Source organism: Arachis hypogaea, chromosome 19 (assembly GCF_003086295.3).
Source record: "Arachis hypogaea cultivar Tifrunner chromosome 19, arahy.Tifrunner.gnm2.J5K5, whole genome shotgun sequence".
In the NCBI taxonomy this organism is placed as follows: domain Eukaryota; kingdom Viridiplantae; phylum Streptophyta; class Magnoliopsida; order Fabales; family Fabaceae; genus Arachis; species Arachis hypogaea.
This window is the reverse complement of record NC_092054.1, coordinates 134,535,565-134,607,653: the sequence shown is the minus strand read 5'-3', so window position 1 is coordinate 134,607,653 and position 72,089 is coordinate 134,535,565. Positions and strand designations below refer to the sequence as shown.

The 72,089-nt window shown below is 36.0% G+C and overlaps 3 protein-coding genes, 1 long non-coding RNA gene and 1 other non-coding gene across 11 annotated transcripts; 2 read left to right on the top strand and 3 right to left on the bottom strand.

Annotated features, from left to right (window-relative positions):
- Positions 1-2,024: 2,024 nt before the first annotated feature.
- On the bottom strand, positions 2,025-2,132 carry LOC112780795 (small nucleolar RNA R71). The gene has a single exon (XR_003191610.1). It is a non-coding gene; the product is annotated as a small nucleolar RNA R71 (small nucleolar RNA).
- Positions 2,133-14,720: 12,588 nt separating this feature from the next.
- On the bottom strand, positions 14,721-17,760 carry LOC112776969 (uncharacterized). The gene is made up of 3 exons (XR_003190238.3): positions 17,486-17,760; positions 15,082-16,979; positions 14,721-14,983 (listed from the first exon to the last, which is right to left on the bottom strand). It is a non-coding gene; the product is annotated as an uncharacterized lncRNA (long non-coding RNA).
- Positions 17,761-35,842: 18,082 nt separating this feature from the next.
- LOC112775343 (uncharacterized) lies at positions 35,843-40,193 on the top strand. Its single transcript, XM_025818916.2, has 2 exons — positions 35,843-37,776; positions 39,770-40,193. The coding sequence occupies exons 1-2, from the start codon at positions 36,029-36,031 to the stop codon at positions 39,774-39,776; spliced, it is 1,755 nt and encodes a 584-aa protein (XP_025674701.1). The 5' UTR covers positions 35,843-36,028; the 3' UTR covers positions 39,777-40,193.
- Positions 40,194-40,904: 711 nt separating this feature from the next.
- Positions 40,905-45,289, top strand: LOC112775304 (PWWP domain-containing protein 5). Of its 3 annotated transcripts, none has more exons than XM_025818866.3 (3): positions 40,905-41,091; positions 41,298-43,999; positions 44,768-45,289. In XM_025818866.3, the coding sequence occupies exon 2, from the start codon at positions 41,329-41,331 to the stop codon at positions 43,987-43,989; it is 2,661 nt and encodes an 886-aa protein (XP_025674651.1). In that variant the 5' UTR covers positions 40,905-41,091; positions 41,298-41,328; the 3' UTR covers positions 43,990-43,999; positions 44,768-45,289. The 3 variants fall into 3 exon arrangements, with proteins under 3 accessions (XP_025674651.1, XP_025674652.1, XP_072084053.1); XM_025818867.3 differs by having other exon boundaries at positions 40,925-41,091; positions 41,317-43,999; XM_072227952.1 differs by lacking the exon at positions 44,768-45,289 and having other exon boundaries at positions 40,925-41,091; positions 41,298-44,000.
- Positions 45,290-45,838: 549 nt separating this feature from the next.
- On the bottom strand, positions 45,839-51,879 carry LOC112775305 (ribosomal RNA small subunit methyltransferase). Of its 5 annotated transcripts, none has more exons than XM_025818870.3 (4): positions 51,614-51,879; positions 49,307-49,723; positions 47,294-47,608; positions 45,839-46,898 (listed from the first exon to the last, which is right to left on the bottom strand). In XM_025818870.3, the coding sequence occupies exons 3-4, from the start codon at positions 47,600-47,602 to the stop codon at positions 46,149-46,151; spliced, it is 1,059 nt and encodes a 352-aa protein (XP_025674655.1). In that variant the 5' UTR covers positions 47,603-47,608; positions 49,307-49,723; positions 51,614-51,879; the 3' UTR covers positions 45,839-46,148. The 5 variants fall into 5 exon arrangements, with proteins under 5 accessions (XP_025674655.1, XP_072084054.1, XP_025674653.1 ...); XM_072227953.1 differs by having other exon boundaries at positions 47,294-47,730; positions 51,614-51,872; XM_025818868.3 differs by having other exon boundaries at positions 47,294-47,671; positions 51,614-51,872.
- Positions 51,880-72,089: the final 20,210 nt, after the last annotated feature.

Sequence of the window (72,089 nt, the reverse complement as noted above, 5' to 3'; positions counted from 1 at the left end):
CCTGGAATTCTTATTAAATAGTTTGAATTTCTTTATTTTCTTTTTCAAAATAATTTTCGAAAAATCCAAAAAAATTAATAAAACCATAAAAACCAAAAATTTTGTGTTTCTTGTTTGAGTCTAGTGTCAAATTTTAAGTTTGGTGTCAATTGCATCTTTTTAATTTTTCTTTAAATTTTCGAAAATACATGCATTGTGTTCTTTCTTGATCTTCAAGCTGCTCTTGGTAATTTTCTTTATTTGATCTTTACATTTTCTTGTTTTGTGTCTTTTCTTATTTTTCATATGCATTTTTGAATTCTTAATGCCTAAAGTTTAAAAATTTTTAAGTTTGGTGTCTTGCATGTTTTTCTTTTCTTAAAAATTTTCAAAAACATGTTCTTGATGTTCATCATGATCTTCAAAGTGTTCTTGGTGTTCATCTTGACATTCAAAGTATTCTTGCATGCATTTTTTGTTTTGATCTCAAATTTTTATGTTCTGTGTCTTTTAGTTATTTTTCCCTCTCCTCATTAAAAAATAAAAAAATAAAAAAATATCTTTCCCTTATTCTTCTCATAAATTTCGAAATTTTGATTGACTTGGTTAAAAAGTTTTAAAATTTAGTTGTTTCTTATTAGTCAAGTCAAAATTTTAATTTAAAAATTTTATCTTTTCAAATCTTTTTCAAAATCAAATCTTTTTCATTTCCCTTCTTAATATTTTGGAAAATTTTAAAATTTTTTTCAAAATCTTTTTCTTATTTTTGTTTCATATTTTCGAAATTAATTGCTAACATTTAATGTTTTGAGTAAAAAAATTTCAAGTTGTTACTTGCTTATTAAGAAAGGTTCAATCTTTAAATTCTAGAATCATATCTTTTAGTTTCTTTTTAGACAAGTAATCAACTTTAATTTCAAAAATCAAATCTTTTCAATTTCCTTTTCAAATCTTTTTTAAAATGAATTTCAATCATATCTTTTTAAAATTTTAATTTCAAAAGCTTTTTCTAACTTCTTATCTTTTCAAATTGATTTTCAAATCTTTTTCAATTAACCACTTAATTTTTTTATTTGATTTTAAAAGTTTACTATTTCTTATCTTTTTCAAAACCACCTAACTCCTTTTCTCTCTCTCTAATTTTCGAAAACCAACTAACAACTTTTTCAAAAATCTTTTTAATTACTTAATTTACTTAGTTTTCATATTACTTTTATTTCCTTTCTTAATATTTGAATTCTAGCTTAATTAATTAAATAAAAATAAAAATATTTTTCTTCTGCTTCTTTTAAAATTCGAAATTCTTCCATCTCTCATCTCCTTCTATTTATTTTATTTATTTTTTAACACTTCTCTTCTTATAATTCAAACCCTCTCCCTCTCTCTGTATTTGAATTCTTCTTACTTTCTCTCTACCTCATTCTTCTATTCTTCTACTCACATAAAGGAATCTCTATACTGTGACATAGAGGATTCTTCTTATTTTCTGTTCTCTTCTTTTTCATATGAGCAGGAACAAGGATAAAGATATTCTTGTTGAAGCTGATCCTGAACCTGAAAGGACTTTAAAGAGGAAGCTAAGAGAAGCTAAAATACAACACTCTTGAGAGGACCTAACAGAAATTTTTGAAAAAGAAGTTATGGCAGCAGAAAATAATAACAATGGTGGAGATGCAAGGAAGATGCTTGGTGACTTTACTGCACCCTCTTCTGACTTCTATAGAAGAAGCATCTCAATCCCTACAATTGGAGCAAACAACTTTGAGCTTAAGCCTCAATTAGTTTCTCTAATGCAGCAGAATTGTAAGTTTCATGGACTTCTATTGGAAGATCCTCATCAGTTCTTAGCCGAGTTCTTACAAATTTGTGACACTGTTAAGACCAATGGGGTTAATCCTGAGATCTACAGACTTATGCTTTTCCCCTTTGCTGTAAGAGACAGAGCTAGGACATGGTTGGACTCACAACCTAAAGAAAGCCTGAACTCTTGAGAAAAGCTGGTCAATGCTTTCTTGGCCAAGTTCTTTCCACCTCAAAAGTTGAGCAAACTTAGAATGGAAGTCCAAACCTTCAGACAGAAGGAAGGTGAATCCCTCTATGAAGCTTGGGAAAGATACAAGCAATTGATCAGAAGGTGTCCTTCTGACATGCTTTCAGAATGGAGCATCCTATGTATATTCTATGATGGTCTGTCTGAATTGTCCAAGATATCATTGGATCACTCTGCTGGTGGATCTCTTCATCTGAAGAAGACGCCTGAAGAAGACCCATTGAAATAGTTGCAAATGACCAATTCATGTACACTTCTGAAAGAAATCCTGTGAATAATGGGATGACTCAAAAGAAAGGAGTTCTTGAGATTGATACTCTGAATGCCATATTGGCTCAGAATAAAATATTGACTCAGCAAGTCAATATGATTTCTCAGAGTCTGACTGGAATGCAAGCTGCATCCGGTAGTACTAAAGAAGCCTCTTCTGAAGGAGAAGCCTATGACCCTGAGAATCCTGGAATGGAAGAGGTGAATTACATGGGAGAATCCTATGGAAACACTTACAATCCTTCATAGAGGAATCATCCTAATCTCTCATGGAAGGATCAACAGAAGCCTCAACAAGGCTTCAATAATAATAATGGTGGGAGAAATAGGTTTGGCAATAGCAAACCTTTTCCATCATCTTCTCAGCAACAGACAGAGAATTCTAAGCAGAGCCTCTCTGACTTAGCAATTATAATCTCTGATCTATCTAAGACCACTTAAAGTTTCATGACTGAAACAAGGTCCTCCATTAGAAATTTGGAGGCACAAGTGGGTCAGCTGAGTAAAAGAGTTACTGAACTCCCTCCAAGTACTCTCCCAAGCAATACAGAAGAGAATCCAAAAAGAGAGTGCAAGGCCATCAATATACCCCACACGGCCGAACCTGGAGAAAGTCAAAAGGCAGTGATTTCCAGTGAGGAAAACCTCAATGGATGTCCACTGGCCACTAAGGAGTTTCCTAATGAGGAACCAAAGGAATCTGAGGCTCATACAGAGACCATACAGATTCCACTGAACTTACTGTTGCCATTCATGAGCTCTGATGAGTATTCTTCCTCTGAAGAGGATGAAGATATTGCTGAAGAGCAAGTTGCTCAGTATCTAGGAGTAATCATGAAGCTGAATGCCAAGTTATTTGGTAATGAGATTTGGGAGGATGAACCTCCATTGCTCATCAATGAAATGAATGCTTGGGCTCAACTGAAATTACCTCAGAAGAAACCGGATCCCGAAAAATTCTTAATACCTTGTACCATAGGCACCATGACCTTTGAGAAGGCTCTGTGTGACCTGGGGTCAGGAATAAACCTCATGCCACTCTCTGTAATGGAAAAACTAGGGATCTTTGAGGTACAAGCTGCTAAATTCTCACTAGAATTGGCAGACAAATCAAGGAAACAGGCTTATGGACTTGTAGAGGATGTCTTAGTGAAGGTTGAAGGCTTTTACATCCCTACAAATTTCATAATCCTAGACACTGGGAAGGATGAAGATGAATCCATTATCCTTCGAAGACCCTTCCTAGCCACAGCAAGAGCTGTGATTGATGTGGACAGAGGAGAGTTAGTCCTTCAATTGAATGAGGACTACCTTGTGTTTAAGGCTCAAGGATCTTCTTCTGTAACCATGGAGAGGAAGCATGAAAAGCTTCTCTCAATACAGAGTCAAACAGAGCCCCCACACTCAACTTCTAAGTTTGATGTTGGGAGGCCACCATTAAGCTCTGAATCTCTGTGAAGCTCTCTAAGAGCTCACTGTCAAGCTATTGACATTAAAGAAGCACTTATTAGGAGGCAACCCAATGTTATTTAATTATATTTATATAATTGTTTTCCATTGTTATTTTATGTTTTCTTTAGATTGATGATCATGTGAAGTCACAAAAACAACTGCAGAATTAAAGAAAAATGAAAAATAGCATAAAAAATAGCACACCCTAGAGGACAGGCTTACTGGCGTTTAAACACCAGTAAGGATAGCAGAATGGGCGTTTAACGCCCAGTTTGGCAGCATTCTGGGCGTTTAACGCCAGAAAAGGGTGTCTGGCTGGCGTTAAACGCCAGAAAGAGGCAGCAGACTAGCGTTTAACGCCAGAAAAGGTAGCAGAGTTGGCGTTAAATGCCAGAATTGGCACACAGAGGGCGTTTAAACGCCAGAATGGTGCAGGGAGCAGAATTCCTTGACACCTCAGGATCTGTGGACCCCACAGGATCTCCACCTCTTCTTCTCTCCTCTTCACACCTTTCCATAACACTCTTCCCCAAACACCCTTGACCAATCCAATCAATACCTCTTCCCCAAACACCATTCACCTATCAAATCCTACTCTCTTCTCCATACTCTCTTCACCACTCACATCCATCCATCATAAAACCCCACCTACCTCACCATTCAAATTCAAACCATTTCCCTCCCAAACCCACCCCTTCATAATCGAATTCTCTCTCTCTCTCTCTCTTACCCTATAAATACCCCTCCTTACCACCCTCTATTTCACACATCATACACACTTACCCCCACTTGGCCGAACCCAACAAACACCTCCATCTCCCCCATTTCTTCTTCTTCTCTGCCTTTCTTTCTTCTTTTGCTCGAGGACGAGCAAACATTTTAAGTTTGGTATGGGAAAAGCTCTTCTTTTTATTTTTTTCATAACCATTAATGGCACCTAAGGCTAGAGAAACCTCTAGAAAGAGGAAAGGGAAGGCAATTGCTTCCACCTTCGAGTCATGGGAGATGGAGAGATTCATCTCAAAGGTCTATCAAGACTACTTCTATGAAGTTGTGGCCAAGAAAAAGGTGATCCCCGAGGTCCCCTTCATGCTCAAAAAGAGTGAATATCCAGAGATCCGACGTGGGATTCAAAGAAGAGGTTGGGAAACTCTCACCAACCCCATCCAACAAGTCGGGATCTTAATGGTTCAAGAGTTCTATGCGAATACATGAATCACTAGGAACCATGACCAAGGTGTGAACCCGAACCCAAAGAATTGGCTCACAATGGTTCGGGGGAAATACTTGGATTTTAGTCCGGAAACTGTAAGGTTGGCATTCAACTTGCCAATAATGAGAGGAGATCCTCATCCTTTCACTAGAAGAGTCAACTTTGATCAAAGGTTGGACCAAGTCCTCATGGACATCTGTGTGGAAGAGAGACTCTAGAGGCAAGCCAGTTCAATTGAGAAGGCCTGACCTCAAACCCGTGGCTAGGGGATGGTTGGAGTTCATCCAACGCTCTATCATTTCTACTAGCAACCAGTCTGAAGTTACTGTGGATCGGGCTATCATGATCCATAGTATCATGATTGGAGAGGAAGTAGAAGTTCATGAGATCATATCTCTAGAACTATACAAGGTGGCTGACAAGCCTTCTACTTTGGCAAGGTTAGCCTTTTCTCATCTCATCTGTCACCTATGCAATTCAGCTGGAGTTGTCATAGAGAAAGACATCCTCATTGAAGAGGATAAGCCCATCAATAAAAAGAGGATGGAGCAAACAAGAGAGCCCACTCATGGACCTTAACAAGAGCATGAGAAAATTCCTCCTCATGAAATCCCTGAAATACCTCAAGGGATGCACTTTCCTCCACATAACTATTGGGAGCAACTCAACATCTCTTTAGGAGATTTGAGTTCTAACATGGAGCAACTAAGAATGGATCACCAAGAGCACTCCATCATCCTCCATGAAATCAGAGAGGACCAAAAGGCCATGAGAGAGGAGCAACAAAGGCAAGGAAGAGATATTGAGGAGCTCAAGCACTCCATAAGATCTTCAAGAGGAAGAACTAGCCGCCATCACTAAGGTGGACCCGTTCTTTAATTTCCTTGTTCTTATTTTTCTGTTTTTTTATTTCTATGCTTTATGTTTTATCTATGTTTGTGTCTTTATTACATGATCATTAGTGTTTAGTGTCTATGTCTTAAAGCTATGAATGTCCTATGAATCCTTCACCTTTCTTAAATGAAAAATGTTTTCTGAAAAAGAAAAAGAAGTACATCAATTTTGAATTATATCTTGAAAATAATCTAATTATTTTGATGTGGTGGCAATACTTTTTGTTTTCTGAATGAATGCTTAAATAGTGCATATTTTTTATATTGTTGTTTATGAATGTTAAAATTGTTGGCTCTTGACAGAATAATGAAAAAAAGAGAAATATTATTGATAATCTGAAAAATCATAAAATTGATTCTTGAAGCAAGAAAAAGCAGTGAAAAGCTTGCAGAAAAAAAAAGAAACAAGTGGCGAAAAAAAAAAGAGAAAAAGCAAGCAGAAAAAGCCAATAGCCCTTTAAACCAAAAGGCAAGGATAAAAAGGATCCAAAGCTTTGAGCATTAATAGATAGGAGGGCCCAAAGGAATAAAATCCTGGCCTAAGCGGCTAAACCAAGCTGTCCCTAACCATGTGCTTGTGGCGTGAAGGTGTCAAGTGAAAAGCTTGAGATTGAGTGGTTAAAGTCGTGGTCCAAAGCAAAAAGAGTGTGCTTAAGAGCTCTGGGCACCTCTAACTGGGGACTCTAGCAAAGCTGAGTCACAATCTGAAAAGGTTCACCCAGTTATGTATCTGTGGCATTTATGTATCCGGTGGTAATACTGGAAAACAAAATGCTTAGGGTCACGGCCAAGACTCATAAAGTAGCTGTGTTCAAGAATCAACATACTGAACTAGAAGAATCAATAACACTATCTGAATTCTGAGTTCCTATGGATGGCAATCATTCTGAACTTCAAAGGATAAAGTGAGATGCCAAAACTGTTCAGAAGCAAAAAGTTACTAGCCCCGCTCATCTAATTGGAACTGAGCTTCATTGATATTTGGAATTTATTGTATATTCTCTTCTTTTTATCCTATTTTGATTTTAGTTGCTTGGAGACAAGTAACAATTTAAGTTTGGTGTTGTGATGAGCGGATAGTTTATACCCTTTTTGGCATTGTTTTTACATAGTTTTTAGTATATTTTAGTTACTTTTTATTATATTTTTATTAGTTTTTATTCAAAAATCAAATTTCTAGACTTTACTATGAGTTTGTGTGTTTTTCTGTGATTTCAAGTATTTTCTGGCTGAAATTGAGGGACCTGAGCAAAAATCTGATTCAGAGGCTGAAAAAGGACTGCATATGCTGTTGGATTCTGACCTTCCTGTACTCGAAGTGGATTTTCTAGAGCTATAGAAGCCCAATTGGTGTGCTCTTAATTGCATTGGAAAGTAGACATCCTGGGCTTTCCAGCAATATATAATAGTTTATACTTTGCCCGAGATTTGATGGCCTAAACTGGCGTTCAAAGTCAGCCTAAAACTTTCTGGCGTAAAACGCCCAAACTGGCACCAGAATTGGAGTTAAACGCCCAAACTGGCACCAAAGCTGGTGTTTAACTCCAAGAACAGCCTAAGCTGGCACCAAACGGGACCCGGAAGTGGATTTCTGCATTATCTACACTTAGTTACTCATTTTCTGTAACCCTAGGTTACTAGTTTAGTATAAAAACTACTTTTAGAGATTTATTTTGGAGACTTTATGCTATCATAGACTATTGTACACGTTTGGAGGCTGGTCTCACGGCCATGCCTAGACCTTCTTTCACTTATGTATTTTCTATGGTGGAGCTTCTACACCCCATAGATTAAGGTGTGGAGCTCTGCTGTTCTTCATGAATTAATGCAAGTACTATTGTTTTTCCTTCAATTCACGCCTACTTCTTCTCTAAGATATACTCTTGTACTTAATTCAGTTAAGTCAGAATGAAGGGGTGACCCATGACAATCACCCATTATCTTCGTTACTCGCTTAGCCAAGATCCGCGTGCCTAACAACCACAAGCAATCTACATGATGTTCAACGTAGTCATTGGACGACAGCCGGAGTATATTCTCTTGGATATCTAGTACACAGATCGAGTCTGTGAGATTAATATCTTCATGGTATAGGCTAGAAACATTGGCAGCATTCCTGGGATCCGAAAAGTCTAAACCTTGTCTGTGGTATTCCGAGTAGGATCTGGGAAGGGATGACTGTAAAGAGCTTCAAACCTGCGAATGTTGGGCGCAAGTGACAGTGTGCAAAAGGATCAATGGATCCTATTCCGATGCTAGAGGAAACCGACAGATGATTAGCCATGCGGTAGCTGTGCCTGGTATTTTTCATCCGAGACGAGAAATCTGACAGTTGATTAGCCGTGCAGAAACCGTAGAAGACCATTTTCACTGAGAGGATCCTACAGCTTGCCATGGAAGGGAGCACGCATGGTTGAAAGAAGGCAATAGGAAAGCAGAGGTTCAGAAACAACAAAGCATCTCCAGAAACTTATCTGAAATTCCCACCAATGAATTACATAAGTAACTTTATTTTATTTTATGTTTTATTTATCTTTTAATTATCAAAACCTCATAACCATTTGAATCCACCTGACTGAGATTTACAAGGATGACCGTAGCTTGCTTCAAGCCGACAATCTCCATGGGTTCGACCCTTACTCACGTAAGGTATTACTTGGATGACCTAGTGCACTTGCTGGTTAGTTGCATCGGAGTTGTGAAAAGTGTGAATCACAATTTCGTACACCATTAGACAAACAGAAAATAGTGTTTGAGAGTTCAAAAAGTATTAAATAAAAAATTCAGAGTTTGAAGACAGGTAGGTGAATAAGTTGGGAATAAAATATAGAGAAACAGTTAAGGTTTCAGAGTGGAAAAACTAGGATTGTAAATTGGGTTGAGGTGGAATGAAAAGTTAACTAATTCCCCCTTACAGAAGAAAAGTTTCTTCTTTTTACATCTAATCCTAATAAATTTAAAATCTAATTTCTAAAATTAAAATAATATCTTTTCCTAAAATCATATTTGAATTTAAATCAAAATTAATTAAATAATCAGCGAGTCTTCAATTGATGGATGGGGACCACTTGTTTTGTCTATTCTGCAGCTTCTAATATGTGCTTTCTGGGCTGGAAACTGGGTCAAAACAGCCCAGAAATCGCCCCCAGTATTTTCTGCGTTTTCTGCACGTGGCGCATGTCACGCGTACGCGTCAGTCACGCGTACGCGTCGATGGTCTTCTTCGCTTTTCACCCGTACGCGTCAGGTACGTGCACGCGTTGCCATAGAAATCTTCAAATCACGTGTATGCGTCAGTCACGCGCACGCGTCGCTCTTCGCTGGTCATCTCCTTTAATTCTTGTGCTGTAGAAACTCTATCAAATCCAGCCGAATGCTACCTAAAATAAACAAAATTGCACAAGACTCAAAGTAGCATCCATAGTGGCTAAAAGATAATTAATTCTTGATTAAACTCAACAATTTAAATGCAAATTCACTAGAAAAAGATAGGAAAGATGCTCACGCATCATCCGTCCCTCTCAATGAATCATCATACGCTTATTTATGTCCTGAATCCTTTGAAGTTAAACTAATCTAATCTTATCTTTTTAAAAGAATAAGATAACTAAAACAACAATTCAAGTTTTAAAACCAAATCTTATCTTTCTAGAAAAAGCTAACAATAATTAATAATTCAAATCTTGAATCTTTTAGAGAGTTTGGGCTGAATAAAAAATGTCGTAGGAGAGGATTTTGGGTCTGGCACTGGACTTTGACATTGGTGCCAGATTTGGATATTTAGTGCTGGATGCTAATAGGGGTGGCAAAGGGGTCTAAATCCGTTGGGTCAGAACCCGTCGGACCGGCCTGTGTAACCCGCCAAAAAAGGTGGGCTGGACTGAAAAATTGTGACCGCAACACTTCGAAAGCCCGCTTAAGCCGCAGGTTTTGGTAGGGTGGGGCGGGACTCCCCGACGGGCCCAGCGCTTTTTTTTTGCTAAGGACATTTTATGAAGATGTTATAATTTAGTGTTTTGAAATATATTTTATGTTTGATTGATTATGTTTAATTATATGTTTTGGACAATATTTTATTTTGCTTTACACAATGTTGGTTTTATTATTTTGCTTCAAAAAACTTGGTTTATGATTATGTTTATTACATATTTATAATTTTAAAGATTTTAATGTTTGTGAATTTAAAAAATATAACTTTTTTATGTGTTTAAAAATTATAAATTTATTAAAATAATTGTAAAATTATATATATTGTTTAATATTTAATAATAATAAAAAAAAGTTTTGGCAGGCTTAGTCCGCCAGTCCACCCTTAGGTGGGGTGGGGTGAGATTTAAGGATCACTCAATAAGCAGGGTGGGGCAGGCCACCCTGCCAGACGACAGGTTTTTGGCGGGGCGGGTCGAGGCGGACTTCTTCATTTGCTACCCCCTAGATGTCAATACATTTTTGGACCACCAGAAAGTGGAATGGTCTTCAAAAACGCTAGGTGCCCATGAAATAGACTTCACTGTACTTGGTGACTTTTGGGCACTCGGCGCCCGTTTTGATAAATCTACTTGAGCGTTTGGTGCCTATTTTTCTGGGAGTTCAATCTTTTGTTTTCTTTGTTTGCTTCTCATCTTTTTATTATTTTAAAGAATAATCCTACATACATAATAATTCTAAAACAACTCTAAATGTATGACTAATAATGAAAACTTTACTTAGAACACAAGAAGCTTAAATTAAACATAAAAAACTTACTTAAAAACATATATAAATATCACTAAAAATGCCAAGAAATCAATTAAATATGAAATTATTTGCATCAAGGTTGAACGTTTCTAGATTCCTTAGATTTCCAAACATGTTAGGTATGTACCCAAAAAATGAATTTTCTGACAAATTATTACAATGAGCATCGAGGCATTGCACAAATGATTCGTACGCCTTCCATTAAGATAATTTAGGCCTATTAGTAACGTCTCAAGTTTTGGTAACATAGAACCAAAATTTGTTGGGAGACTACCTGATAGATGATTTCCAACAAGATTAATTTCCTTTATGGTAGAAGATTAAAAATTGATGGTGGGATCTTCCCATTAAGGTTGGCAAATGCAGCAATCAGGTACTCTAGATTATGTAGATTGCTGATCTCATTTGGTAGTTCCCCTGCTAATACATGAACAATAGGATTAGACTTTCGTCTTTTGAGGTTTGGATATCTCAACTATAATATATCAATGTACATATCTAAAATATTACTTGGACCATGCCTATATATTTTGAACGGATAAATAACTACTTATTATATGGTAGTTGAAAATTAAAAAAAATTCTAATAACAAATAAGCTTTAAAAAGTCTAAAAGTTTGAGAATATATATAATGTTTAGTTTTTTTTTAACATTTTTAAATCTGTTAAATATTTATTTTATGTAGTATTTTGATCATTACAATTTATCTCCCGGAGTAAATACTTAATTTTATTTTTTGTAACTCCATTAATTGTTTTAATATTTTTTAATTAAATGAAAAAATAAATATTTATAAATGAAAAAAACTCAAAAGTCCACCAGAATGTATAAATATAGAACAATACTATATGACCATTAAATATTATTATTTTGGATTAGCACTTTATCAATAATAATTTACACCATATTTACATATAGTTTATACATATAGTTAATACGATTTGTACTTAAATTTTTTCAGAATTTACACACATAAATTAGTAAAATATATTTGTTGAAGACAATTTAGTATTTGTACTGATCAAATAATGGTTAAAATTACTAAAAACTACCGTCCCCAAGAATTTTTCTATTTTTAACCCATATAGTTGACTAACTGTAGAATAAAAACAATAAATTTTACTGGTCTTCCATCATTCTTCTCAATGAATAATAAGTCAAAAATAAAATATAAATAATAGAGTAAAGGATAAATAGGTCTCTGACCTTTTTTTGGCAGACATTTTTGTCCCTGGTAATTGAAAAATACTTTTAAGTCTCTGACGTCCTTAAAAGTTGGACGGATCATTCCCTCTGTCCAAATGCTTCCATCAGACCTAACGAAAAAGTCTGACGTGGCTCTCGTAATGTTTGTCACGCGTATGCGTCGCCTGTCAAACTTCCCTTTCATACGTACGCGTGTGTCACGCGTACGCGTCGCCATGAATTCAGCAAATCCTCATTTCTTCATGAATTCTCCACTTTGCATGCTTTTTTCCATTTCTTTCAAGCCATTCTTGCCTTCAAAACTTTAAATCACTCAAACAAACATATCAAGACATCGAATGAGAGAAAAGTAAATTAAATTTAGCCCTAGCCCCATTACAACCCCTTGAAAAGACCTCTTGATATGTGTATCTATGCATTGAATATATGTTGATTGGTAGAAGAAGAGCAAGCCTTAGAAAGCAAGATTAGTAGAGAATTGAGAGAATCGACCCTCAAAGAGAGATTAGAGTGCAAACACTTCCGGTGAGGGTTCGATACTCAATCACTTGTTCCTTGCTTTCACGAGCTTTCTTCTTGCAAGTATATTTATACTTCATTTTGAGATTTGAATGAGTGGAATTCATAAATCATCATACTATCTTAGTCCTACTTGTTCATATATGTTCTTGGAGATTGATTCATTTTTAACCAAGTAGGTAGACGCATTTTGCATATTAGTTGATGAACCACAAGAGTTTAGCATGAGGACATGCTAATGTTTAAGTGTGGGAAAGTTGATGAACCACAATTTTATAGTTTATATTGTATTGAATTTGGTGATTTTATCAACTTTTTTCACATTTATTCAGTAAAATAGCATGGTTTTGTGAATTTCGCCTAAGTGTGCTTAATGATTGAAAACATGCTTTCTAGACTATTAAATTGCTAAATTTAATTTACTTTTCTCCCATTCGATGCCTTGATATGTTTGTTTGAGTGATTTAAAGTTTTGAAAGCAAGAATGACTTGAAAGAAATGAAAAAAAAAACATGCAAAGTGGAGAATTCATGGCGAAGTGGAGAATTCTTGGCGACGCGTACGCGTGATAGGGAAGTCTTCCAGGCGATGCGTAAGCATGACCCACGCATATGCATGACAAGCATTACAGAAGTCACGTCAGACTTTTCCGTTGGGTCTGACGGAGGTATTTGGACGGAGGGACTAATCCGTCCAACTTTTAAGGACGTTAAGGACTTAAAAGTATTTTTCAATGGTCAAGGATGAAAATATCCGCGAAAAAAAGATCAGGTACCTATTTATCTTTTCTCTAAATAATATAAGTGAAGTTGATTTCTAAACAAACAAATCATCGACTAACTAGAGTTTTATCGGTGTTCGACTCATTTGCTCCCATTACTCTCTTTTTCTTTTTGTTTCCTTAACGAAATTTATGCCCCATAGATGGTGTTCATAGAGAAAATGATATATTTTACTAGTGTAGTGTCCGTGTCATGTATTAGAGTGTTAAAAAAAAATTAAATTTTCGTATAACTTTTTGTGGAAGAAAATTAACTTAACTATTACTCGAGTGTCATTAGAAATAAATAAAACATAAAATATTTATTTGATTAACGTAAATATTAAAAAGTTTTGTATAATAAAAACATGAAGACACAAACTATTAAATATAATAATGCACATGAAAAATCAGTATGCAGAGAAAATAAATTAATATTTTGGCGATAAACTGATAATTACAATATATGTTATGATTTAATTATAAAAAAAAATATTCTAATATCAAAGTGGTCATATTAAATAGGACTACTTGTAATAAGACACTATTAATTCACATTTCATTAATCCCCGATTGAAGTATAAATATTTTTAGAAATCATTTTCATTTTGTCCATCAAGAAAATTGAATGAAAACGGAAAATTTCAATCATTGCGGCCAGTGTAAAACTGCATGGTATATGAAATATATATTGAGTAGGTAGTTCGAATAGAATCCATAGACAATAGTAAGAAATGAGTAAAGAAAAAATTTATAATTCATGCTACATTATTTAGAAATCTCATATCAAAGAAGAAAAACGATGACAGGAAGTAAATAAATCTCATCAATCTGCAATTGACCACTGTTGTTGTGTTTTCTGTTTTTTTAATCTCACTGCATGTACTTTTTGTGTCTGTCGCTCAGTTTCTTCCATCAATCTAATCTCTTTCACTGTTTCTCCGTATCCACCACCACCACATCAATAAAAGAAAAGAAAAAATTAACTTAAAAGCAACATACCAAAGAGGAATAGATGGATAATTGAAGAATATGATTTTGTTAAAAAGGAAGGAAAGAAGATGTGTGACTCGACCAATGAATTCAGATGCAGGTGAAACCTATAGTCGTTGCTGCCTCGTGAAAAAACATAACATGTACCATCGCCACATTCGCGTCCACCACTGCAAGGAAGAGCCTGTGCAGTTGAGACGTCCACATGTCACATGATGCATGACCGCTTCATCCAAACGAAAATGATGCATGACGTCCACATGTCACATGTCACATTATGCTTTTGTAACAAATGAACATCCGTGGCTAGGGAGGGCGACGCGTTTTTAGTTAGCCACGCTTTTTACTCCAATAGCCACGGTTTTAACACCCGTGGAGACATTTGGTTAGCCACAACTTTAGCAGTTTAGGCACACTCTTTTCTGTGGCAAAATAAAACATTTACCTGTGATAAAATTGACCAGGCCGGACTTTTTTGCCATACTTTTTTCCGTAGCTAACGATAGAAGTTAAATTAAAAAAAATATCATAATAAAAATGCTCTTTAATATAAAATTACATCATATAATATTAAAAAAATTAATCACATTCCTATACGTATTATCCATAGTATAAAAATATAAAATTAACAAATACTTAGTATTGAAAAGCAAATATCCTAGATTAATGGATTTAATGTTAAAAAAATATTCAAATAAAACTATTACAAAATAAATATCAAACTTTGCTAAAATGATACAAATCTTGAAAGTATCAAAATAATGAATTTATCAAGCTCTCCATTTCTTGTTACACAGACAATCCACATGCAAAAATATTTTCAGGTAAATAGTAAAAAATACACATAACTTCGGCCACTAAATTATACACCCTGTCGATACTCCAGTTACTTTGTGTACTCCAATAAAATCTGTTAAGCAAAATAGAGATAAAGAATTAAGCTAAAAAATTAATAGGTCATGATTTGACTCCTTCCAAGATGATAAAAAATTAAGGTACAATACTTACTTTTCGGATGTAATTTGCAGCTGCTTTGCGGCCTTCAATTGTCAGTTGCATAACATCTTTCAAAATGGCAATTGGTGATTTAGAATCTATCTACAACCAGTAACAAAAGAAAGAATGCATGTTGGAATAAAAAAAAAAAAAAAATATAAAAAACAAAATGATGTCATGAAAATCTTCTTCGCGATTCGGAATTCTGATTCCACCGATTTTGCTTGCTTCTTCGGCGACTCAAACTGACGGTACTCGAACTGCAAATCATGGTCCCTACTCTTTCACAGAACGTCCGATGTGATCGTACCTAGAATCTAAACAGGAACGTCTTGAGCGAATTACTCTGAAGGTTAGCTGAATTGATCTGAGTGCAGGAGTTAAGAAATTACGATCGGGAGAAACGAAAGAAAATGTTATTAACGAAAGGGTTGGCTGCATGTTATCAAACTTGAATCAATTGCAGGAGCATTTTGAAAATAGTGGAAGGAAGTTATTGTTAAGACCGGGTGAGTGGGCTACTTAATAAAAGTTGTGCTTAACATTGCCGCTCAAAATTGCTTCATCTTATTATAGATGTTAATTTGAATTTTGTTTAGTGAACTAACTATAACTTTTTAATTTAGAGTAAAATTTAATTTTAATAAAAAAATATCAAATTGTAAAATTTACAACTTTAAATTATATTAAAAAATTTCACATATTAATTAGAATTTAAAATTTTTACTCGTTAAATTTAAAAAAAATGACATCAGTAAAAATTAAAATAAATAAACTTAAAACTTAAGAATTTGATACCTTTAAATTGAAGAAAAATTTTTTTTGTACATAATTAAAAAATGAACTCCCATAAAAATAATTTTAATTTATTTTTTAAATTAAATTAATAAAATATAGGTATAAAACTAATATTCTGAATTTTAAAAGTTAAAATTCTGTTTATTAATGTTGTCATAAATTAAGAGTGAGTAATTAAATAATTAATAATTAAATTAGTTATTATTTCAATAAAATCATAGTTAGTATCTTTTACTTTCTAAAATTAGTTAGAACTATTTTATCAAAGATAAATATGTACTCTTTTTATAAGTATTCTTTTTTATAATTTTAACATTTATTTTCAATTGAATCATTTTATTCTATCACCAAAGTCTCTAATTTAAACTACATTTGACCAAAAAGAACACGCACAAAAAATGTAACAACTAAAATATAAATATTAAAATTGTATGTATATAATTTAGTCTTTTTGGTTACATTACAATCTGATTTAGTAACAAGTAATGAATAATACAACCACATTAAAAAACTACATTTAAATCAAAAAGAAAAAATTAATCAAATCAGCGCCTAGCTAATACTAAGTAAAAAAATACATGATTCAGAGATATGGCCAAATTCAAGGATCATACGAAGTGAGAAAATTGCACATCATCAACAACATCTAAAATCAAACCATTAGTATACTTTATTAATTTTTCATGGCAGCACTCAAAACGAGGGAGAAGAATTCAACAATTGAAGAATTGGAAAAGCCTGCACATGATAAATCGAATTTACCTTTAAGTTACGGTTTAAATTTTGAAAAAGTAAAAACTGCATAAAAATATTTTGAGAGGGATGGAGGACAAAACCAAATTAAACGCGGAATTTAAAAGTGAAAATCGTTCGATTTTGCTACGGTAATCATTGAGTCTGTGGTCATTGAGAGAACTCATCTCAAGTTAGCCACGAACAAACAAAATCGTCGAAAAATTTCACAAAATTTGGCCACGGAAATACAAGACGTTACAAGTGATTACCACGATCATATAAATTTGCCACTCTTTTTAGTTCGTGGGTATCTTTCCGTTGGTAATGTCCATATTTCTGGTAGTGCAGGGAGAGGGATCGTCGTTGACCATCAGAGCCTGGAGAAAAGAAAGAATTGTAACAAAGAAAATCATCTTCTGTAGTATAATGGAAGTGAATATTTAGTTTAAATTAACTTTCAATTCAAAATTTGAATTTTAAAACACTAAGATTTGCCAAACTGATAGGAATGAAAGAAAGAGAAAATGAATAAATGAATAGGGACAAAGAAATTTACGATATCGATAAAGGATAGAGAAGGGGATTGGAGAGTGAGGGAGGTTGCAGAGAGAGCATATCAGAAGAGAAAGGAAGAAAATTAAATTAAGAAATAAAAACTAGAGAAAAAGACCAATTTAGAGAAGACGTGAAGAGATAACAAAAAGAATTACTGCTGTCGAAGAAGATGGAGTATGAATAAACTACCAGGAGAGATAACACAATATGAATACTTATCGTGAATCACGGTCCTTTAAGACAAGTAGAAATTTCACTAACTGAAAACTCTCTTTTAAAGAATAGGTATATGATATTATATGATTTGTGAAGTCCATATATATGATACCTTGAAATTGGTTATCACAAAGAAAGATTTTTTTGAGCTGGGTCAAGTTTCCAATCACATGTAGTATGCTTCCACCAAAGCTATTGCCAAATAAGTACAGAATTTTCAGTTGATTACAATAATTAAATAAACTTATTGGAAGTTCACCAGAGAGCCAATTGTAAGACAAGCCCAGCCACCACAAATCAGGAAGATGGAAGAAGATATTTTTCGGTATTTCTTCGGTGAGCAGTGTCAGATTTATGGGGGGATCTAAGGGCAATGGCCTCCGTAAGTTTTCTTTAAAAAATTAGTAATAGTAAATAATATTATGTGTTTTTGGTATATTATGTTAGATAAAAAGAAGATATGTTGTAGAGCTGAAAAAACTTGTTAACTAAAATCTGTAATATGTATTGGGCTATTGTCTATTGACAATTGCTAATAATTACAAGCCCATTCTAATAAAATAGTGCTAGCAATGGTAGAACTAGAAATTTTATTAGAAGGGACCAAATTAAATACAAAATAAATTTAAATATAATATAACAAAAAATTAATAAAATATGATTTATAGCATATATATCAAAGGAATAATTATATTATAGTCAATATTCAATTACATACTTTAAGATTTTGGTATTTTAAAAGTATTAGATAATGTTTCATAGAACTAAAATAATCAATTATCATCTCTAAAATGAATTTTGAAACAATCTCCTTTTCAATATATACAATCATATAATCTGCTAAAGATTCGTCTTCCATCTTGTTTTGAAGCTTTGTTTTAATAATTTTCATAGCTTAAAAAGTCCGTTCAGTTGTTGCTATTGTCACAGAAAGAATCAAAACAAAACGAATTAATCTATCAATTAAATAATAGATATTTAATTTTTCTATCTCTGTCATTTTTTTACACAATTCAACAATAGTAGACATATTCTGAAAATTTGAAACTTTAACAACATCAAATTTATAATGTTGTAACTCATAATCTAATTGAATCTTCTCTTACTCAAAAACATCTAAAGAATAGAAATTCTTTGCAAGATTGCATATGTTGCAAATACTGAATGACTTGAAAGCATCTTTAGAATCTAAAGATGTACTTAACATGAGGAGCTCGGTTGCTTGCTCACTAAATCTATTATTTAGCTTTTTCAATTGAAAATCTATCACAAGTAAAAATGTCAACATGATAGTGATATTCAACAGTGACAACATCCTTTTTACGACGATATCGAATTATGTCACTAAAAGAAGTACCCATATCAGGTATCTGAATAGCATGATCATTACAAAAAGAATTAACTTTATTCAAAAGTACTCTCCAGCTACCATCTCTTAACTGTTGAGTCAATGACTTTCTACTAGAAACCAGATGCATAGCATTCAAAATATTTTGAGATTTTTGTTGTAATGCTTGACAAAGTTTATCAGTAATTCTCATGATTTCTTTCATCATATACAAAATAAAAACAAAATCAGATGCAATAAAGATTTAAGAACATAAGTAGCATTACCGCGTTGAGAATATATAGATCCATTAGTAGTCAAATTTTCAAAAACTTAAGTTTTTGCTTTGAACATACGTAAAGGCTACAACTTGAGTTGAGGTGACATCCTCATAGATATTTTATAGTCGAGATAATCATGCTATTAGTATTATATATACTAGTAGCTTATAAGATTACTCTAGTAAAGTAAATACATATAATCTAATACATCTAACTTTGGTAATTATTTTTCAAATGATATTTTTATCATTAAACTACCTTATGACTCACCATTTAAAGCCATGACCCCCTCCTTTCAGCCATCTCCTCCTTCATTTCTTCCTTCCTTTCCACGAAAATTCAAGAGAGAAACTCAAGTACATACCTCCACTTTGTGAACTAAAATCCTTCTCAAAAATCTAAACCGATTAAAGTATTCTCCTTGATCTCCTCTTCATCCTCATATCAATTTTATCAAGGTATATTGATATATGGTCCTTGTTTTTACTTTTGAAGTTTTGGCCATGATGAACTCATGGAAGAAGCTTGATATTCTTGATGTTCTTGCTTAGAAAATCATATCTAGAAGTCTTGTGGAATAAGAAATTATCAATTTCATCTTGAAAAAGGTGAAAAAAGTTTTCTTGTTTTGTTGATGAATGTTTAACCTTCATAATTTTCTTGGATTAAAAGTTATCTTTGATTGTAAACTAAGAAAGAAAGTGAGATCGGAAGCTCCTAGAGAGAACTGATTTTGAGCTTAAGAAAGAGGTAAGGGTGTGGTTGAATTAATTATGTGAAGAGTGTATGTTTGATGTGTGATTCATAAATTGATGATTGGTGATTAAAATTGAATATTTAAATGGTTGTTTGGTAGTGTTTATATGTTGTTTACATGCTTAAAAAATGGATATTCTTTAGAAGTAACATGACTGAATTTGTTTGCACTTGTAAAGAAATTGTTTATAAGCTTGTTTAATGTTGTGTTTGGCATGAATTTGAAGGTTGAAACATGAAAATAAAAATACTTTAAAAGATCAAAGAAAAGCTTAAGAAAATTATCATGATTTAAAAAAAATAGAAGAAAAATTATGTGGTAAAGGAGAGAGAGCATTTCGGCTAAGAGAGGAGGGTATTAAGGTAAAATGTTAATGAGGATAAAGTAGTCTTTTGGTAAAAGATTGAGATTAAAATGATAACTTGGAGGTATAAGGATATTTTGGTCAATTAACAAAATATATGAAAGTAAAATGGTCAAACCGAATTCTTAGCTATAAGAAGGTAATTAAGTAAAAGTATAGAGATAAAAAGATAATTAAGTAAAAATTAAGTAAAAATATAGGAGTAAAAAGATAATTAAGTAAATGTATAAGGATAAAACTATAAATATGAAAAAAGGTTAGGGACTAAAGTATAGATAAGTAAAAGTTTAAGGACTAAAATATAAATAGATGAAAGTTTTAGGACATAAATATAAATATAATAAAAGCTAGGGAGATAATAGTAAAATTGAGAAAAGATTAGGGATGAAATGATAATTTCTAATAAAAGACATAAAAACGTAATTTAAGGCTAAGAACTTAGAGGTTATCTTCATAAAATATTTAGGGTGAGGTAAGAAAAGTGATAAAAGATTAACTAAGATACATAAAGAAGAAAGAGAAAGAGCAGGTGAAGTATGAAAAAACAAAAAGAGAAAACTAAGAACTGAAAGATTGATTGAGAAAGAGAACTGAGAAAGGATAATTGAGTAATGAAAACAGAAAACTGATGATTAAAACTTAGAAGGAGATAGAGAACAGTAAAAGTGAACTGGATGATTAAATATTCGCCTAGCAAGGTTAAGGGTTTCGTCCCACTTACTCAACGCACGAACTGTATGAACGTGTGGATTGGGGTTTTATCCCACCCACTGACTATTGATCATTTAAATGTAGGAAAATCCATGAACTGATTAATTATTGATTCTGAGAACTCCCACAGACTGATAGATAATTGTTTTTCATTGGGCGTATATTATCGCGTCAAGCTTTGCAACAATTGCATGTGGTCACAGATTGGTGGTACTTTATAACCACGTCAACATATATACACGGAATAACGCAATTGAGAAGTCATATCTGGTACTAGTTCTTAGGTAATATCGGGTTGCAGAATATAAACCGATCGTGAGCTTATGGCCTGCGTAAGACAGACATGCATCATGATTAATTGTAGCATATTCTTTGTGACCTTGTGTTGTGCTTGAATTCTTGTTGTTGTGATCTATGACTTGTTTGTATTGTGATTATGTGATTTGTCTATGATTGTCTACTATTACTGGTTGGCTGTTATGAGATTGACTCTAAAGTTAAAAATGAAAGAAAAACGGTAAGAAATAACATAAAAAGGAAAGTAAGATCGTATAATCTAGAGTTGAAAAAATTACATGTATGATTACTTCTGCGCTAGAGCCTTGCTCAGAGATTCGTTTTACTCGTTAATACCCTACTAGGAACCATAGGTTCTTATCCCATTTAGGAGATGATGCTACCCTTTTGTTACATCCTAGACTGATAGTGTGCTTTCAGACACCCAATGCTATGTGAAGTTACAGGACTTAGAGTATTTTTCCCTCTTTTAGTTAGTATTTTTTTGAGGGGTAGGATTTTTTATCCTAGGTTCTAGGCTAGAGACTTTTTAAATGGGCCAGAATTCAAGGTGTCGTATCTAAGTTGGAGTCTATACTATATATATGTATTATAATAAAGGAGTCTAAGTATGGACTAATAATAATAGGGTTAAGTACAATTTTGGTCTCTAAGATATAGGCCAAAATTTTTTTCGTCTCCAACTTTTTTTTTACTTACAAAATCGTCTCTAAAATTTAAAACCAAGTTTTAAAATCGTCCTTTTTACTTAAATATTAAAATTTTCGACCGAAGTACCCATAATAAAAAAAATATAAACTAAAGAAAAAAATAAAAGAGAAACAGAGTGTTTCTACTCCTACGAAGGAATAAGAGAAAAAGAAGGGGAAGGGAAGAAGAAGAAGAAGAAGCTGTCCATGATCCACCTCTGTCTCCGCTTCTGCCTCCACCTCCATACGATTTTGGTCCCTAAGGTAAGGACGATTTTAAAACTAAGTTAAACCTTAGGGACGATTTTGTATGCAAAAAAGGTTAGGGACGAAAAAAATTTTCGGCTTATACCATAGGAACTAAAATCATACTTTACTCATAATAATACTTACGTTTGTATGACTAGTACCGTCTTTATATTCTCTTGCTGCTTTGCATGCAATTTGTGTGATTATGTTGTGAAATAAGTTTATTTCTATCATCTGTTATGATTTATAACTTATTGTGTATGACTGCTATTATTCGCAATGCGATTTTAAAATATTTTTACCCCATAAATGCATTCATGTTTCTAACGGCAAATCAGGCTCATACGCTATTTAATAAGGAGTTAGAGTTTTGGAGAAACAAATTAATAACACTTTATTTTTAGTACAATCATAACATGATAGAAATTAGCGTAAAAATGTTAACGTAAAAATGTTAATTTAGTATTTTTTTACATCATATTTTTGTTTTAATACTATCAATAATCTTATTCTTAATATTATTTTGGAATCCAATGTTTATGATTTTATTAATACCGATGATTAATTTTTTATTTAATTGGTCTTTTTTTAATGGGATCATAATTTATATTATAAAAAAATTACAATAAAAAATTGTATATAATAGAATTATAATTATAAAAAAGAATACTAAAAATAATAAAATTAAATATTTATCTTGGTAGAGATGGAAACAAATCTAAAAGTTCTTGATGATGTATTTTATATAGTATATTTTTAGTTCTTTTAGTACTTTTTTTTAGTACCTGTTCATGTCCTGGGTCGAGCTGTACGACCCGGACTGATTAAAGACAAGTCGACCGACCTTTTCAGGACTAGAATTCCCGATCTCTTCTCAAAGAGCTCGGCCGAATCGCCAGGGAAGCCAAAAAGAAGGCCCAAACGAAGGAACATAGCCCAAACCTAAAGGCAGCTAAAGCCTAGAAAGATAAAGGTGGTTCCCCTTAAAGATAAGATGACTTCACTCAAAGATAAGATAAGATAACTATCTTATCTCCAAGAAGGTCACTCCACACTATTATAAATACACTAGAGCACCCAGGTATAACTCATACTCTGATTCTACACAATACCTGCTTAAAGCCCATGCTAACTTAGGCATCGGAGTCTCTTGCAGGTACTGCCACCCTCCGGTGATCAAGGATCAGCAGCACCACCCAAGTCAACAAGTCGGACATGACAGCTCTGGCCACCACAGTAGATCTCATCCGAGATCGACCTTCAGTTTCAGGTAACCCTCGGAACATTGCGTCATTGCCGGGGACCTGGAAATCGTCCCATCATCATGGGGGACAACCTTGACAACGACCACAACTTTGATTTAGAAAATAGAACACTGCATAAGAATGCGGACACCACACCCAAAGATACACCTCAACAAAATGGAGACAAGCATTCTCCGAATGCAGAAATTTTAGATGCCCTTCGAGAACAATAGAATCGTCTCAAACAGCTTGAACATAAGGCAGAATACCAGCGCGAAGCCGAAAGAAGCCTCCGGAGAGAAATTAGGCGACGTCGAGAGTTAGAGGACAAGCAACTAAAACTTGAAGCCGACCTAAAAACCAAGACCATCCAACCCGGTCACAATGACAACTCCCACAAAGATCAAGATCCCTTCACCAAAGAAATCATGAAAGCTAAGGTTCCAAAGGATTTTAAAGCTCCCGACATGACCCCATACGACAGTACCTCCAATCTAAGTCATCATCTCAGCAACTTCAGAAGCAGAATGTATCTCACCGACGCCTCGGAGGCTATTCGATGCAAAGCCTTCCCGACTACTCTAACAAAGACGGCAATTAAGTGGTTCGACAGTTTGCCTCCTAGATCTATCACAAGCTTCGACAACTTAGCCAAGAAATTTCTCGCCAGATTCTCTATCCAGAGGGACAAAGCCAAACATGCCCCGAGCCTATTAGGGATCAAGCAAGGAGATCGGGAGAGTCTTCGCAACTATATGGAAAGATTCAACAAAGAATGTCTGGACATACAAAGCCTACCAACAGAAGCAGCCATCATGGGTCTCATCAATGGCCTGCGAGAAGGACCCTTCAGTCACTCCATATCAAAGAAACATCCAACATCTTTAAATGAAGTACAAGAACGGGCAGAGAAATATATCAACATGGAAGAAAATTCTCGACTAGGAGAGACCTCAAAGTCCGGATTCTCCTATCACTCTCGGGATAAGGATAAAGAGTCCAAGAAAAAAGAAGATCAACACGGAGATAAGCCTATGAAATACCACAATTACACCCCTCTTCGGGTGTCTCTTGTGGATGTCTACCGAGAAGTATGCCACGCCGAGAAGATTCCACCACCTCATCCAATCAAAAATAAAAAATGAGAGAGAAATCGGACAGAATACTGCGAATACCACCGAATCTATGGACATCCTACCAACGAGTGCTTCGAATTAAAGAATGTCATAGAGAAATTGGTAAGAGACGGGCGACTAGATCGGTACTTAGCCAACAAAATGGATAAACCCAGAAAGAGAAGAAGGGACGAAGAGGTCAGACGAGTTAACCGACTAACCTCATACCCCGGAGAGGCAGGTTCACATGATAAATGGAGGATTCGCAGGAGGAGGAATCTCCAAATCATCTCGCAAAAGGCACCTTAAAGAAGTATATCATGTTAAAGGAGGAGAAGGATCACCCGACCTCCCTACTATTACTTTCACCCAAGAAGACGCGTCAGGCATCGTCCCGGGACATGATGATCCCATGGTTATTACTATCATATTAGCTAACGTTAATCTTCACCGCACACTGGTAGACCAAGGAAGCTCGGCGGATATTTTGTTTAAATCTGCCTTCGACAAACTCGGCCTACAAGAAAAAGAGCTCAGAGCATATCCGAACAGCTTGTTTGGACTAGAAGACACTCCAATCCAACCGCTTGGATATATTTCACTACACACAACCTTTGGAAAGGGAACCCGATCAAGGACACTCAGCATAGACTACATCGTAGTCGATGTAAGTTCAGCCTACAATGCCCTGATAGGTCGGACAACACTGAATCAGCTTGCCGCAGTAGTTTCAACTCCACACCTATGCATGAAGTTTCCAACTCCAGAAGGGATCACCACGATAAAAGGAGACCAAAAAATTGCGCGACGCTGTTACAATGAAAGTTTGAACCTTAGAGGCAAAGGAGAAGAAATCCACACCATCGAGCTTGGGGGAGTTCGAGGTCGGGAAGAACTTCGTCCACAACCTGAGGGCGAGATAGAGAAAGTCCAGATCGGAGATGCCTTAGACAAAACAATAAATATTGGGGCAACCCTAAAGAGAAATGTAAAGGAGCCCCTAATACAATTATTAAGGGATAATGCCAACCTCTTCGCATGAAAGGCCGCAGACATGCCGGGCATAGATCCCAAGCTAATGTGCCACAAACTGGCAGTATACCCAGGATCTCGGCCAGTACAGTAGAAGCGTAGGAAGGTCAGACCGGAAAGATCCCAAGCTGTGGAAGAACAGGTACAAGCTCTACTAGAGGTAGGATTTATAAGAGAAGTCAAGTACCCACTATGGCTAGCCAACGTTGTCTTGGTGAAAAAGTCAAATGGGAAATGACGGATGTGCACCGACTACACCGATCTCAATAAAGCCTGCCCGAAAGATCCCTATCCACTCCCAAGCATCGACACTTTAGTAGATGCCTCCTCCGGATACAAGTACCTCTCGTTCATGGATGCTTATTTAGGATACAATCAAATCCCAATGTACCCACCTGATTAAGAAAAGACCTCATTCCTAACCCCAAGGGCAAATTACTGTTATGTCGTCATGCCATTTGGACTCAAAAACGCAGGAGCTACCTACCAAAGATTAATGAACAAAGTCTTCATAGACCATATCGGGAAACTCATGGAGGTATTTGTGGACGACATGTTGGTGAAAATACAAAGTGAGGAATCATTACTGTCCGACCCCGCCAAAGTGTTCGATACCATAAGAGAGCATAGCATGCGACTTAATCCCGCAAAATGCACCTTTGCAGTAGAAGCTGGCAAATTCCTGGGCTTTATGCTCATACAAAGAGGAATTGAGGCAAACCCGGATTAATTCCGGGCTATACTTGACATGAAAAGTCCGACCTGTGTTAAAGAGGTACAACAGCTCAACGGAAGACTGGCAGCACTGCCCAGATTTCTAGCCAGGTCGGCCATAAGATCTCTTCCCTTCTATGCCACACTAAGAAATTGAAAGAGGTTTGAATGGACGTCGGAGTGCGAGCAGGCTTTCTAGGATTTCAAAAGGTTTTTGGGACAACTGCCTATTCTAACTCGACCACGAGAAGGAGAACCACTTGTATTATACCTCGCAGTAGGAAATCGGGCAATAGCCTCAGCGCTAGTCAGAGAAGACAAAAGTGGGCAACAACCCATCTACTTCATTAGCAAAGCCTTACAGGGGGCCGAACTGAACTACCAAAAGATAGAAAAATTCGTATACGCCCTCATACTAACTTCTCAACGACTTCGCCCAAACTTTCAAGCTCACACCATCAAGATTCGAACCAACCAGCACATGAAAAGTATTCTACAGAAGACAGACTTAGCTAGAAGAATTCTATAGTGGGCAGTTGAGCTATCTGAGTTTGACCTTCAATACGAAGCTCGGACGGCCATCAAGTCACAGTATTTGGCCGATTTCATCGCAGAGTACACTGACACCCCGGGAACTCCCACAAAATGGAATCTCTATGTGGACGGCTCTTCAAACAAAACCGGGAGTGGAGCAGGTGTGATAATAGATATCATCTTCAGTAATTCACAAGTATTCACTTCACAAATAGCGGGGAGCTACCAAGCTAAGGATCCTACCATGAAAAAGTACCTGGACAGAACCAGGGAACAGCTCGGACAACTCGGGGAACAGAATGCCCGAGCTGACGCACTCTCAAAATTAGCCAGCACCAAACCAGGGGGCAATAATAGAAGCCTCGTCCAGAAAATACTGCAGAGCCCATCAATTTCGGAAGAAGAAAAAGTCCTAGCCATATTAGGTCAAGATCAAGGATGGATGACCTCCGTAATCAACTACGTCAAATCAGGGACACTTCCCACAGATAAGAAGGAGGCGAAGAGGCTAAGACGGGAGGCACAATACTACACCATCATAAACAACATCCTATACAAGAGAGGGATTTCGACAGCCTCGTCCAGGAAATACTGCAGAGCCCATCAATTTCGGAAGAAGAAAAAGTCCTAGCCATATCAGGACAGGATCAAGGATAGATGACCTCCATAATCAACTACCTCAAATCAGGGACACTTCCCACAGACAAGAAGGAGGTGAAGAGGCTAAGACGGGAGGCACAATACTACACCATTATAAACAACATACTATACAATTGGAAGAAATACACAGCGGCATGTGTGGCAATCATCTCGGGACACGAGCTTTCTCCAAAAAAGTACTCCAAGCCCCTAGTCAATGCCACTGCTCAAAGAAGTCGAAAATTCTTATATAGAAATATTGTCACAAGGTTTGGGGTTCCTTACTCAATCACCACAGACAATGGTACTCAATTCACAGATGCGGGTTTCAGGAAGTTGGTAGTTGACTTGAAAATAAAGCACCAATTCACATCCGTAGAACACCCCCAGGCTAATGGACAAGCAGAAGCTACCAACAAAGTCATACTAGCCGGGTTAAAATGGAGACTATAGGACGCAAAGGGAGCCTGGGCTGAAGAGCTCCCACAAGTCCTATGGGCATATCAGACAACCCCACACTCCACAACGAGGGAATCACCCTTCCAATTGGCTTATGGAATGGAGGCAATGATCCCAGTAAAAATCGAAGAAGGATCCCCCAGAATGACCCACTACAACGAAGAGGTCAACTCCCAAAATCAAAGGGAAGAGCTCGACCTACTTCTAGAAATTCGAGAGAGAGCTCGGATCAAGGAGGAAGCGTTAAAATGTTGAATGGCCTCAAGATACAACCAGAGAGTTGTCCAGTGAAGTTTCGCCAACAACGATCTCATTTTAATCGAAAATGACATCGGAACAGGTCGGTCAGGAGAAGGAAAGCTAGCAGCTAACTGGAAAGGACCCTACCAAGTCACAGAGGTACTAGGAAAATGCTACTACAGGGTGTCCGAACTCGAGGGGCGAGAGCTACCAAGGTCATGGCACGCCTGCAACCTAAGAAGGTATTATAGTTAGGAGGTAATAAAAGATCTTAGGTCAAGGTGCACTCTTTTTTCTGAAAAGATTTTTTAACGAGGAACCAAGCCAAGATCCGCAAAATTGCCTGACTTAGAAGGGTAAGCACCCACATGTATATATTTTGTTTGCCTATATGTCTACTTTCTATTTGAATAAAACTTTTCAGACTCTCTACAAAGTTTCTCTACCAAGACACATTAATCTGAACGCAAAAATTCTCGCCCGATTACAAAACTACAGGTCGGCAAGGTGAAAACCAAATTCACTGCCCGACCACGATGAAAATCGAATTCATCGTCCGAATTTTTACAAAGGTCGGCAAGGTGAAAACCAAATTCACCGCCTGATTTCGACAAGGTCGGCCAAGTGAGAACCAAACTCACCGCCCGATTTCTACAAAATCGGCAAGATGAAAAAGTGATAAAACAAGCAAAAAGTTATAAAAAGTAATCCATAGAAAGAGGCTTGACGAGGTCTGAGAAAAAATAGATTGCTAAAAATAACTTAGGATGGACCGACATGAAGAAGTCGGACCAATCGACATGAAAGCGACAAAAGTTATAAAAAGTAATCTATAGAAAGAGGCCTGACGAGGTCTGAGAAAAAATGGATTGCTAAAAATAACTTAGGATGGACCGACATGAAGAAGTCGGACCAATCGACATGAAAGCGACAAAAGTTATAAAAAGTAATCCATAGAAAGAGGTTTGACGAGGTCTGAGAAAAAATGGATTACTAAAAATAACTTGGGACGGACTGACATGAAGAAGTCAGACCAGACTAATCAAAGCGACAGAGTTATAAAAAGTAATCCATAGAAAGAGGCCTGGCCAAGCCTGATTAAAAATGGATTACTAAAAATAACTCGAGAAGAATCGACAAGAGAAGTCGGAGCAACAAAAGGCGTGCGCTAGAAGGGACACATCTCGACTTAAAAAGCCACGACCTCACAATAAAAGATATCAGAATTGTTCAGACTAAAAAGGGTTCCACGAGGACAATAGCAAGTCATCGAACAAAGCCAGCCTCGAGGATCACTTCAACTAATGCAGGAAATAAGCAAACATAAAGGAAATCAAAAAAGAGGTCGGACAGCAAAAATCCAACACTCTAAAGATTCTTGGAAGTGGCAAAGGTTGCAAACTAACATATCAAACAAAGCTACTATAATAACAACCCAGAAAGCCACCTGAAAGTCGGCCTTAAGACTTTCAAAGTATTTGTTTTTTCTAAATAAAGTTGGAAAATGAAAGCAACTAAAATGTCAAAGCCACACCAGGCCCAATTACAAGAAACTAAAGTCTAAAAACCCACTAAATACATCAGAAAAAGTCACAGGGGGTCCAAGTTCTCCTCAGTGGCGGTACCCTGAGTCATGGAGGGAGGAATCATCTTCATAGGAATGGCATCTACAGTCCCATCCTCTCGAGTTAAGATTTGGACATCGGGGTCGGGCTTAGGGTGGCTGACCTCAGTAGCAGGAGTGGAAGAAGTCGTGGTAGCAGAAGCTTTAGCTGGCGGTACAGGGGGAGGACCTTCCTCTTCATCCTCGTCTGGGGCGGGAACAATCTTACCATTTTCAACAATGTTATCCAAACTAAAAAGACTCAGGTCGAGCTCGGGAGCCAAAACTCAGGCCTGAGTTTTTAGGTTCTCATATGCATTCGTCACGCTGCTTACGAGATGGCCCTGAAGTTCAAAATAGTCAGCATAGACCGATTCAAGCCTCTCCCGGACCTCCAGCAACTCGCCGTAAGTTCGAGTATAACTCTCCTTCGACTTCTTGGCCATCTCCTTGGCCAGATTCGCAGCAGCCTCCGCAGCAAAAGCCCTAGATTTCTCCTTCTCTACATCCAGCTTTAGCTTGGCCACTTTGGCATCTAGCTCATCCTTCAACCCCTTGATCCCGTCAAACTCTGACTTGGCTTCCTGCATAAAGGCATTCGTCGCGTGAACAAGAGAGTCTTGGATTGAGCAAAACAAAGCCGCACCCATATGCGCCATCCGCACACTACTGTTGGTGATAAAATCCAGGTGGAGCAGGATGGACACGTCGTCCATGGGAAGTCGGCCATAAGGAGCGATCTGGTTATCCACAAACCCCACGGCATCAAAATCAGGGGCATCCAAATTGAAAGGCTCAACAGTCCTTTGCTTCTTGGGAGGAGGACCGGCAGCAGAAGGAGAGGCTGCAGCAGAGGTCGGCTGGGGAGGATCAGAAGAAGCCAGGTGAACCTGGGGAGTGGGTATGACTTTCCTCAGCCCAGAGGTGTCCGAGGTTAACCTCTCCAGAGTAACTTTTGAAGACTCCTCCCCAGAACTTTTGGCTGAGATGTTTTGGGCCGCAGTCGCCTTCCTCGCCCTCTTAAAGGCCTTCATAGAATCAGTGGTCTTTACCATTTCTGAAAACACAGCAAAAACCAGAATTGCAAGTGAGAAAGGGATGGATCGATAAAACAAACAAATAAAATAAAAAACCAGCAAAAGAAATCAGCAAACTACCCAATTCAGCTCAAAGAAGGGAGGGATTTTCCAAGAACCTCTTCATATCAAGATGAGGGGACTCCCCCCAATTTTTCTCTAGTACATGTAATAAAGCTTGCTCAACTTCATCCAATATTTCCCAAGAATACTTAGACACCACCATATTCTTTTGCCAGCATAAAGGGAAAACTGGTTCATTATTTTGTTCCAAGAAGAAAGGCCGAGCTTCTTCAACAGCTTGGACCTTGAAATAGAAGTTTTTAAAGTCTCTAAAAGACTCGTCATACATGGAGAACACTTTTTTTCCCTGTGCAGCACGGAAAGAAATCCAGGAAGCCTTCTTCTTAGCTACCCCAGGCTTCGTCAAAACAAAAAGGTAAAGAAAGAGAGTTTGAGAAGGTGGAACATCCAGTTCTTGACACAACAGTTGGAAGATTTTTATGAAGCCCCACGAATTCGGGTGGAGCTGAGAAGGAGCTACGTTGCAGGACCACAACAGGTCGGTCTCAAAGGGAGTAAAAGGAATGGTGATGTTCATTTGGCTAAAAAAGTAGTCATACGCATAAAAGAAGGGACGTTCTCCCTTAGTAAGAGAAGGAAAACAAATCCTCTCATCAGGCTCGGGCACTACCAACTCATAGTTTTTCTCCTGATCTCTACTACCGCAAACCTTATGATGCCTCTTAAGCCGCACATAGTATTCAGAATCAACCACGGAAACACACATCAAAATAAGGGAGTCCAGCCAGTCAGACATGCCCTCCGGGACCTTGGTAGACATTTTAACAATATTTTTGCGAGAAGACATGGGTCAACTAGTCCTACAGTGAGAAAAAGAAAAAATGGGTTACTAATCAAACAGCTCGGGCAAAATCAAGAAAACAGCTCGGACAAATATGGAGATAGCTCGGGCAAAAGCATATGAATGATAGAAGTCAAATACAGCAGTAAAAGGAAACCCCAGGACTCACACCAAGGTCCAGGGGCATCCTTTGGAGGCAGTAACAGAGTAAGGATTCAGGAAAAATCTTGCAGCCTAAATCCTAAAAACACAAATATCCTTCTAGCAAAGAGCATTCTACACAAAACAGCAGGAAAGCCGCCATCGTCAAAACAAGATCGCACAAAGAAATATTTAAAAAATACAACCTTTTTTGCAGAAGCACAGTTCATCATTTCAAGGCTACAAAAAAAATTCAAAGATCTACGTATAAAGAAGTCATAGGGACAAGCAACAAAACAAAACCCTAAATAGCTCCAAAATGCACGTTACAGCGACGATCAGGCACAGCAAACGCAGAAAGGTTCAAACTTTCCAACATGAATCCAAGCAAGATCAAAACTTTTCAAAATCAAAACAATGCAAATGTGAAAAGAACGGCGTGGAAAATAATAAAGAGAGAGGAGAAGAAAACTAACCTGCAGAGAAGAAGGAGACGATAACTGATCAGAGATTGAAGCAAACAACCGAAACGACACCAGCAAATCACCTTTCGAGTAAAAGAAAAGGGAAAGCGCGAAGATACAAAAGTGAAAGGGTAAGTAGAAGAGAAGGAGTTACAGCGAGCAAGAGAGGGGAAAACTGAAAGAAGCTTTGGAATTCAAAAATGAGATACAAAGAGGGAAACAAAGGAAACGGCAAATAGTTAATGAATTTTACTCTCGCACATTTCCAAGGAAACACAAAACGCGCGTTGCAATTAAAAAGAGTGAGAAAAATGCTCTGCATTTAAATCACTAAAAGGAGTTTTGCTATAAAGACCGACAAAAATGCTCGAGCTCGACTTCTTCAAAAGAGATCGAAGTCTAAAAAAGACTCGACCTCAACAGGAAGACCGCGCACAAGCAGGGGCACTGTTCATGTCCTGGGTTGAGCTGTACGACCCGGGCTAATTAAAGACAAGTCGACCGACCTCTTTAGGACTGGAATTCCCGACCTCTTCTCAAAGAGCTCGGCCGAATCGCCAGGAAAGCCCAAAAGAAGGCTCAAACGAAGGAACACAGCCCAAACCTAAAGGCAGCTAAAGCCTAGAAAGATAAAGGCGGTTCCCCTTAAAGATAAGATGACTTCACTCAAAGATAAGATAAGATAACTATCTTATCTCCAAGAAGGTCACTCTACACTATTATAAATACACTGGAGCACCCAGGTATAACTCATACTCTGATTCTACACAATACCTGCTTAAAGCACATGCTAACTTAGGCATCGGAGTCTCTTGCAGGTACCGCCACCCTCCGGTGATCAAGGATCAGCAGCACCACCCAAGTCAACAAGTCGGACACGATAGCTCCGGCCACCACAGCGGATCTCATCCGAGATCGACCTTCAGTTTCAGGTAACCCTCGGAACAGTACCTATAGTTTTTTACTATTATTATTATTTATGGTTAATTTTTTGTTTAATATACTTTACCTAATGGGATCAATAAATCATATTATGAAAAGATAATAATAATATAATATACAAAAATCACAATTATAAGAGTGTATAATCTCAAATAAAAATTTAACAAAAAAATAAAAATAATAAATAATAGAAAAAAAGAGTTCATATAGAGAGAAATAATAAGAATTCCATAAATAATACAATAACATGTCTAAAGGATAAAATTGGTAAAGGAAAAAATAGATGTTTAGTGTAAATGGCTAAAAGCCCGTTAGTGAAACGCAGAAGTTAGAAATTGTTGCTTTTGGTAAACGTGGTTTTGACTACAAAATCACTTCTTGCCAAATCGAAAGTTAGCCAAATAAAAAATTGAAACTTTCAATAAGCATAAACGTACTTTTTCTCTTCAAACGAGTTTGCCAAACACACCTTAGGTCGTTACACTATACTTTTTTGTATTCAAGGTATTTATTTGCATTGAACACTCCTCAATTTTTAAATGACACCCACACTAACCTTAACTTTAATTTTGGCATTTTAATACCCTTAAAAAAAACTACTTACTTACCGGATCAGTCCATCCCACCCCAACCAAAGTCCATGGATTTGGTCAGGTTTTTAGTTTTGCGAGTCCAAAATCATATCCCAGTCCTTTCTTTTTTGGCAAGTTGATCGGTGGGGTTCGACCTATCTTGACCCACATAGTAAAACTTAGAATTTGAAAAAAAAAGTAGTAGTGATGATCTCAGAGGGGCACGAATTCAATACGCGGGAGAAGTTTGCGCACCGAAATGCCAAAAAGCTCTTTGGCGTACCAGTCAACCGGAGAGTATTAAAATCAAAATGTATACTTTTGTGGGGTCTTTTTCGCAATTACACATAAAATAGAGGGGTAACTTTTTTTAATTTTTTTAAATGAATACATTTTACTTAGTTCTTAAAAGCTGCTAACCTCCTCTTCCAGATTCTCTTCCCCCCTCTTCCAGATTCTCTTCCCCACTCAGCCATGTGGCTTCGGCACCATCTTCGAAAATTGCAGTGACTTATATCGTCCATCCCTTCAGAAGTACCCACATCCTCATACTCAACAGTGGGATTCACTTCCATAGCATAGAGATTGGTGAAGCTATTGACCACAACATATCTTTTTTTTTAAGGTAAGATGTTCTGAGAAATTAATTACTACCCATCTAATACTTTAAAAAGAACTAATTTTCTAAATCATATTATTGTAACTTATAAAGTATACATCTCCATGTAAAAAAAAAATTAGTCTATACAAATCCAATCTTCTTTTCAGATGGGTATTGCCTTAATGGATGCAACCAAGTCCAACCCAACTGTGTGCCAACATGACCCGACCCGAAACATCTTCTGCCTCTCCTTGGCCAGTCTCTCGCCCACCATCTTCATGCCGCTTCGATCTTTCGCCGCTAATCCTCCTAATTTGCCCAAACCAAACCACCAGTATTTGTCATTCATGTTCCGGTGATAACAGTAATAGGCTAAGATAATATATTTTTCAATTTCATCGAGGCAGATGCGCCGTTTAGTGACTGCAAATTCTTGACTGGCAATTCCACATGGAATAACTTCCTGCAACTCGAACTGCATAAAGTCCACGAAGGTGAGTACCAGCAACAGACGTCCATAAAAAATCTCTTTTCTCAGACCAACTTCATCGTTCTTTAGTTTAACATAAAACAGAATAATTAACTCTAATTAATTTAAACTTACAAAATTATAAATTTTTGCTTTATTAAATTATTAATCCAGATAGATATTAGATCTATAATAATAACCACAAAAAAACTAAAATTTTTAAAGTGATCCCTATGACACAAAATCTGCAAAAAGTATTCACTAGCCAATCAAAAAAGATAAATAACAGGATAATCTCTACCGTTAAATTAAAAAATAAAAAAGATCCAACGACTCTCTTTGTCTGACGCACCGGTCAGCCAAAGTTAAGTGCTAGACACACTGATCAGCCAAACACGCACGGCGCATGAAATCTGTGTCCATCTTAGAGGTTGGAGATGATATAGTTGATACTTGATAGTAATAGTTTAAAAATTTTGAATAATTTTTTAAAGTGTTAGACAAAAATTTAAAATTCGAGTACTTTTGTCAAATGAAACTTATTTTTCATGAGTACAATATTAATTTTGTTTTTATAATAATTTTGATAGCATTATAAAATTCGTAAATAAAATTATATTTTTTTAAATAAAAATTTTACATAACTTAAAATAATAAAATTTTAAAAATTAATAGATCTTATCTTTTTAAACAAATTTGTAAAAAATCTAGTCAAAGTTTAATTTTTAGAATATTTTGCTGTATATCTTCATATTTAGTGTATTTATCAAATTAAGATTATTTTAAAAAACTATAATTTTATTTATCAAACTTAAAGTTTATGAAAATCAAAATAATAATTTATTATTTTAAAATGATAATCTTTTTAATAAATATTTAAATTAATGTTTAAAAAATTTTAATTGAATTTTTTAATTTTTAATAAATTTTTATTCTCTAAAAATTTTTGAAAATTATTTTTGTCGAATAAACTTGTTCTTTTATCAGTTTTCATTCAAAATTTTAATATTGACAAATAAATTTTTAATTGTTTTATTATAAGATAATTAAGTTTAAAAAATTATTTAAAATTAAAGTGTGAAATGATCAACATCAAATCTAAATTTTTTTAAAACTAATGTGTGTGTGTTTTATTTTTAGGAAGGAGGGCACATTTTTGCAAAACCTTTGATCCAAGAACCGTTACACTGCAGCTCCACCTTCCGGAGTTACTACCATCCTTTCTTCGCAAAATTCCATCTCAAATCACATTCACTTTCTCTTTGTTACCATGGATCTGTTGCACCAATACTCCGGCGACGACGAACCAGACTCCTCGCCGCCGCCCGAAAACCCTAACTCCCCCGATTCCTCCCCGCCGCGCCTCCTCGCTGGCCGCTCCGCCGCTCCCTCCGTCGACGACACCATGCTCGCCCTGACCGTGCAGCCACACCGCAAGACCCTCTCCAACCCCATCGACCCCACGCAGCACAACGTCGCCTTCAACCCTACCTTCGACCAGCTCTGGGCACCAATCCAGGGCCCTTCCCACCCTTACGCCAAGGACGGCATCGCCCAGGGCCTCCGCAATCACAAGCTTGGCTTCGTCGAGGACGCTGCCATCGATCCCTTTCTCTTCGACGAGCAGTATAATACCTTCCACAAGTTTGGCTATGCTGCTGACCCCTCCGCATCCCATTACGTCGGCGATTTCGATGCCCTAGCGAAGAACAACGCTATTTCGGTGTATAACATCCCCCACCGCGAGCAGAAGCGGCGAAAAATGGAGAAGAAGGAGGGAGGAGAGGAGGAAGAAGAAGAACTTGATGGTGGTGGTGATGAAGAAGGAGAGGCTGAGAACCCTGCTTCGGATGTGTGGCTTGCGAAGAACAAGAAGAGTCCTTGGTTTGGGAAGAAGGAAGGGTTGCAGGGTGAGTTGACTGAGGAGCAGAAGAAATATGCTGAGGAGTATGCCAAGAAGAAAGGGGAAGAGAAGGCCGGTTTTGGTGGCGAAAAGGCTGAGGCTGTTAAGGATAAGAGCACTTTCCATGGGAAGGAAGAGAGGGATTATCAGGGTAGGTCTTGGATTGCGGCTCCTAAAGATGCTAAGGCTAGCAATGATCATTGTTATATACCTAAGAGATTGGTGCATACTTGGAGTGGACATACAAAGGGTGTCTCGGCAATTCGGTTTTTCCCCAAGTATGGTCATTTGATATTATCTGCAAGTATGGATACCAAGGTTAAGATTTGGGATGTGTTCAATTCGGGGAAGTGTATGAGGACTTACATGGGGCATTCGAAGGCGGTGAGGGATATTTGTTTCAGCAATGATGGGACTAAATTCTTGAGTGCTGGTTATGATAAGAATATCAAGTATTGGGATACTGAGACTGGGCAGGTGATATCAACGTTTTCGACTGGGAAGATCCCTTATGTGGTGCGGCTTAACCCTGACGAGGATAAGCAGAATGTGCTATTGGCCGGTATGAGCGATAAGAAGATTGTTCAATGGGATATGAATACAGGGCAGATAACTCAGGAGTATGATCAGCATCTTGGTGCTGTGAATACCATTACTTTTGTTGATAACAATAGGAGATTTGTTACTTCCAGTGATGATAAGTCTCTCAGGGTGTGGGAATTCGGTATCCCTGTTGTTATTAAGTACATTAGCGAGCCACACATGCACTCAATGCCATCCATTTCGCTTCACCCCAACTCTAATTGGCTCGCTGCGCAGAGCTTGGATAACCAGATACTTATTTATAGCACCAGGGAGAAGTTTCAGCTCAACAAGAAGAAGAGGTTTGCCGGTCATATTGTGGCTGGATACGCATGCCAAGTCAATTTCTCGCCAGATGGGCGCTTTGTGATGTCAGGAGATGGTGAGGGTAAGTGTTGGTTCTGGGATTGGAAGAGTTGCAAAGTCTTCAGAACTCTCAAGTGTCATGAAGGTGTGTGCATTGGTTGTGAGTGGCATCCCTTGGAGCAGAGTAAGGTAGCAACATGTGGCTGGGATGGGTTGATAAAATACTGGTTAGTAACTCTCACCCTATATATGCCAGTTTCTCTTTTGTCAACTGTCGAGGTGTTGAATATATGTTTATTCGTATGCATTCCTTAAATATTTGTGTTTTAGCCTTTTAGGTCAATGTTTCTCAAATATTTGCTTGCCATTTAATAGTTTGTGTAAATGTGAATTCACATTGTCATCATTGGCTGTTCAAAATCTTATATCTTTAGTGTAAAACCTTGTTTGCTTCTAAGATTTTGGAAATCAGTTATACCATTGGCTATATCGGTGGAAATGTTGGTAGAAATCTTAGAGGCCTGTTCTAGTGATAGAAATTTAGCATCAGTTGACATTGGGAATCAGTGTCTGCATCTTAGTTATATTGCAGAAGTGCTACTGCCTTTTCTTTGTTTTAACTAAAATGAATATTTAAGCAACTGCAAAGTCATGATTTATTCTTGGAGCCCTAGTATCATGAAATTTGAATGCCTTGGTGTGGAGTTGAACATTTTTAACATCATTTGCACATGGATAAATGTGTCTTTTCTTAATCACAAAATGTGTAAAAATATGCAAATTTCTAACTCATCACATGTTTAACAGTGCTAAGAACTCAGAAGATGAGATCATGGTGGAACTATTTTGGTTTTCATTTTTACACAATTTGCTCCATTTTCTAAATCACACGTGTATAGAAGATTCACTAGTGTGTGTGCAGTTTGGGTGGTTTTGGGCAACCTTTTACCCCAAGGGGATAAGTGATGGTATCATGTTTCAGTGTAGTAGTAAACTCTCATTTAATTTCCTTAAAGGAAATGGATGGAAAAATAAGCTTAATAGTGCTTGTGCCTAGCTGGTTATGTTTGGTTCCACATGCAATGGCTAGCTTGAGTTTCAATTCAGGTGTTAGTGTCATTGTGTCGGTGTCTTGATTTGCGCATGGTAACATGTCATGGCTCCAACTAGGGGTGTCCATGGGCTGAGCTGGGCCGGGTTTAATTAGGCCCGGACCCGGATCTAAAAGGGTGATGAGTCTATTTTGGCCCAATCGGAAAGTGATACGAAACAAACCGGGTTAAACCAGGTCGACCTGATATAAAATTAGTATATACACATTTATAAATTTTTTATACTAAAGTAATAAAACTTTACTTTTAAAATTAAATTTAACAAATGTTATATCATATTTATACCAAAATAAATTATTTTAAAGCAAAAACAATACCATATAATATAAAAAAATTAATTGAAGTATAAAAGTATAATGATATTACCAATTTCACTCTAAAATCTATATTTTCATTGTTTAAAAAGCGGCGAGCCGACCCAAAGCATAACCCGGCCCGAAAATAACATTGGCTAAAAAGGCAAACCCGAACCCGACAAAATATGCCCTGGGTCCGGGCTGGGTCTTGAACACCCCAATCTCCAACTCCAATCAATCATTCTTCTCAGTCTGACATAATACTGTTGTCAGATCTTGACTACATCAATTTGATGTCACAATTTCTATTCAGTTAATAGAAAAATTGTAGGAACAAGATTCTGTAGGAGTTAGTTAAGTAATTCTGATAAAGATGTGATGCATATATTACAATATGATATGTAGGAGTTAGAAGAACAGTGTTCTATAGGTGTCTATAGTATTCTGTGATAATCCATATGACACAATATGATATGCAAGAAGACCGGATTTAAGGAGTCTTGGTACTTCAGTCTTTGTTGCTCTGAAGTGTTCCTCCAATGTTTCCTTACAACTTATCCTCCAGTAGTAGTGTGGATTTATTTATTCCACTTATTTGTTGTGCTTTTTGGAAGTAGTCTAATAAGGATTGGTTTAAGCACATTAATAAAAAATCCACATTTTCCGAGTATACATGTTTGCATGCGTTGTTTCTGAATTTTGCTATCATTCCTTACAAGTCTCTCTGCCGGCACCAGTTGATTGTTTTGATTTGATCTCTAATGTTTTGGATCATGCGTGTGATCATTGAGGTTATATCTTCATGTTTGCAGGGACTAGTATCGCGTGTCCAATATCACCTGTTGCTGGAATCAGTGGGCAGACAGAAGCAAGTCCCTTGACATCAAGGGGAAGCGCAACATACTGAATTCACTTGCTGATATGGTGCTCATCGGTTCAAATTTCAAGGGCATAAACTTAAATATTTGAGATTTCTCGTCACTGATCCTCAAGATATCAGTCACTAAGCATTACATGCTTATTGCAGTGTTGTAATAGCAGCAGAACAAGGAAAAGTTTTGCCATTTTGTTTATTACACTTTTTTGTATAATAGCAAGTTTTAAGCTAGTATTTCATCTATGTGAACTGTCTCGTGTTGTAGTTTATTGCGGTTATGACTAGGAATCTTTGGAAAAATTCGTGGATGAATATTATTGACAATGATTTTAGAAAATAAAGTAAGAGTTAGAATCTAATATGGTAGATCTCCTATAGGCTATATAGCAGAGACAAAGGATAACAGTCATTGCTGAAAGGTTTTTCAGTAAGCCAACTTGATCAAGTGTAGTTTATAGACATTTACCATTGACATGATTAAAGTCAAATTTCTAATTGGGATTATCAATTTTCGTGTGTAGTAATAAATAATCCCTTTAAACAAGTTATACAGCAATGGATAATGGATTGTGTAATGAAATGGCTAAAATGAAACAGACAATTACTAATATTCTTTGGCATAGTGAGAATGACTCCTAATATTGAAACGGTCAAAGGGAGAAAATTGGTAATAAGTAATCTGATTACTATAACACTTTGAATACTAACTCAGTTGAATTAACAATGCTATTTGAACTTACTTTAGAGGTCTACACCTCATTTTCACATGTACAAAATATGAGCTTCTATTGAATTACTACATATAAATTATATTGTCAGTTAAACACATTATTTATAATTTTGTTGATAAGAAATTTAAAATAATTGAGAGTTAACTCATATTTTACTAATGTAATAATTATAAATATTTATACTTACAACATTATATTATTTATTGGTTTTTTGCTCTGTATTATCTGTAAAAAACTAAAAGCTGTAAAGTTTCAAAATAAATTATTATTTATGACAGTTATTTTTCAAAGAAAGCCTAAACCTTTTACTTAAATTACCTCTAAATCAGTTATTTAACTATGAATAGATCAATAGAAATAGAACGGAGTGTAGAAAAGATATTTTCCGAGTACACACGCGCGCACTCACTGCGTAAACATTCGCTTATTCTGTATTTTTTTGTTGTTTTTCTCTCTCTAGAGTCCAAGAACGAAAACCAAAATCCTTCGGCTTCTCTTTTCACTTCCCTCAACAAGATCTAACCTGGTACTTGCCTCCTCTTCACTCTCTTAATATTTATTTCAATATTTTCATATTCGTTTTCTCTTTGATGCGTATATCAAAGTTCGAACCTTTTTTTTCAATCTCGCTAGCCATAGGTTAAATTTATGTTCTTTATTCTTATCCCTATATGGGTATATTACTATGTGTAAATTTCTTTGTTTAAGGAGAGGTTTTTACTTTTTGCTTAGATTTGACAAAATTTCTTAGGAAGAATCACGGATGAGGGAATTGGGTACTTGTAGAAGAAGTTCAGAATCCACAGTGGCACTTGAGGAAAACATGGGTGGTGAAACCCTAGAAGAGCCTATGGAGGTGGATGAAGCTTTCGTTGGGGAGTGTAATGGGAAGGACATAATGGTTGGGGTGTTAGGTTCTGATTTGTACATAGATGGTGTTTGCACTCGTGGGAGTGATGATGCTGAGCTGAATGATGAAGTTGGTTGTGGTGGTGGGTCAGTTGAGGAGGATAAAGATGTGAATCCTGCGGGTGGAGGAGCTTCCGGGGTTGGTAACGGAACCGGGGATACTTTTGAGGGTTCTCAAGTTGTGAGGTCCTTAGAAACTAAGAATGAACATGAGACAGTTGAGTTGGATGGAAATGGTTCAAGTCAAGTGACCTTGAAATCACCGGATGGGCAGAAAAGCATTGATGATGGAAAGGTAGATACTGAAATGTTGGAGAAAGAAGCCAAGAGTGATGTTACTCAGGTTGAGTCAGATATTAGGCAAAGTATTGAAGAACAAGCTGGAAGTGACGAGCAGACAGGTTCACATGGGGAGCAGGATATTGAAGATGAAGAATCCGATGATGCTGAACAGCAAAAGATAAGAGATGAAAAGGTAACCAGATGTTCATCTACGAAACCTGGGAGTTCGGAGAAAAATTATGAGGTGACCTATCAGGTGCCAACAGAAAAGGAACGTGAGTTTTCTGTGCATGATTTGGTCTGGGGCAAGGTGAGAAGTCATCCATGGTGGCCAGGACAGATATTTGAGTCATCAGATGCATCCCCGCTGGCAATGAAGCATTCTAAAAAGGACTGCCATTTAGTGGCTTATTTTGGTGATAAAACATTTGCTTGGAATGAAGCATCACAGCTAAAGCCGTTTAGAACACATTTCTCTAGTATTGCCAAACAGAACAGTTCTGAATCATTTCAGAATGCTGTAGATTGTGCTTTGGATGAAGTCAGAAGACGTGTAGAATTTGGGCTAATATGTTCCTGTGTACCTAAAGATACCGATGGAAAGATTAAAACCCAGACTGTTGAAAATGCTGGGATTCGGCAAGGAGTGGATTTACCCAACGTGGTCGATGAATCTTTAAATGTTAGTTCTTTTTCACCCACGAAGCTTATAGGATACTTGAAAACTTTAGCAGAGTTGCCAACTGGTGGCTTTGATCGCTTACAGCTTTCAATTGCTAAAGCTCAGTTGCTTGCATTCTATCGTTTAAAGGGTTGCTCTTACTTGCCTGAGGTACAATATTGTGGAGGATTGGACGATGATAACAAATTAAGTAATAATGCTAAGAAAAGCTTGAGTGAAGATGACAAACATGCAACTCATGTAACCAAGAACGATGGTCAAGCTATTGGAAAGTTAAAAGCCACAAGCACTGGTCGCAATCGTAAACATAATCTGAAGGATGGTATCTATTCAGGAAAGAAGAAAAGAAGCTTGTCAGAAATAGTGGGTGGGTCTCCAGATTCTCCACGTAGTGATTATTGGTCTGACGATGTCAATGGTGATCAGGCTTCCCCAGCCCTTCTGAAGAAAATTAAGAATATCGATCACTATGCTGATGACCCAGGGCCAAAAGGTGCAAGAAAAACAATTTCTCTTGCAAAAGTTTCAAATACAACAAAACCATCATTTAAAATTGGTGACCGTATTCGAAGGGTTGCAAGTCAACTTACTAGAGCTCCATCCCCTATGATCAAGTTTACTGCAGACAAGTCTCAGATTGCCTATGGAAGCCCTGAGGGATTTTCAGGAAATTCATCTGATCTTTTCTCCCCGAATATTGAGGAGGCTCAGAGTTCAAGCCCGAGTTTTCCAACAGAATTTTCATCTTTAGATGATTTGTTATCATTACTTCAGTTGATGGCACAAGATCCCCGTGGAGATTATGGTTTCTTGAAAGTTATCGTGAGCTTCTTCTCTGATTTCAGGAACTCAATAGTTGTAGGTGATTATTCTGGAGAAGAGATCTTGCCTACAAACAAAGTTGGTACTAAACGGAAGAAACCACCAGTAGGTGGATCGCAAGAAACATTTGAATTTGATGATCTTGGTGACACTTATTGGACAGGTATGGAAATCCAAAATGGTTCTGAACAACAACCCTCACAGGGAAGTGGCAGAAAGGACAATGAGCCGGCCCCTTCGGAGCCTGAAAAACCTGTTCAAGTTCGTCGTAAGACTTATTCCCGGAGACGGTATTCTGGAAGCGATCTTGCTGAGGTTCCTGAAAAACCTGGACAGTATTCTGGTAGTGACCATGTTGAGGTTCCTGAAAAACCTCCAGGCTACATAGACGATAAATCCCCTGCAGAACTTGTTCTAAACTTTGCTGATTTGGATTCTGTTCCCTCAGAAGCAAGCTTAAATAAGATCTTTAGGCGATTTGGACCTCTAAAGGAAACTGAAACAGAAGTTGATAGAAGCAGCAGCCGGGCTAGAGTGGTTTTCAAGAAATGTGCTGATGCAGAGGTTGCTTTCAGTAGCGTTAAGAAGTTCAACATATTTGGATCAGTTCCTGTAAATTACCAGCTTAACTATACTCCAAGTGCATTGTTCAAAGCTTCATCTTTTCCCGCTACACATGACCAGGAGATGCATCTTGATCTGTCAAGTTTTGAACTAAACATGGTATAAGCCATTTGAGGTATGTAACTTTTTACTATTTAATCTGCCATGTTTAGTGGTTGGATGCTTTGAGTGTGTGCACTAGCACTAAGGTCAAATATTAATAGATGTGGGTCTGTGCTATCCATACTTCAAACCCAATGGGTTCTTGAATGAGGGGTTGTGTGCCTTTATTAAATGTATCTTCAGTTCTTTTATCAAGTGTGTCATAAAATTACTTTTTTCAAAAGTTTGAGCTGACAGGAGAGGCACATGAGTAGTTGTATTTCTAATATATTCTTTCACGCAAGAGTCTCTTTTGGGTTTGTCTGAGTTTTTGCATAGGTCTCTTTTTTTTTTTTTTTTTAATTTACCTTATGTTTTTTTCCTTTTGGTGGATAATAAGGATCAAACTCGAGATTTTTCGGTCGTAGAAGTTCTGATACTATTTCATAAAACCACTTTTTTCAGAAACTTAAATTGATAGGAGGCACATGGTTATATCTCTAATAAACAGATTTAAGCTTTTTAGGGAGATAATTTATTCATTATTAAAATCTCATTTACAATGTGATTTTGACATCAATTCTTACTACCCTTCGTTTTTCTGTGGATTACAAAAGTTTCAAGTCCAATGGGCTTTTGCGGTTTGCATGAGAGCTTGTGCTTCTATTTAACAATTTATGGTTTTAGAATAGATTTCATAACATGTTTAGTACACATAACATGAAGATTAAATCATCTTACCCATTTTATTCCAGTTGAGTGAATTATCATCTTACTAGGTTCACAAATATTTTAATGCCAGGAAAAATGTTATGAAGGAAGCATGTCATTGGAGCAGCAATATGGAACAAGATGATCATGTGTAGGGTTTTCAGAAACACAAGATGTTTTTTCACCTTGCAAATCTAAGAGGTTACTACAGAGCGCTTTGCAAGAAATCAATGGTGTTGCTTCATTCTACATATTACTTTCTTATGTGGAGCAGGTAGTATTGAGAACATTGGATAGATCTATCTAGATTGTAGACCTTGGATTGTATATTGGGTTGAGATTGTTGTCCAGTTTCTGTGATAGCACTAGGAATTTAATTTGCTTTCTGACTTTGTTTAAGCTACTTCGCGGCCTTCTAATTAAATGTCACTGTAGAGAGTTAATTCTAGAAAATATGGTGTTATGCTTACTGTGCAAGTTAACATCTAAAAGGGTAGTGACAGCGTTGTATCAATGGGACCAAATATTGAGCAACAAAAGGTCAAGAGAATAAGCTCAATGATACGTGTATGAAAATGTTATAAATGGTGGGAAAAGATTAACAATTAAAGCATTGGAGCCGTGCCTATTGTTAGAAAAGACAAGATGGTAAAATATCATGTTATTTGAGGCAGAATATACTAATGTATTTGAACATATTTTGTGTGGATATCTTTTACACAATTGTTCGGATTCTATCTAAAATGGGTCAATTTAAAACGACTCAAATCCAGCCTGAAATATATACTAAACTAGATCAAATTTCACGATCCTAACCCTAAAAGAATACTGGAGGGACGCAAGCCCAAAAACAAGAATGCCTTAAGTGGAAACATATTACGCCAAATGGTCCAAACACAAATCCTTTCCACTCTATTTCATTGTCATAAACTCAAAAATTAAGCATGTGTAGAGACTTCATGTAGAAGGAAACACAATTTATTGAAAGATAATATTATACCGTAGGTATTATTAATGAGACAAATTGAAAGAAATATAACATTAGACATAGGTGGTGGTGAGTTATTTGGCTAGTACAATACATTATACATGTGAAGGAAGGAGATCTATTTCCCTCTCTTTTTTACTTAAGATTTTCATATGGCTGTAAGTCACCAAAATATGAATAATTTTGACAAATTATATAATCCGACTGGAACAAAATAAACAGCGGCGAACTCATTTCAGCAACATCTAGGATCTCAATAAGATGTGTAAGATATTGTGAAGAGCCATAGAGTGAACACCAACTTTTAGAATTCAAAAGGACGAAAAAATGATAAACAAAATTTGGATACAAATCCTCACTAAGTAGAACCAAAATCCAGCCTAACCTGGTATCACTCTATTAAGTAACTTATAAAAAAATAAAAAGCATAACAATTTAGACTACTTTATCTTATATCAGAAATATGACTCGTTTGAATTTAGCATCAGGAGAAGTGAATGCCAGCTTTGTTAAATAACGAAAGCAGGTAAAGGAATTCCTGCAGGGTCAGCTTGGATGACCTCTTCTCTTCAAAATCTCCCTCCTTCAAAACACCCAAAACCTTGTCCTTGAATTCGGATTGCGAACCTTCTGCTTCTCCATCCTCAACTTCCATCCCATCATCATCATCCAATCCACCATCCATATCCATGCCTTGATCCTCATCAAAATCACCGAAACTAGATAAATCCATTTGACTTCCTGTGTCCTTCACTGCACCCTCTTGTGAAAGTTTTAGTGCCTGCACGGTCTTGTAGTTCTTTTCGAGTAAAGATATGACATTTTTTTGCCGGAAAGTTGCACCAAGGGTTTTGTTCTTTCTGTTGAAGCAAATTCGCAAAAAGCCATCCCACTCCTTATTGTTAACTTCAATCCTGGGCTTCCTTGGCTCTATTCGTACTACAGAAGAATCAACCTTAGGCGGAGGGCGAAAGTTGTTCTTTCCAACTTTCAGGAGATGGAAGATTCGAGCATGGAGTTGTGTGTTCACCGTAAGACGGCAATAGAGTTTGTCACCGGGCTGAGCAACCAGTCTCATGGCAAACTCTCTCTGGAACATTATAATTGCACACCTAAATGCAGGCTGGTGACTGAGTAATTTGAAAGTGAGAGGCGAGGATATCTGATACGGAATATTCGCCACACATATGTCAAAATACGGGAGTTCTGTCCTCAGCACATCACCTTGTATAACCTGAAATCATCCATAAACAAAATTAAGCCACAATTTTGAAACAATTAAGGAAAAGTCAAATCCAGTCTTCACATAGCAACATCGAATCAACATATCAATACAAAACGATCACGCATACACATATTCACTATTATGAAGTTATCCGCAGTATTTTGAATAAAACTTCATGCTCAATAATTTAACTCTAATTGGAAATTAGTTTATACTATTTTTTTCTCAGGATTAAGAGTAAACATTGAATAAAATTTCCACCACTCTTTCAACTTTTTCACCAAACATAAAACAGTCTAAAAGAACATGTTTAGAACCAATAAAGGATTGTTTAACAAACTCAACAAACTCTTAACAAACTAAGTTTGTAACCATTAGACAGTTAGTTAGTTAGCTAAGCATACCGTGAGGCGGTTGGAATAAGGAGTGCCCTGGAAACGGCGCTGGAGCTCGAGAACCATACGGGGATCAATCTCGACCGCGATGACCTTCTTACCGGCTTCTAGAAGCTTCTTGGTGAGGTTACCGGTACCGGGACCAATCTCGAGGATGACGTCAGTGGGTTTGATGCCAGATTTCTGGACGATGGCATCGACAAGGAGAGGGTTCTTGAGGATGTGCTGCCCCTTGGATTTGTGAAAGGATATTCCACCCTGGTAAGGTGTGTGCTGCTGTGGCTTTCCCTTCTCCTTTTTCACCTTCCCTCCCGCCATTTTTTGCTATGCCACAAACACAAGAGGTGTGTGAGACAGCGCCGTCACAAGAGGGAAAAGCCGATGGAACTGTTAAGCATACTTATTAGAACCATACCGGTAATCGACCCGGTCATACGATCGGATTACTGGTTCAACCAGTAGGTCACAAGTTGAACCGGTTAATCCAGTTACAATTAAATATAAATATAAAATTATTATAATAAACTTAAAATTAAAAAGCATGTCTTCACAAACACATTAATAATAATCAAGTATCAACACGGAGACATAAGGAACATAACTAACAATGCAAACATAGATAATAAACTAGTCACTAATACAAAATACTTTCTCAATTTAAATGAACAAAAGAGCAAAACATAACACAATCAATAAATTAATGATTAACAAACTAATCAAAAATATAAATTTAACTAATTTATAAATCAATCTATCAAATACCATTATAGCCATAGTCCAATACTGCCTATGTAATTGTCAAGGTTTTGAAAACCAGACCGGACATCGAACCATTCTAGTTATTAGTTTCCTGGTTCAGTGGTCCAATCAATTCAATAGTGGTCCAACCAAAAAAACCGTTTTATAGTAAAATAATAAATAATATTAATAAACCCCCTAAAACATAATTATAGGCTAATATGAACTTTAATGTCTTCCAAATTTATAGTACTACATCAACCAAAATCTAATATAATCTTTGATCTCATCAATATTAACAATTTATCACTCATTAGTCATTATATTACTATTGAACTCATTAAGATCGTTACAAGAAATAAAAAAAATTCATTGAATTAACCAAACCAATAATAAATATTCGATCATCTACTTATCTAATTAAGAGTTAATTCAGTTCATCTATTCCTTCATTGAACTAAAAACAAATTCAACTATGATAATTTTCATCAATACTAAGAATCAAATCTATTCTTACAGCAACAAATTCAACTCATTGATAATTTTTAACAACAAATACAACTATGATAATTTTCATCAACAAAAAAGTTTAGCTCCAAAGATGATTTACAGCAACAAAAAATTTAACTAAGTGATTATTTCAGTAAGAACAACAAATTCAAGGTTCAGTGATTATAATTAGCAACAAATACAACTCCAGCGATAATTTATCAACCAACAAATTTTCAACAACAAATTCAGCTTACAGCAAGGCTGATCAATATTGAACTCATCAAAATAGTCATCATTGAATTAGCCAATTTATTCTTTCCCTGACAAAAGATTGATTACATGGAACAAATAAAAGCTTATGCTTCAGCATAATTTTAACAAAGATTAGCAATATTTCCAGCACACACTATTACTGATAACAATTTTAACAAGATTTCAGCCTAATTTTAACAAAGATTAACAAATTTTTCCAAAGATTAACAAGGATTATCAAGGTTTCAGACTTTCAGCACAATTTTTTTTTCAGCATAGCACAAAAAAAAAAAAAAAAAAGCAACAAAACAGAGTACAGCACAGCAGTAGTGATCAGAGTTAATCATTCAACAATTCAATCTGAGTAGCATTAGAAGGAGCAGAATCCTAAACCAAAGAACAAAGAACCAAGAACGAAACATTAAAAAAAAAATGAAAAAACCAATTTGAGTAGCCCTACCAGAATCATAAACCTTCGTTCTCACTTCTGAACAGAGCATTAAAAAAAACGAAGAACAAGCACTAGCAGTGCGCACTGACCTTCGATCTGAGCAGTCTGGGCAGGGTACGACGGAGGGTAGCACGACGGCGAGCAGACTACGACCACACGATTGGTGAATGAGAAGAGGGGTTGGAGACTTGAAGCACGAGCACCAGATGAAGACAGAAGCTCTGAGCGCGACGGACGGCGGCGGAAGCGCGTCTTAGCAGACGAAGACTACGGACGCCGAGCTGACCTCGAGGAAGAAGCTGCGATCGGTGAGAGCGAACAGGGGTCGGAGACTTGGAGCACGCCGACAGGACGAAGAGGAAAGCTCCTGAGTGCGACGGACGGCGGCAGTGTCCCACTCCTTGCGAAGGCGGTGGTGGAGGCTAGACGGCTAGGGTTTTTTTTGGTTGAGAGCAGTCCAAGGTTCTGAATTGTGAAGGAAAGAAAAGGAGAAAGGGGCTGGGTCGCTGGAACAAGGAAGGAATCAGATTACTCTTCTTTTTTATATTTTTTAAACGAACCATAAAACGGAACGTTTGATGTAAACCAGCCGGTTCAGCAATTTTCATGTGGATTTTGAAATGGCGGTTTTTCCTAATGGACCGAACTGCAAAAACTCCTGGTTCTTGGTCGTGATCGGTCCGATTTTCAAAACCATAGTAATTGTCAATACTCAACAGTCAACACTCAATACCAAAGTTTGAAAAATTGGACCGATTATTAAACCGTTCTACTTACTAGTTTACTAATTTATTAATTCAACCGATAATTTAATTAAAAAAACCATTTTAAAATTAAATAATAAATAAATTATAAATAAACATCATAAAATATAATTTAATCTAATATAAATCTTAAATATCTTCCAAATTTAAAACATTACATAAAATATCGTCAACTAAATTTATATGATCTTATCAAAATACAATTTCAACCGTTTACATTAAATATCGTCAATCAAATCCATATAATCTTATCAAAATATAATCTCAAAAATTTAAATAGTGAAAAAAATATCTAAATATCATGAAGATTTATCAATCAATAAATCATAATCATAATTAAAAACAACAACAAAACAGCTAGAAATCAAATAATTTAAGGCAACAACACAGTGAAAAACAGATAAACCCAATCATAAATACTATTACCAAATTAAATCAAAAATAAAAAAGAATAAAAAACAGATAAACCCAATCATAAATAGGGATGGCAAAATGGGTCGAGCCCGTCGGGCCGATCCGCTAAACCCGCTAAAAAAGGCGGGTCGGGCTAAGATTTGGAGCCTGTTAAATTAAAAAAATCCGCCAAACTCGCACCGCCAAATTGGCGGGTTTTGGCGGGGCAGGACGGGACGGTCCGCCGGGCCAAAGATTTTTATTTATTTATCTTTTATTAAATAAAAGAGTGATTACTATTATAAAATTAATAATTATAGAATTTTTAAACACTTTTTTTTCATTTTTTATTTTTATTCTTCTTTTAGTTATTAACTTTATTTATTTTATTTTACAATTTCGTATATATGCTCAAATTATGTGACTTATTTTTTAAAATAAAAATGATTCTATTGACAAATATTATTTTAAACAATTTTATTGAAGTTAAAAATTAAAAAAATTGTAAAAAAATTATATTATAATTTGACTATTTTTTATTTGTATTTGATTTTTTAATTATTATTTTTTGGTTAATTTTAATGAATTTTATTTAAAAAAAAAAAGAGTCAAGCGGACTAGCCCGCCAACCCGCCAATCCGCCATAAAACAGGACGGACTAGCATTTTAAACCCATTTTAATTGGTGGGGCAGGCCGGTCCACCCCCGTTTATGGGACGGGCCTAGGCAGGACGGGTTGGGGCAGACCGGCCCGCTTTACCACCCCTAATCATAAACACAAAACACCATTACCAAATTAAATCAAAAATAAAAAAAAATGAAAAACAGGTAAATCCAGTCATAAACACCATTACCAAATGAAAAGCAGAACATAACAGAACCAAAAATCAACAAAAAAATCCGATTAAAAACAGGTTTCCACTTTGGAGGTCGCAGGTTTCCACTTTGTCCCCTAAACACCAATTACCTCACATCAAATTAATTTGAGGGAAAACGCCACAGTTCAATGTTGTGACTTATGAGTTATGAGTTTACTAAGAACTAACATAAATTTAAAATCGGCAACAGCAGCGGAACAAATTGTTTATCAGTTATGAGTTATCACAAATTTCAGATTCAAAACACAAATCACTAATCAAGTAATCAGAGATATTTAAAATCACAAATCACTCATTCAGACTTCAGAGAGACAGAGACATTCAAATTCAAGTACTCAACAGAAATCACAGTGCCACTAACCACGTCAACGGCGAGACGACGGCGCAGCAGCTGGAAGCCTCGAACAACGACTTCACCGGCGGAATGGATGACGTGCCGAGCTAGAAGAGGAGCTCTAGCCGTATGCGCTTGGGACAGGGGAAGGAGGAGGCCGTGAAGACGCCGACAACCCACGGACGGCGGCAGCAGTTCCGGCGACGAAGGTGGGTTTTAGTTTGGGAATCCTTAAGGCTAGTTGTGTTTCGAAGGAAGGGGGTGTTGGGTGTTTACTGTTTCGTGTGTGTGTGTGTGGGGGGTTTGGGGGGTTTTCTTTTTTTTTTTTTAAAAAAAAAGGGAAAACGACGTCGTTCAAGTCTGTGCAAGTTGTTGTCCATATCCTGATAAATCGATTGCAAGTTAATGTTATTTCTTTTAGTTTTAATGTTAAATTTTGAAACTAACCGTAATTTCTTGCTTCTCAGGAATAGTAAAATCGAAGAAATAGAAAAGAAGCAGGTATAATCAGTTAAATTCAATTCATTGTCCATTGTTTGGTTAAACATTTTTGTTTTTGTTTGTGGAGAGCGATATCATTTATACTCATGGTTTATGTAATATTTCTACAGACAGTGGCGGAGCCACATAGTTGGAGAGAAAGAGGTTAATTGTCTTTAATTTTAATTTTTAACATATTAATTATATATAAATTTTAGTTTAATTTTTTTTAATTTTATTTTAATTTTATTTTATTGTATAAATATTTTTAATTTTTTATAATATTTTATCTAACTTCGCTCCTATTTACAAATATTCAGACATAAATATAAACTAAACATCTGTTGGAAATACTTGGAATAGATTTCTTTTATTTATCTAGACTTTTAAAAACCTAAATCTCAAATGTATTTTTTTATTTTATTATTTTAATTATCTTCTTTCCATTTAATTGTTATATTAATAATTTCTTTTATTTTTTTCCTTTTTTCAAACAAATAAATTATTTTTTTAATTATATAAACATCTTTAACCAATTCTTCTAAATCTATAATTGAGCTATTATTAGTTTTCTCTTCTTCTAAGTTAATTATTTTGTTTACAGATTTATTGATGAATGTAATTATATTTTAGGATATTAAATTTTAATTTTTTTATTATTTTATTATAAAATTTTTTTAATTAAATTATAATTAAATCAGTTAAATTAATAAATTAATGAATTAATAACTAAAATAGTTTGATAACCGATTTTTTTTTTCAAAATCTTATTGACTATTAAGTGAATAAGGGTTTGAGCAAAAAAAAGAAAAAATAAAAAAGGGAATAAGGGAGAAGGGGTGTTTTAGGGTTAGTAATATCTTCTTTTACTTTTTTTTTTCTCTTCTAACCCAAAAACAAATGGAATATATATCTTTTAAGAATTTAATTTTTGATATAGTGTTAATATATAGACAGCCGTGTATTTAATTAGTATCACCGAGTCAGTAAAATTAAATTCAAATGAACAGATGTGAATAAATAATTATGCAAAATATTTTATATTATTAATGTATTAAAATTAAATTTATTTTTATTTTATTAATAGATATCAAATAATAAAATAATAATATCTATATTTTTCCTCCTAACTGAAAAAAAGGTGATATATATTATTATGAATTAAAACTAATTTTTTCATTTATCATAAGTTCATTTTTTTTAAAAAAATATTTTTAATTTTAAATTTTAAATTCTGAATATTCTAAACTTTTCAAATAATGAAGATTAAAAAATATTTTATTAATAAAAAATATTAATTAATAATATACTACATAAGAGTTGGGTTTTAATACTTATTCATATATTAATCAACCAACTGAATAAGTAAATATTAAAAGAAGAAAAAATTTGATGAGTAAAATAAATATTGATTAATTGTTAATTGAAAAAAATTTTAATTTCTTTCTCTTTATTTGTTTTAAAGAAAATATTCGGAAACAAATTTTTTTGTTCAATTATTAGCTAAGATCTCTCTTTTTCTTTTGATGGTCGAAAAATATTTCGATTAGAATGAATTAGATCGAAATGTTGAAAAGTGCACGTGCAGGTATAAGTTGAGAGTTATTCGACACAAATTTGATTTCGAACACATTATTAAATCGAGTGAGCCTAGTCGAATGGATATTCGAAGGAGAAATTGAATGGACGCTCGGAGTAAGTGAGTCGAACGGTTACATAAGTGGAGAAGTTGAGGGCTTCCACCACGTGAAGAATGAATGAGTAACATTTTATCAACCAAAGAGCGGGAACGGTTACTAGGGATTGCGCCTGCAAGACTGCACCGTATAATTAACAATCGGTTACAAATATAAATTATAAATACTAGAAAGTTTTAGAAAATAAAGATTGGAACTTTAATTCAGAAATTACTCACACACACTCACATCTCCAGAGACTTTTTGAGTCTGCTTCGAGTTAATTATCTGTAAGGTTCCTTCCATGTTTTTATCTTTTCAATTTATCTTTCTGTAAACTTTACTTTTCAAGCAAATTTATCTTTCAAGCATTCTTTAATTTCAATGTCCAATTTATATTTCAACACCTTTAAGTTTTATGTCAAAGTCCTTTGACCCAGTCGAAGGCACTTTATTACTTTCTTTAAATTTTAACACAATTTTTTTTATTTCAACCAATTTTCATTTTGAATTCGTTGTTTTTAACTTCTTTTATTCTTTTACAAATTTTAATTTACTTTTTTATTTCAATATTCGTCTAATCGAAGACGCTTTGATGTACTTATAGAAAACTGGTACTTGCAAAGAGGAGTTAGTTTCGCTCCCAAACCATTAGAATCGAACCACCATCGATTTGTTAAAAATCAACAAAAACCTTTAAATTTTCTTTTTTTTTTCTTTTGATATTTATTTATTTATTATTTTGTTGACTGATTATTGGCTAAAAAAGATTTGTTTTCTAGTAGATTTTTTTTCTTATTTCGATCTTTCTCATTTATGTCAGTATGTAATAATTATTTTATGATTTAGAGAAAATTTTCAAGTAATATAATTCTTGTTTTAAATTTGTGTAGTTTTAATTATTATTTTATATATATGTACACTAAATTTTTAAAAGAGGAGTGTTAGGGGCAGCAATTTTTGTGTTTTGTAACCATCAATTGACTATCAATAGTGTTTTTAATGGTGTGAGATTACATTCAATAAGATTACATTCAATAGTGAAGGATCACTCACTTTTCTTTTGATAATTAAGTGTTGGCCACAAAACACAAAAATTACTGCCCTAAACTTTTTCTTTTTAAAAATTAGTCATGCCAAAGAGAGTAACTGAATTAGTTAAGAGCAATGTATTTAAAGACTATAAATTATAGCATATTTTTTTCTTCGGGGCGTCTGAAAATTATAGCATAATATGAAGGATAAGATATTGTGATTACAAAAGCTTATTAACTAAAACGAAAAAATTATAAACATTGAGTCATTCTTAAATCATTAAGTATACTATTGCACAATAGAAGCTATAAAAGTAATTAATTTTACATTTTTATTTTAAAATCAAAATTTGTAGGCATAATAAGATCAAAATTTAGGTACAAAGTTCACATGAGAATTAATATTGTCACTCCCTAATTAATAATATTACTTCTTTATGTATATTATTTTCTAATTATCTTCACAGTAAAAATATCTCTATTATGGTAAAAATAAATTAACGAGGATGAAACAAAATCTGACAAAATCACGCCAAGAAAACAATGATTATCAATTATGGGAGCGTTAATATCACTCTCCAAATTTATTAGTATATAATCTCTTCTTATCAACTTGAAAAGTTAAGTAGGTCAAACTTTAGAAGCTTTATCTTTGGTGGAAAAAATATATTTTTCAGATTTTGGTGGATCAGATAGAAAAATACCATTTCAATGGTGAGGATAGCACCCGTACGAAAATTCTTGAAAATTATGTATTTGATCCAAAACTTGATCAAATTACAAACTGATTCAGCTTGGTTTGATTCAATTGAAATGATAAGACCCGGTTTATTAGTTTTTTTTTTCTTTGATGAAATGGATTACCATTTCTCTTGTAATATAAATAAATGACAAATAAAATTCAATAATTAAGCTCGAACACAGAGTTTGAAGTTTGAAGTTTGAAGTTTGAAGCTTGAAGCTTGAAAATTGAAGCTTGAAGTTAGACTGTTAGGGAGAAGCGAAGAAGATAATCGCATTGGATCTGATCAAATTGAATAAAAATGAGTTTGTTGAGTCCAAAAACGGAGAAGCTAGTGAAAAGGGTAACCATTGCTGCAACCGTCACCGCTTCCTATTTCCTCTTGACTGCTGATTATGGACCTCAGACCAACGCTCTCGACCCTGTGTGTAATCTTTCTTTTTCTATCATTCAAAAGCTTTAATCTTTACCCTTTTCTTCATTTGGTTCCTTTTCTATATTATTGTTATTAGAGTAAAGTATCGTTTTTATCTCTAACGTTTGGGGTAAGTCTCAAAGTTGTCCCTAACGTTTCAATCGTCCTATTTAAGTCCCTAACATTTCAAAATTGACTCAATGTTGTCCTGCCGTTAGGGATCCATTAACAGAATTGACGGCGGGACAAAATTGAGACGATTTTGAAACGTTAGGGACATAAATAGGACTAAAACGTTGGGACAAAAATGATACATAGAAATAAATTTTAATTTTATCCTTCAATAATATCAATTTTTTACCATACATAGTATTTGATTATTTTTTAATCACATCTAAGTAAATTACACTTAATCATATTACTTTCATTTTAAATAAATTAATTTTTTATAATTTTACTCTTAAAGATTTTTAGTTATTATGAAATGTTTGTAAAATGACTAGTATATAAACTTGCAGAAAAGAAAAAATAATATATATACAATAAAATATAAATTATACCTTGTCTCTAATATATCAAAATTCTTTAAAATTATAAAAAAATAAATTTATTTAAAATAAAAGTAATGTGATTAAATGTAATTTATTTAGATGTAATTAAAAAATAATTGAATATTATGTACAATAAAAAATTAATATTGAAAGATAAAATTAAATTAAAATTTATTTTTATGTATCGTTTTTGTCCCTAACGTTTCAAAATCGTCTCAATTTTGTCCTGCCGTCAATTCTGTTAATGGATTCCTAACGGCAGGACAACATTGAGTCAATTTTGAAACGTTAGGGACTTAAATAGGACGATTGAAACGTTAGGGACAACTTTAGGACTTACACCAAACGTTGGGGACAAAAACAATACTTTACTCTTGTTATTATTATTGGATAGATGTTCTAGTTTTTCCCAAACTTCTCAGTTGATTTTCTGGTTTATGGGCTATTACTTATTAGTTGCAAGTTTCATGGCTGCAATTTGGAATTTTTTGTCTCAAACAAAGCTCAAGTTAGCTCATCTAATTTGGTATTGGTTATTATCATATTCTATTCGGAAAACTTTGAACAAAGGAGTGTTTCTGAGGTATTCAAATTGATACCTATTGGATGAATGCTGATCTCAATTTGAAACTTTATTCAGAATCTACTGATGAATTTGGGGTTGGACCACCATGATTATTCTCCTCGTGCATGGTTCCCTTCTCAAAAACTATTCAAATAATCAAATATCAATACTTTCATTTTTGCAAGTACGTGCAATTGCTTGTGGATGAGCTGTAAAATGTTGCACTAATAACTAACTATGTATATTAGAAACTATGGCCTTGCAATAGAGATAAGTATGTGCCTTTTGTAATTAGAATGCTATTTCTAGAACCTCTTTTCTAGTTGTACTCTGAAAATTAATTTCCTCATTTGAGTCACCTTTTCAAGTATCACTGAATAAACCTTGTTAATAGAGTGCATAATTTGAGCCTTTGATGGTATGTGCTTCACTGACAAAAGTGCCTGAATGTCAATACATCAATCTACTACAATTGGATTCTCAAAACCCAAAAGCTTCAGAACATGTTTGATTTACAGTTTTTATTAAGAGCATCTGTTAGTCTTATTATTTAAGTTTATGTTATCTTAATGGCAGGTTAAGAAGCAAATACTTTTAGCTTAGAGTACCGTGAAGGAGTATATTTTCGGATCAAAGAGAGTCTCAAAAAAATCACCTGGCGAAATTAGACAGCGGCAAAGAGAATCCATGAACTTATCTGCATACTATGATCATAAACATTTGATTCATCTTATTGAGTGAAGGTTTTCTTTTTAGCCATTTGTATATGTGAATTAATGTTGTCTAATAGAATGATTTAATGACAAGAAATGTTCGATATACTCATTTTACATGAGAAAGTATGCCGACTCAAGTTCAGTACCAATGGCATAAATGGCATAAATATTTCGTTTATCTTTTGTTAACTTTTCTCCCTTTTTATTTGGATCCTGTTGCCTATCATATAAAATGATGCATTCACAAGTGTATATTTTCGTTATGAACCAACTTTCATATTGTGTAAAGTGAGCAAATAGCTCTCATCATTATTGAATGAGCAGCATATCCAACATTATGACACTTTAAGTATGATGAAGAAAGGAAAAACAAAAACACTGCAAAAAAATATTAGATATGTACTCTTCACCTATAATAATCGTTAAAATATCATTTAATATGTTTTATGCTCTTTATTCTTACTTTTTCTCTACAACCAACATATTATTTTTTCTCCAATTCCTTTCATCAAGTAAAAGATAAAGAAGAAAAAATAGTTTTACTTTCTTTATCCAAGTAACAAGATTATAGGTATTTTTCTTCCCATTTTTTTCTTCTCATCCAACTTTTTTTTTTCATTCAATCAAAAGCGTCGATGTCACAAGATTCAAGGAACCAACAAATGAACACAATATCTTGGCATTCCAACAAAAAATAGTGAAAATACAAGGCCATGATCAACAAAACTATTTACTTTTCACACTTTCAACCTTTTATAAAATGAAAAAAAATGAAAAATTTTGCTAGAAGTAAGGAGCCATGCTTCAATGAATCAAATCATAAACTAAATTGAACATCCTAACCAGCCCAACAAAAAAGGGGAAAGGGGTGTGCCATAACCAACACTCATCTAATCCAATCACTGTTCCTTGAAGTAGTAGTCTTAAAAAAACACATTCAACTTTGTTGTTGTGGATCTATGGTGTAATTCAATGATGAAATCTTTGTAATAATTAATCTTGTGGAGGTGATGGTTGTCATCATCATCATGTAGAACATAAATCAGTAAGAAAGGTTTGTATCTGTACAAAGCCTTATTCACTTTTCTTTAGCATTTGAACTCTTCTTAGCTTCAAGTGTTGTAGCTTCTTTAATTGCTACTTGTGCTTTATTCTCCATTCCAAGTCCTCCAAGTGCAACAGATTCAAAATAAAATGCAATGTACCATATAGGGGAAATCACTATTATCTGTACTGCATGGTTCAGTGCTTCTTGATACATATCGCTAATAAGATAACACAGACTGCGTCGTGCATAGACTGTAGGAGAAACCATCATTCCGGCATCAATGAACTGTGTATAATACAATTAAGTCACATTTAGATAAATATTGTAGTCCGATTAAACAGCTAAAAAGAATGGATTTTCAAAAATTCTGCCAAAACTATTCCTTTATCAACAAAATATTGATGTGAAACTCTAGTTACCAGAAAGCGGGATATTCGATTAGTAGCACTGATCCCATTAGTGTTAACACTCTTCGGTGCATGAGCAGGATCATCCTGAATCAATTCTCCCTCCTCCTCTACCTTTATCAATTAATAAGCCAGAATCAACTTAAATTATATCATATGCTTCCTCCTACGATCTATTCTAATCCTCTAATGTGCAAAAAGAACCAAATTACATGAAAATGAGAAGATTATAATGTTATTACCCTGATAAAAGTAGAAGAAAGTCAGCGTTTAGTAGGAGGTTGACCTTCCGGTCCATTCCTGTCTCCTTGTATGTCAAATTACACTATTTAACCAAATCCCTAAACTCAGATTACAAGAAATATAATATTTTCTGCTCTAGAAAAGAAGGGAGAGGGGGAGTGAGATTGACATGGGGAGGAAAGGGTTGTCGGCGAGGAGCTGAGAAGGGATCCCTTCAAAGGCCTCGAGGATCATGAAGCCGCTCTGTAATCTGAGAAAATTGAACAAAAAAGAAGCAGAATTGATGAATGAATTGGAGAGAGTGGAAGTAGAGTGGTGTGGTAATTAGTGAGAGAGTAATGAGTGACCTCGTGCTGTTGGCGGAGAAGCTCATCGATCTCATTACGGAGCTGCTCCTCCGACTTCTCCACCGCAGTGCCTGCGTCGACGGTTTTCCCATGTCGCCCATTGCCTTCCGTCTGGTGTACCTGAACTCGGCCAGGTTCTGATCTACGCCTCTACTTCGGCAGTGCTCTACCACTCCCACTGCTCCGTCGTGCAGTGCCATCTGCCACTTAGATGTCCAACCAAGACTTCACCCTCACCCCAACCCAATTTAACCCTACATTTAAATTTTCCCTATATGTTAAATGGAAGTTTATTTGTGAACTTCTTATTATTGTGGACCAACCCTATATTTTTCATTAATTTCATTTATTACCTAGTCCATCAAGGACCAGAAGATACTTTCCCCACTGAAGAAAGCTCCAACTTTAGATTAGTTCCAAGCTATAGACTACTTCGTTATAAATTTGTGCACTTTATCTGTTTTTCTCTCCTGAATATATTCTTATGCTATCTTGTCAACTTGAAAAATTAAGTAGATTGGTATTTATAACGGTCAAATTAGTCTTTAAAAGATCATTTATTTTTTAAATTAGTTTTCGAAAATTTTTTTAATCAAATTTATTTTTTAAAGATTTTAAATTAGTCATACTAGTTCTTCTGTTATTTTTTTTTGTTGATGGTGACAAAATTTGCTAATGTAACATGTTAAGTAACTCTCCAACACATACCTAAGAGTCTTAATTGACTATTAACATAATAAATTTATGAAATTAGATCAAATCAAAACCTAATTGAGGAAAAAACTTGAGGCAATGAAATCCCTCAATTTAGGGTTGATTTGATCTAATTTTATAAACTTATTATATTAATAGTCAATTAAGATTTTTAGGTGTGTGTTGGGATGTCACTTAACGTGGCACATTAACAAATTTTGACACTATCAACAAAGAAAGTAACGAAAGGACTAATATGACTATTTTAAAATCTTTAAAGGATGAATTTGATTAAAAAAATTATTCAGAGACTAATTTGGAGAACTAGTGATCTTTCAGGAATTAATTTGACTATTTACCCTATTTATATTAGTTCCAAACTGCACACTAATTATATAACTCTTGTTGATATTTTATGTGATCTAATCTAACTAAAATTATCAAATTTTTTGGTGGCTTACTGTATGTTATTCATACATAACCCACAACTCACAGTCAACCCAAAATAAATAAAGCCTAATTCTACAGAATTTAAACTCACTTTACCAGCACCTGACCTCATAAGTCTAACTTTATAGGCATAATATTAACTACAGCTACAAACGTACACATATATTTAAATATGAGGTTTGAACAACCCCTAAATAAAAGGAGAGATAATCAGCCACTACAAGAGAAGGAGAATTACAAGAATGATAGTTAAGCCATCATTTTTGTTGTATAAATACCCTCTCAAACTCAAGTACTTCTTAACCCATAACTCATTAAACCTGTCTCAAACCTTTGCTAACTTAAACATTGGAGTTCCTTGCAGGTACCACCCTCATCCTCACTCAAAGACATCAGATGACTTTATTGTACCAGAGAAGATGTCAGACTCAATACCATAAAGAATTTAGACCTCACATTCAGCCCCAAATCATCCGTTTCAGGTAAACCTCGGAATATTGACACCGTTGCCAGAGACCCGGAGTTCAACACCCAACCATGGCGAAAGACCACCTAGAAGATGGACACACTGCATCTGAATCAGGACCCCATAAGGAAGAACAACCTAATGATAATCAAGAAATTGTCATACCCACATGAACAGAAAGAGGCAAGGGTATTAACAAGGACGAAAACATAAACATCCCAGAAGGATGGAGGATCGGCTCAAAAATTCAAAGACCTAGAGGATCGAGAGATAGAGATGCCTGAACTCATGGGATTGGTCCATGGACACCAAGGTCAGCTGAAACAACTTGAGATTGAGTTGGAGTACAACGTGAATCCGAGTGGGCCCTACGAAGAGAGGTACGGGTGATACATGAAGTTGGAGGAGAAATTGGAGAGATTGAAATCTGATTTCAAGGGTAAGAGATCTCGAGCTGATCGAGAAACCACACCCTTAGGGAGTGAAAATCCATTCTCAGAAGAAATTATGCAGACTAAAGTCCCTTGAAACTTTAAAATTCAGACATGGATCTTTACGATGGAACGACTAACCCACGACAGCACCTAAGCAACTTAAAGAGTCACATGTATGTGGCCAACGCCTTTGATGTAACTTGGTGCAAAGCCTTTCTGACCACATTGACTAAGGCAATAATGAAGTGGTTTGACAGTCTTCCACCTAGGTCGATCACCTATTTCTACAACTTGGCAAGAGGCTTCCTTACGCGATTTTCCATCCAGAAGGACAAAGTCAAACACGCTCCAAGCCTCTTGGGTACCAAACAAGAGATCGGAGAAGCCCTCAGGGCCTAGATGAAAATATTCAATAAAGCGTGTTTGGAGATTCAGAATCTGCCTACTGAAGCAGCTATCATAGGGGTCGTTAATGGCCTTAGGGAAGGTCCTTTCTCGTAGTCTATATCGAAGATACACTCGAATTTTTTATATGAGGTATAAGAGCGAGCTGAAAAATATATCAATATAGAGAAAACCACAAAATTGAGGAAGCTTGTTGGTGCACGAAATCGTGATCGTTCATTCCTTGGTAACGGCGCTAAAAATTTAATATGCACGTTCATAATTTTAGTTCTTTTTCACAATTTCGATACAACTAACCAGCAAGTGCACTAGGTCGTCTAAGTAATAAACCTTACGTGAGTAAGGGTCGATCCCACGGAGATTGTCGGCTTGAAGCAAGCTATGGTCACCTTGTAAATCTCAGTCAGGCGGATTCAAAAGGTTATAGAGTTTTAATAATTAAAAGATAAATAAAATATAAACTAGGATAGAGATACTTATGTAATTCATTGGTGAGAATTTCATATAAGTGTATAGAGATGCCTTTCGTTCCTCTGAATCACTGCTTTCCTGCTGTCTTCATCCAATCATTCCTACTCCTTTCCATGGCAAGCTTTATGTAGGACATCACCGTTGTCAATGGCTACATCCCATCCTCTCTGTGAAAATGGTCAAATGCGCTGTCACTGCATGGCTAATCATCTGTCGGTTCTCGATCATACTGGAATAGGATTTACTATCCTTTTGCGTCTGTCACTACGCCCAGCACTCGCGAGTTTGAAGCTCGTCACAGCCATCCCTTCCCAGATCCTACTCAGAATACCACAGACAAGGTTTAGACTTTTCAGATCTCAAGAATGGCCGTCCATGGGTTCTAACATATACCACGAAGATTCTAATATCTCAGACTCGGTCCTCTGTATTAGATATCTAAGAGATACTCATTCTAGCTTGTTTGCATGTAGAACGGAAGTGTTTGTCAAGCACGCGTTCATAGGTGAGAATGATGATGAGCATCACATAATCATCACATTCATCATGTTCTTGGGTACGAATGGATATCTTAGAGAAGGAATAAGCTTGAATTGAATAGAAAAACAGTAGTACTTTGTATTAATTCATGAGGAACAGCAGAGCTCCACACCTTAATCTATGGAGTGTAGAAACTCTACCGTTGAAAATACATAAGTGATAAAGTCCAGGCATGGCCGAATGGCCAGCCCCCTAAACGTGATCAAAGGATCAAAAGATAATCCAAAGATGTAAATACAATAGTTAAAAGTCCTATTTATGCTAAACTAGTTACTAGGGTTTACAGAAATGAGTAAATGATGCAAAAATCCACTTCTGGGGCCCACTTGGTGTGTGCTTGGACTGAGCATTGAGCTTTACACATGTAGAGCCTTCTCTTGGAGTTGAACACCAGTTTGTAACCTGTTTCTGGTGTTTAACTCCACTTTGCAACCTGTTTCTGGCGTTTAACTCCAGAATGCAGCATGGAATTGGTGTTGAACGCCAGTTTGCATCGTCTAAACTCGGGCAAAGTATGAACTATTATATATTTCTGGAAAGCCCTGGATGTCTACTTTCCAACGCAATTAAGAGAGTGCCATTTGGAGTTCTGTAGCTCCAAAAAATCCACTTTGAGTGCAGGGAGGTCAGAATCCAACAGCATCTGCAGTCCTTTTTCAGCCTGAATCAGATTTTTGCTTAGGTCCCTCAATTTCAGCCAGAAATTATCTGAAATCACAGAAAAATACACAAACTCATAGTAAAGTTCAGAAATATGATTTTTATTTAAAAACTAATAAAAAGTATACTAAAAACTAACTAAATCATACTAAAAACTATTTAAAAACAATGCCAAAAAGCGTATAAATTATCCGCTCATCACTTGTGAGTACCGCAAAATTTATGGTCACTGAACCAAGGACTGCTACGATTTGAAGAACGTGATTGAAAAAGCATGCCGAAAAAGGTTGGTTGGATAAATATCTTGCTGGATGGCCAGAGGAAACTAATAAAATAAAAAGAGTCGAAGAAGACAGAAAGTGAGAGCGACCACAAAAAACCTTCGAGAGATACATCCACATGATTGTTAATGGATTTGCAGGGGAGAGATAACAAATTCCTCTCACAAAAGGCATCTGAAGAAAGTCTACCAGGTCAGAGAAGATGAAGAAACGCCTAACCTACCTACAATAACCTTCACAAAAGAAGACGTCTGAGATGTTGTACCCAGGTATGATGATTCAGGAGTGATAACAATAATTCTAGCTAATGCAAACCTTTACATGATCTTGGTGGATAAGGGAAGTTGAGCCTACATCCTATTCAAGCTAACCTTTGACAAGCTGGGCCTAGAAGAAAATGACCTAAAGGCATACCTAGCCGTTCTCTTTGGTTTAGGAGATTTTCCTATCCGTCTTTTGGGGTTCATATCCTTTTACACCACCTTTGGCAAGGGGTTGAAGACAATAACCGAAACATAGACTACATTGTTGCATCAACTTACAATGCCTTCATAGGTTGGATAACTTTAAACCAACTTGTTGCAGTGGTATCAACCCCTCATCTTTGCATAAAATTTTCTACCTTAGAGGGAATAACAACTATAAGAGAAAATCAGAAATTGGCTAGAAGGTGCTACAATAAAAGCTTGAACCTATTAGACTATTCAAAAGGCAAAGAAGTCACTATAATAAAGCTTAATGGAGTCTGGGTACAAGAAGATTCAAGACCCTAGCCTAAAAAACAAGAGGAAGAAGTACAATAGGCGACGAAGTCGGGAACACCGCTAATTTAGGGGCTAACTTAGAGAAAAAACTGACAGAAGATTTTATCAAGCTCCTACAAGATAATTCCGACCTCTTTGTGTGAAAAGCTTCTGACATGTCGGGCATCCATCCCGATCTCATAGGTCACAAACTGGCTATGTACCTGGTCTCCCAACCTATACAACAGCAACGATGAAAACTCAGTCCAGAAAGAGCACAAGTTATAGAAGAGCAAGTTCAAGCACTCTTAGAAGCTAGATTTATTAGGGAGGTGAACTACCCTTTATGGTTAGTCGATGTTGTACTCATAAAGAAACAAAATGAAAAGTGGAGGATGTGCATAGATTATATCGACCTCAACAAAGTTTGCCCAAATGATCCATACCCTCTACCTAGCGTTGACGCTTTGGTAGACTCAGCTTTAGGGTACATGTTTCTTTCCTTCATGGATACCAACCTAAGATATAATCAAATCCTGATATATGAGCCAAACCAAGAAAAGATGTCCTTTATCATCCCTAGAGTCAACTATTTTTATGTGGTTATGCCCTTTGGGTTGAAAATGCTGGGGCAACATATCAGCAACTAATGAACAAAGTATTCTCACATCACCTGGGAAAGCTAATGGAAGTCAACATAGACGATATGCTTGTTAAAATCAAGGATGAAGCCAGCCTTCTAACCAACCTGTCAGAAGTGTTCATCACAATAAAGATGCACAAGATGGGGCTAAATCCCACTAAGTGCACCTTTGTAGTAGAAGTAGGAAAATTCTTCGGATTCATCCTCACTCAAAGGGACATTAAAGCTAATGGTGCGGTAATTTTAACCACAAACTAACCAGCAAGTGTACCGGGTCGTACCAAGTAATACCTCAGGTGAGTGAGGGTCGATCCCACGAGGATTGAAGGACTAAGCAACAATGGTTGATTAATTTACTTAGTTAGGCAAGCAGAAAATAGTGTTGAGAGTTCAAATACATTAAACAATATAAAGAATATTAAAGAAAGGCAAGTAAATAAGTTGGGAATAAACTATGGAGAAACAATTAAGGCTTCAGAGTTATCTATTTTCTAGATTGACTTTTCTTATTAACTATTTTAATTATATAAGATTTAATTCATGGCAAACTATATGTGACTAGACCCTAATTCCTTAGACCTTTCTAGTCTCCTCTAAAATTCATCAATAGCCAATTTCTTGGTCAATTAATTCCAATTAGGGGGTGAAGTTCAATTCTAGTTATATGCCACAGAAATCCTAATTACCTAAATATAAAAGGATTATATGTCACGTATCCCGTTAAATTCAGATAAACTAGAAATTTATGAGAAGTTGTTTTCAAGATGTTGTTCAAGTAAAGAGCTTTTCCAAGTTATATAAAAACTCAATTAGAAAGAGGGTCATACTTCCGTTCCACCCAAATTCATAAAATAAAAAACGAAAACAATTCTTGAAATATAAATCAAAACATGAATTAAAATAGAAAAACAATAAAATTAATCCATACAATAGACAGAGCTCCTAACCTTACAGTGGAGGTTTAGTTGCTCATGGTAAAGAGAAAATAAGGATTCTGATAAAATGTATTTTGGTAGTTTGAATAGAATAATGTTGGGCTGGAATCCCCCTGTTGGAATCCCTTTTTATATCTAATCCTAATAATCTTTAAAATCTATATTCTAAAGCTAAAATAATATCTTTTCCTATTTTATAATAAAAATTAAAGTTTAAATCAGAATTAATTAAAGCAATCAGCCTATCTTCAATTGATGGATGGGGATCACTTGCTTCGTAGGGTCCACGCCTAGCTTGGAGTGAGCATAGCCATTCTTGTGTGAATCTCCCTTGAGTCTCTACTATCCCCTAGCTCTAGTATGTGTTTCTGGGCCGAAAACTAGATCGAAACTCGGCCTGAAATCGCCCCCAGCATTTTCTGCATTTTCTGCATGTCGCGCATGTCACGCGTACGCGTCACTGACGCGTACGCGTCGATGGTCTATTTCGCGTGTCACGCGTACGCGTCAGGTACCCACACGCGTTGCTGAGCAACTTCGCTTTTCACGCGTACGTGTCAGGTACGCGCACGCGTCGCCATGGATAGCTCCAAATCACGCGTACGCATCAGGCACGCGCACGCATCACTCCTCGCTGGTCAGCTCCTTGGCTTCTTTTCTTTCTCTGTAAAAACTCCATCAAATCTAACCAAATGCTACCTAAAATAAATTGAATTGTACAAGACTCAAAGTAGCATCCATAGTGGCTACAAGATAATTTATTCTTGATGAAACTTAACAAATTAAATACAAATTCACTAGGAAAAGGTAAGAAAGATGCTCACGCATCACAATACCAAACTTGAATTGTTGCTTATCCTCAAGCAACCAAACTAATATAAGCTTAGAATGTGAATTTTCATGAGAGTGAGAATTCGATTAAGCTCATGTCTCTTCTTATAGTGGGGTTTATAACTGTAATCCTGAATAGTTTTGGCATCTCACTCTCCTTTGAATTAGAAGAATGTCAATGTTATTCGGAATTAGAATCCGGATAATATTATGAATTCTCTGATCTTTTGTGGCTTAATTTAACCCTTGAGCACAGCAATTTTTCTTTTCTTTGGTGCTTTGCACCTTGAGCCTAGCCGGGACTTTAAATGTTTTGTCTCAAGTTTTACTTGACACAGAAACACCACAAGCACTTAACTGGGGAGCTCTTTTGAAGTTCTGATTTTTCTTTCAGTTACTCCTAGACAGTGGTGCTCAAAGCCTTTGGCATACTCTTGTTAATTGCAATTGATCTCGACTCTAAATGTTTTGTCTCAAGGATTACTTGACACAAGAACACCACAAGCATATAACTAGGGAAACAACACTTTGAGCTTTTAATCATGTCTAACCTCCCTAGTCATTGATGCTCAGAGCTTTGGACCTTGCTCCTTTTTTTTTCAATGCTATTTCTTTTGCTTCAAGGATTATTATTTTTTTGTTTATTTCAGAGAAGTCATAATAATTCTCTAAATCCCTGTTCTTTGTACATCAACGTTCTTTAATTCAAATTTAAATATGCACTGTTCATGTCATGCATTCAGAGTTATAGAAAATACCACCACATGTAAGTGAATAAGACTACTCTTCAATATAAACTCAATTTCTCATGTAATACATCACTTCTTTTTCTTTTTCTTTTTAGATTCAAGTTCAGTGAGTGGTACATGAGACAAATAACAGAATGAAACTAATTCTAAGAACTAAAAGTACTAAAGATCATGCAGGCAATCAAAGCAACAGAAAACAGAAAACAACAAAATAAGAACGGAAGAGAAATAGAATGAAAGGAACTCAACCACATCAGTTATGCTAGTGGCCATCTTATTCCTCCATGAAGAACATTCATCTCCCTTTGGTGTTATTAAAATAAGCAGAAAATTCATAAGCGAAGCGACAACACCAAACTTAAAGGTTTGCTTATCCTTAAGCAAAGAATAACTTAAAACAAAGAAAAATAATTATTATGATGAAAGAAGAATAAAAGGATAACAGAATAAGAGAGAATCAGGATTGGGTGTGGATGATCTGAAATCAGGCGCTAAGGGGTTTAATTTGGGCGTCACATGCGACGCATACGCGTAAGGCACGCATACGTGTGGATCGCGAGAATTTAATATGACGCGTACGCGTCAAGCACGTGTACGCGTGGATTTGGTTTGTGTAAATCGCGCGAAGGCGGCCGCACGCACGCACAACTCTCTGCTCGCGTGGCCTGGGAATCAAAATTTTCAGATGACGCGTGCGCGTCATGCACGCGCACGCGTGGATGGTCATTTGGGGAAAGGACGCGCACGTGTCAGGGACACGTACGGGTGATCAAAGTTGTGCCTCTAGCACACTTCCAGCCCTAAGCCATCACAACTCTCTGCCCCAACATTTATTGACGCCGATTTTCAAGGTCACACGTACGCGTCAGGGACGCGTACGCGTGATGCGGCTTATGCGCTTAGCACCATTCCAGGCCCACTTCTGCTCAACTCTCTATCAAATTTTACTTTTCACGCACACGCATATGATGCATACGCGTCAGCGACGCTTGCGCGTCGTATGCTCGTTTTGTGTGTGTGTGTGTGTGTGTGTGTGTGTGTGTGTGTCGCCTGAAGTGTTCGGTTCCTGTTATAAAATAGCTGCATGATCAGAAAAATAGTAAAAACTCAATAAAAATCAAATAAGTAATAAAACTACTACTACAAAAAATAACTGAGGATACGAAATTATCGGGTTTCCTCCCGACAAGCGCTTCTTTAACGTCACTAACTTGACGGTCAGTTCTGCTAAGTCAGCAGATGAGCGGACCTCTGGCGATCGATCTCGCCTCCAAGATAGTGCTTCAACCTCTGGCCATTCACTGTAAATTTCCTGTCAGAATTCTCTTCCTGTATTTCCACATAACCATATGGTAAAGCTCTGTAACCACAAATGGTCCTGACCACCGGGATTTCAGCTTCCCGAGAAAGAGTTTGAGCCTTGAATTATACAGAAGCACTCTCTGTCCTGGCTCAAAGACTCTGATGGAAATCTTCTTGTCATGCAGTAACTTGGTTCTCTCCTTATAGAGCTTGGCATTCTCATAGGCTGAATATATGAACTCATCAAGCTCATTTAACTGAAGCATTCACTTGATTCCTACAGCTTCTGAATCAAGATTTAGATATCGGATTGCCCAGTAAGCTTTATGCTCCAGCTCAACTGGCAAGTGACAGGTTTTGTCATAGACCAACTGATAAGGGGACATGCTAATCGGAGTCTAAGCTGTCCGGTATGCCCAGAGAGCATGATCAAGCTTCCTAGACCAGTTCTTTCTTGAAACACTGACGGTCTTCTCTAGAATCCGCTTGAGTTCCCTGTTGGAAACTTCAACCTGTCCACTTGTCTGAGGGTGATAGGGAGTTGCCACTTTATGACGGATTCCATATCTCTACAAAAGAGAATCCAGCTGTCTGTTACAGAAGTGACTTCCTCCATCACTAATGAGTGTCCTTGGGACACCAAACTGGCTAAAGATATATTTCTGAAGAAATCTCATTACCACCTTGGCATCATTGGTGGGCAGAGCCACAGCTTCCACTCATTTGGACACATAATCAACTGCCACTAGAATATAGTTGTTTGAATGTGAGGGTGGGAAAGATCCCATGAAATCAATGCCCACACATCAAACAGCTCAACCTCAAGAATCCCCTGCTATGGCATTTCATGGTTGGCAGGGAGATTTGTGGCTTTTTCACATCTGTCACAATGCTTCACAAATGCTCTTGAGTCTCTGAAGAGAGTCGGCCAGTAAAACCCGCTCTGAAGGACCTTTGTAGCTGTCCTTTCACCACCAAAGTGGCATCCATACTCAGAACCATGATAGTGCCAAATAATCTGCTGTTTTTCTTCATCTGGGATGCATCTCCGGATGATACCATCTGAACACCTTTTAAAAAGGTATGGTTCCTCCCAAATGTAGTACTTTGCATCAGTCAATAGCTTCTTCACTTGTTGCCTACTGTACTAGCTTGGAATAAAATTCATGGCCTTATAATTTGCAATGTTTGCAAACCTTGGAGCCTGCTGAATGAGAAATAATTTCTCATCCAGAAATGTCTCAGTCACAGTTGTGGGTGGTTGTACTCCTGCTTCAGGCTAAATTCTGGAGAGATGGTCAGCTACTTGATTTTCTAACCATTTCTTGTCTTTTATCTCAACATCAAACTCCTGAAGAAGCAACACCCATCTGATTAATCTTGGTTTAGAGTCCTGCTTGGTTAGAAGGTACTTCAAAGCAACATGATCAGTATAAATAATAACCTTAGAACCAAGTAAATAGGACCTAAACTTATCAACAACATACACAACAGCTAATAATTCCTTTTCTGTGGTTGTGTAGTTCTTTTGGGCATCATTTAGCACACGACTGGCATAGTAAATAACATGTACAAGCTTACCATGCCTCTGTCCTAAAACAGCTCCAATAGCAAAGTCACTGGCATCACACTTCAATTCAAATGGTAAATTCCAGTCAGGGGGAGCTATAATGGGAGCAGAGGTAAGGTTTGCTTTCAGAGTTTCAAAAACATGCAGACAATCAGAATCAAAGACAAAAGGAACATCAGCAACTAACAGGTTGCTTAAAGGTTTAGCAATTTTAGAAAAATCCTTTATAAATCTTCTATAAAATCCTGCATGACCTAAGAAACTCCTGACTGCCTTAACGTTAGCTGGTGGTGGTAATTTTTCAATTACCTCCACCTTTGCTCTATCAACCTCAATTCCCTTACTTGAAATCCGGTGTCCAAGAACAATACCTTCTATAACCATAGAATGACATTTTTCCCAATTTAAAATAAGGTTTGATTCTTGACACCGTTTCAAGACAAGAGATAAATGCTTAAGGCATGATTCAAAAGAATTACCAAAAATAGAAAAGTCATTCATAAATACCTCAATGAACTTTTCAACCATATCATAAAAAATTGAAAGCATACACCTCTGAAAAGTTGCTGGAGCATTGCAAAGTCGAAAAGGCATTCTTCTGTAGGCAAATACTCCAAAGGGGCATATGAATGCTGTCTTCTCTTGATCTTGAGGGTCCACTGCAATTTGATTATATCCAGAATATCCATCTAGAAAACAGTAAAAAGCATGACCAGCTAACCTCTCAAGCATCTGATCAATGAAAGGCAGGGGGAAATGATCCTTCCTAGTAGCAGTATTGAGCCTCCTGTAGTCTATACACATTCTCCATCCTGTGACTGTTCTTGTAGGAAGAAGCTCATTCTGTTCATTCTTGATCACTGTTATCCCTCCTTTCTTGGGAACTACCTGCGCAGGACTTACCCAAGGACTGTCAGAAATAGGGTAAATAATACCTGCTTCCTATAATTTCATTACCTCATTTTGGACTACCTCTTTTATAGTTGGATTGAGTCTCCTTTGTGATTGCACAACTGGTTTAGCATCATCTTTAAGGAGGATCTTGTGCAAACACTTGGTTGGACTAATCCCCTTCAAGTCACTAATGGTCCACCCAAGAGCTGTTT

Excerpts from the sequence above, each read along its gene's own strand:
- LOC112775304 (XM_025818866.3), top strand. The coding sequence starts at position 41,329 with ATGAGGGAATTGGGTACTTGTAGAAGAAGTTCAGAATCCACAGTGGCA.
- LOC112775343 (XM_025818916.2), top strand. The coding sequence starts at position 36,029 with ATGGATCTGTTGCACCAATACTCCGGCGACGACGAACCAGACTCCTCG.
- LOC112775305 (XM_025818870.3), bottom strand. The coding sequence starts at position 47,602 with ATGGCGGGAGGGAAGGTGAAAAAGGAGAAGGGAAAGCCACAGCAGCAC. Across the intron at positions 46,899-47,293 it reads CTTATTCCAACCGCCTCACG|GTTATACAAGGTGATGTGCT; the intron begins GTATGCTTAGCT and ends GGATGATTTCAG.